At 36.6% G+C, this 72,089-nt stretch overlaps 1 protein-coding gene across 1 annotated transcript; it reads right to left on the bottom strand.

Moving 5' to 3' along the window:
* Positions 1-34,996: 34,996 nt before the first annotated feature.
* On the bottom strand, positions 34,997-39,530 carry LOC114291893 (boron transporter 4-like). The gene is made up of 12 exons (XM_082910197.1): positions 39,427-39,530; positions 39,229-39,311; positions 38,562-38,754; positions 38,332-38,470; positions 38,073-38,238; positions 37,631-37,797; positions 37,256-37,429; positions 37,068-37,163; positions 36,828-36,944; positions 36,187-36,506; positions 35,773-36,052; positions 34,997-35,333 (listed from the first exon to the last, which is right to left on the bottom strand). The coding sequence occupies exons 1-12, from the start codon at positions 39,528-39,530 to the stop codon at positions 35,316-35,318; spliced, it is 1,857 nt and encodes a 618-aa protein (XP_082766323.1). The 3' UTR covers positions 34,997-35,315.
* Positions 39,531-72,089: the final 32,559 nt, after the last annotated feature.

Raw genomic sequence — 72,089 nt, 5'->3', positions numbered from 1 at the left:
AAAAAATGATAATTTGTAATTGGAGTTTGAGTAAATAGTGAGATACTCTATATTTACTTTTTAAATAAAAAAATTTATGTTCACCTCCTGATTGAAAGTGTGTTGGGTTAGAGATGCTTTTAGGCCCCAATGGTTTATTTTTGATATCCTTGTAAATGTCTCATAGAAATTATCTTCTTTCTCTAAAGGTCCTGCAAAATAATTAATATATATATATATATATATATATGTATTAGAGCTTATGATGCCACATAAAAAATCACAAGTGATTATTTGATAGTTCCGGAGTATAGTCACGTTATACTCCACGATAGTATGATTGGTGAAAAATGTAAAATATTGACTATTTGTGTTGGGTGATGAGGAACATGAAGGACATAATGAATAGTGATTGATGAGGGAGTGTGGCCAGATGGTACTCCGGAACTATTACATAGTTTTCCAAAAAGGACATATATGCAAAAATTAAAACGGACCTGAATGGGAAAATTATTCAATACTCTTGGAGCATTGCTAAATGGTACTTCAAAGCAATAATTATTAGTCTAAACTATGAGACTCACCACTTTTGTGTTAAAATTATAGAAGACAATTGATGATATATCTAACATATAGCGATCCCGGTTTTGACCCGACCTTTATTATATTTCGGACTTGGGTTCCGTGGTTAAATATAGTATCCATGTCGTGTTTTCCTCCTTTAACTCTTTGGATTTGAGCTTTGGAATATGTTGGGCATGTTTGGAATAGGTTGGTTGCTAGTTGGTCTGGATTATTATTACCCAGATTTTAGCTTCTTCTCTCGAGCGAGGCTTCTTGCGCTCGAGCGAGGCTTCTTGCGCTTGAGCGAGCCTTGTGAAATTTGCTTCTTCGCACGAGCAAGATTTCTTGTACTCGAGCGAGCTTTGTGTGCTCTCAGTATTTTGCCCAGGCGCAAAATTTCTGGAAAGGTAAAGTTTTTCGCTCGAGCAAGGCTTCTTACGCTCAAGTGACGGTGTGCGTCTGTAAAACTTCTGAAGGTATGTATTCTGCACTCGAGCGAGGTTACTTATTGTGTCTGGTCGCTCGAGCGACAACTTTTTCGCTCGAGCGAGCCTCGCATATATCAGTTCGCAGTAGAGTATTTTTATATCACTTTTTGATCTCTTTTCTCACAAAAACCCTAAAACGGCTCATTCTCTCTCTAAAACCCAACTTCTCCTTACAAATCCCCTAGAATCTAAGGGCCTCTACTCTACTCCCTTTGAGAAAAAGATAGATCATCTTGTGGGCTTTCATTTGATCCGAAAAAGGTGGAGTTTGGTCATCTTCAAAGTTTCTTCCATTTCTCCTTTAGGCTTCTATACTTGAGGTAGAGATATTCTACACTTTGTTATGGTTTTTAACCTAGTTATTTGTTATTCTGTATTAAAGATGAGATTGGGAGTGATTTGGGTAAAGTTAGGGTTTGGATCAAATTTGAAAGAGGGATTTCTTTGTTGGGCCCTATGAATGAAAATGGGGTTTTGAATATGAGACTACCTGGGGTTAAAATGGTGAATTTGGCCTTGGGGTTGATATTTGAGAAGGGAGAAAATTTGTCCTAATTTGTGTTGAATAATTATTTTATATAAATAATGAAATTGATATGGGAAATGTGAAATTGGGAGGATGTGTGAATAAATGATGTAGTTGGATTTGATAAATCATTCACCTATGGAAATTTGATAAATTATCTGTTTAAAAGATTGTATATCTGTTTAGAAACATCTATTTTGGGCTATCGGTAGAGTATAGCAATGATTGTTATAGAAATTGCATGAGGATTAGGGGAATTGAAACTAATTATTTAAATTATGTCATTGAATATGACGGTATGATTGAAACATTGAATATGTGTTGTGGATAGTCATTGTATATAATGATGCTTTTAATACATTGCATATGTATCATTGTTTGGGAGGAGATAAGGGATGTACTCCATTATTTGGGAGGAGTTAGGGGATGGACTCTATTTAAAATTAAGTTGGTCAGAGTGTCTGAAAGTCCCGAAATCTTGTGTATATATGGGTGTCGATTCCCTCGGATGAAAATTTCGTAAAAAGGAAAAAATGAAGTGTTTGAATAATAATTGCATTGAATTGTAAATCACTAAGTTGTAGTCTCATTTGGATTGTTTAGATAACAATGAACTTGACTCATGAATTAACTTGAAAGGAAATGAATTAACTTGAAATGAATAGATGGAATTGGATTAAAATGTGAGTATCAATACTAAATGGTCATAGAAAGTATGTAAGTTGGTTATGAGTATTGAACATTTATCTGACACTTATATCTTAGTTAAATCTCATATATTGTGTTAGTATATCTCTACTGGGCTTTGGCTCACCCTATTTGGAAAATCATTTTCAGGTACAGGTGGTATGCTTCTTCCAAGAACGTAGCTTGGGGTGGACTTAAGAGTTTGAGGCTCTATTTTGTCATTTTTCTTTTGTGTTTAAATGTTTATTCAAGCTAAGGGCTTTATATATATGTAACAATCTAGATTTTTAATTATTCTGTGAAATTTATACTAATATTATTTAATTACGGTTGAAAAAAATATATATATAATTTATTTTGTAAGAATATAATTAGTAAGAAATTTAGGGGTCCATGTATAAATAATTAACAAATCTATACTTATCCATTTTTGAGGGATAATATTAAAGCCTATAGGTGATGATGCCAACTATATATAGGGAGGGTTATGTGGCATGGCCACGTGTGCACTTGATGCTTGCTGGGCAAGCATTTCACTTGTATAAAGAAGGAATGGGGCTATGAAGGTAGAAGGAAAAGGAAAAGGAAAAGGACACGAAAAAAAAAGAAAGGAAAGAAAGAAAGGAAAAAATAATGCAAGTTGAGAGGGTCTTTGGTAGTGAAAAGAAAGAGTGATGTATTAAAGTTAAGGTGAGTTATATTATACCTTGAGTTACTCTTATGTATTTTACGTATGTTTTGACTTACCATATTTATTTTATACAAATTATGTTTTATAAACTATTATAAATTATATAAATATTTTCAGTTACGTGGTTTAGTTTTTGAACCATATTTGTGAAGATGAAACCCATGGATATGCTTGTTTATATTTTAAAGAATATTTGACTATAACCTTATATACAATTATGTTTTGTAAGTACTACCACGGGAGTCCCACGCCTTGGAGGACTTAAATAATCATTGGCCCTCTGATTAGTCACTTTGTGACCCTTTGTCTGTCATGGATCCATTGGCCCTCTGAATTTCTAGTGTGGAGCAAAGTGTTGTACGGAACTAAGTGTTATACTATGGTGGAAGCCACCTCTAGAGTTTGTACGTGCCACCTCTTGAGTCCATACATTTGTTCTATTCTGCACCGTATGACTTCTGGTGTGGAGCAAAGTGTTGTACGGAACTAAGTGCTACACTATGGTGGGAGCCACCTCTTGAGTCCATACATCTGTTCTGTTCCGTTCTGTACCGTGGTTATAATTATGTATATGATTTCTGTATTATATGTTAAATAATCTCTGTACTATATATTCGAGATTTTAATATCAAGCTTTGTTTAGTCAATAATTATACATGGTGAATTTTATACCCTTATACTCTTAGTATAATATTTCTCACTCTGCCATGTGCTTATAATTGTTACCACTTTCAGGTGACATGCCAGGGCCAGCACGTGGGTTAGGCATGAAGCGCTTTGTAGAGATAGTCCAGCTCTGACAATTTAATTAAATAGAAGCTCCAATGATTATTTTGATACCCTCACTTAAATATTATTTCAGCTCGCATTTAATTATTTGTTCAAGAATTGGCCAGAGGTAACTTCAGCTACTGGCCATCACGTTACTTAACCCTTGGGTATGGGGTGCGGGTCGTGACAATGTATAGAGCTTATGACTCTCTTTTGTTATAACCAAGTTATGTCGTGGAAAGATGTAAGCCCGTAGGGCATTTATTTTGTTGTTATTAACAAATGTTATATGTTATAGATTCAAAATGAATATTTATGAATGTATAATGCATGTAACACCTTTTGTAATATAAACTCTGATGAATGAAGTATATCATTTTTATTATGTTCATAGATCTTATGGAATGGATTATTTGTATTATATTTTGGGGGCGTGACAACTTGGTATCAGAGCATACCGAGTCTGAATACTTTAGGTATGTGGGAAGTGGTTATTACCACAATGGGTTTGTCTCGCTTAGGTGAGGCATTAGTATGCATTGTATACTTATGTGATAACATGCTTGTATGATTATATGGGTATAAGATTTAATTTCTAGGATGCTGATCGAGTCCATAGGTTTCTGGGAGTCCTGTTGGAAAGGCACTTGATCACTGTCGTTTCTACTGAAACTCTAGTAACGCCGCGGGACGGTCATTATCCGAAAATGAAATTTGTATGTGTTTACGTGATTACGTGCTTATGTGGAATGAGTTAGTGTTGTCCATTTTACTAGGACTTGAGTGAATTGGCTTCGGTACATTAGGGACTGTGTTAATCTTTGAGTTACCCTTACTAGGATGCCTAGACGAGGAAGTGACAATTCCCCTTCTTTCACACGAGAAGAATTGCGTAAACAGTTTTTGGAGTTACGCCAAGGTACTACACCTTTGGTACAGTTTGAAGCATGGTTTGCTAACCTATCAAGGTTTGCTTCGGAGTTGGTGGAGACTGAGGAACTGCGTTGTTCAGAGTTTGAGAGTAGGCTGTGTGACAACATTCGAGAAAGGATTTCTGGGTCTTGGCATAGAAGTTATAGTGTGCTTGTTGAAACTACAGCTCATGTAGAGGCAGCGGTATTAGTCACGGGTCAGAGTAGGGAGAAGGCCATTTTGGCGACCCCAGTGACTCCGAGTGTTAGTAGACCTTTTAAGAAGCAGAAGGGTTTTGACTCACAACAATCTTAAGGAGTACAGTCTAGATCTACCTTTCTAGTGCAGAGTTCGGGCTCAAGGAAGGGTAAGCAAAGGAGTTTCACTTGTTTCAAATGTGGTTAGTTGAGTCACAAGTCTCTAGCTTGCCCACAGAGGAAAAAGAAAGAGTTGGTAGTCCAACCAGCAGTTGTGCCGCGGGATCATCCAGTCAGCCAAGATTTGGAGTGATCGAGTGCTCGATGGGGAAGCAGTCATTGGGATCCTCACCAATTCAGACTTTGAACCAGTCACATATTCGGGAACCACTTACTTGCTCGGTGTGTAATCAGTCGGGTCATCTTAAACGTTTCTGTACCCAGCCGAGGGCTTCTTTTAGAGTTTTGCAACCTAGTCGAGTTCAACCTTATTCGTCTGGGGAGAGGCAATACTATTATGAAAAACAAGCAGGCCAGATTTCGAGGGCCTCGGGAGAGTCGAATTCTCAGACCCCTAGTGGGGAATTATGCATTTGTTCCAGGTGTGACCAGTTAGAACACATCAACAGTTCCTGTCCATGGCTAGTGAGCTCTTAGGGTATTTTGGGTTTGAGAATAACCGACTTTAGCGGTCTAGTGAGGGACAGTGGTGGTGGTGGTACTACTGGGATGGTGTTGTTTTGACTATTTTGCTTTGTAACCTGTGGGCTATCGTTGTAATCATTAGGTTCTATTATGTAACCAATGTGTTTGGGGATGTTGAGACATCATAACTACTTATATATATATATATATATATATGTATCTTTGCTTGTTTATTTCCATGAATTGGGCGGATTAGAGCATGTAATGACTCTAAAGTTTTATTAATATGATAAGTTATTGTAGAATCGGAAAATTTTCGTATTAATGCACATTTATGCGTGTAATTTGGTTTGGAAAGGTGATAGCTGATGAGCCATAGTTTGAAATTAAAAAGAGTTATTGAGGGAAGTGTGTTTTGGCAGAATTACCATGGGGCGAGAACAGTTATACTTGCCGGTGTACGTAATTTCATGAGCATTTCTTATTTGGTCTTATGTGCGTGGTAGAGATTTTGGTCTACTGTCGTGGGAATTCCTCCAGAGGATGTGAAGTGTGTGATTGGCACTAGGTTTTGTACATATAACACAATGTTTTCAATGATGAATAACATATAGTTTCGTTAGGTATAGACTTGTACCTTCATGGTAGGTAATGTTATCGGATCTTCATATTTCCTGATTGGTTGTTTCTTTTGAAGGGATGTTAGTCCTTATCAAAATTTTGGTTGTTAGCATCGGTGAGTGGTGTGTTGTGAGCAGCTGGTAATATATTTTGGGTAGTAGTATAGGGGATGTTTCCTAAGTTCTAGGATTCTTTTATTATGTTTGAATGCGATAGGTATGTACTAAGTCATGAGATGCTATCGGAAGAATTGGTCAGGTATATAACCCGTGGTTAGGGTGTGACTTGTGTGTAGGGTCACAGTGGTATGGTGTTTATGGATGAAGGTTTGGGATAACAGCGAGAAGGGTGAGGACTTTTGCTCTTCTGGAGAGTTAGGATGGTAAGTCTTTGAAAGCCTTGTCAGTGACATGCGATTGTGTCGGGGCTTGGTTCAAGGTAGTTGTTCAGTAGTAGCAATGACTAGTAGATTGACTCGGAGGCTTAGTATTTTGATTGTACTCTTATTACGAGTGATGAATAGAATGTGAATTAAAGAGTTGACCTTACTGGTCATTGAGTGATGGAAGTGTTATGGTTGTTTGTGCTCGGTACGAGCGGTTATGTAGTAACGATGGTGTTGTGGCGTGGTACGCCTTTGCTAGTTAACTTGGGGCGAGGGAACAAGTATGTGAATTTCATTATTGTAAATTCGATCGAGGTTGTTAGTACATTCTCAGAATGAGGGATTCAGTGTGGGTGTAAGATATTGTGCATTAAGTGCGAAGGTTTTTGCTAGTATGGTGTGTGGTGGTGTGTGGTCCGTATATTGTTGTTAGATAATGCATAGAAAGGAGTGGGTCATAGGGCAATCCCAGGAGAGTGCCTTGGTAAGGCAATAGTGTGGTTAATGATTGCATTGGGTAGTTTAATGTTCAATAGTGCTGGGTCACTTTGGTGTGGGTTTTTGTCATCCAGTTTGGATAGTGGAACTCCGACTGAGGCAGTAAGATTGTGTAGAGTGAGTGATGCACTCTGTCAGAGTTGTTTCGACTTGTTCAGTCCTTGTGTACGTGGTGTAAGGCACTGGTGTGTGCGTTGACTTGAGATGGTATATTGTGCTTGACTTGTAAAGTTCGATTATGACCCAGATGTGAAGCGAGGAAGTGTGTGCCACATAGGCATACGTGTTAGGGCTAGATGGAAAATCAGAGTACCGTAGTTTAACTTTGAAAAATCCAAAGTGATTCATTGAATCTGAAAGGTTGTGTATGGAACTCCATTTCAGAGTTGGCGAGGTTGGGCAGGATGTTGATGATTGATACAAAGCTGAGTGAAGTTAAATGGTATGTTGGTGTTGAAGACTAGTACGGATGAATAATATTGGATAGTTGATTGGTAAATACTTGGATTGGTTGACATATAGTCACCTCGGGAATAGGTCAAAATTGTAGGTTGTGTAATTAAACGGTGTCTTGGTGTGGAATGTAAGTCCCACCTGGATAGTTGAAAGGTTGTTTTGAGTGGTAGTAAATGGTTTGGGATTTCTGTTGAGAACTTCGGTCTTATAAGCGCTTTGTACCATTGTATGATTAGTAAGTGTGCAATTTCTTCCTTTGTGTTATTGCGTCACTGGCATTTCTATAATTTACAGGGGTTCTCATCGTAGAAAATTTTATTTTGGGGTATTGTAACACCACCGTGAGTGTGATGAGTTTTGTGGGATGACTATGTTGTGATTCACTAGAGGAATGTTAATGAATAATTTGGAGAAAAACCAAGTGTTTTGAAACAAATGGGATAGATTAAGCATTTTATTTACCTTGAATGGAATATCTTGTGCCATGTGTTGAGAAGTCACATTTGATCTAGCCTAAGTTGCTGGCTACATGTTGTATTTCTTTTGGCAAGGACTTGGAATTGTCAGGCATTAATGTGCCGTAACGTTATTGATTATTTGTGTTTTATTTTGCGTTCTCATTCTACGAGAGCTAACCGAAAGCCTTGTGTGCGAGTGATTTCCTTTTTTCCCTAGGTTGAAGTGTTAAGCACTCAATGGTGATTTGAGTATTGTAAGTAGTCAAGTCATGGTGGATGTCTTGAAGCGCGGTTGTTATTGAAGTCGTTGTTACTATTATTGTTATCGGGGGTATTTGTTCTTGTCTTATAAACCGCCGCGAGTTTTGCCGGTTGGGAAGGTATTCATGTTCGTTCCTTGTGGTTGAGTCGAGTCTTCTGAAGCAAGACGTTTCTATTAGCTAAGGTATCATGGACACATCTTGAGGTTGAGGAAGCAACTTGGGAGCGTGAATTGGTAGTCCGTGAGAAATATCTGGACTTATTCGTTGGTGTTTAAGCATAAGATGAGATTCTGACTATGTTAGTGAAATGTTAAAACGTTGTATATGTTATGGGTATCTTGAAAACATGGGTTCAATATGAGCATTGTATATGTTCTGGGAATATGAAATATTGTATCTGTTGTATCAAATTTGGAAACATTGTATATGTTTTATGAGAACATTGTATATGTTGAATGTGTTTCAGAAACGCAAGTTTAATTTGAGCATTGTATATGCTGTTTAAGTTTTGGGGATACAAATTTATCATAAACATTGAATATATTTTGGAAATATGAGGTATACGTGTTGAAATTGGTTAAATTTTGGGAGATGCATATTGGTAATATATGATGAGATGTATATTGTGGACATGTTCTTTTGTGAAAGGATTGAATGACCAGTAGGTGGGTTATGGTAATGAGAATTGAATTGTAATTCACTGTTGATACTTGTGCATCGGGTTAATGATAATGGATGACCGGAGAATGAGTCACGATGATTAAAATTGATAGGCTATCATAGTTAGGAATAGTTTAATTGGTTGGGCACATGATTTAAAAAATTTCGGGGACGAAATTCTTTAAAGGGGGAAGGTTATAGCGATCCTAGTTTTGACCCGACCTTTATTATATTCCGGACTTAGGTTCCGTGGTTGAATAGAGTATCCATGTCTTGTTTTCCTCCTTTAACTCTTTGGATTTGAGCTTTGGAATATGTTGGGCATGTTTGGAGCAGGTTGGTTACTAGTTGGTCTGGATTGTTGCCCAGATTTTAGCTTCTTCGCTCGAGCCGAAGAATGATGCACTAGCCGTTAATGGCAGTGTGCAAGTTGGCAACAAAGCAGATCGAGGCTAGGCAAAGCGATTGGGTGTATTCACAGCCCGATCATGATTCTCAATCTCGTATAGAACCTGACATTTGTAAATATAGCGGTGGTGGCAACGACGATGAGCTGAAAGAAGTTGTCGGCGGTGTCGTTGATGGTTTGGATTGATCTGAGAGAGAGAGAGAGAAAGAAAGAAAGAGGCAGTGGTAGAGGAGAGAGAGAGAGAAAGAGAGAGAGGCAGAGCACAAAGAAAGAGTGAGAGGGAAAAGAGATGAAATGGGTAAATTATTATGGATGACAGAGTACAAAGAGAGAGTGGGAGGGAAGAGAGATGGAGTGGGTAAGATATATATGTGTTTATATATATATGGGTAAATTACACTTGCCTCCCTGAAGGGTAGTATTGGAATTTGTAGAATAATTATGGATGACATCAGCATAATCTATTTGAATTTGGACAGATGGATAATAGAAGGGGGTCTTTGTATATTAATTTCAAAAGTAAAAGAGGTCAGTGTTATTTTTGAAACTACAGAAGAGGTCCCTGTAATTAAGATAAACCTCAAGGGAGGTCTGTGTAATTTACCCTAATAATAATATAAGCTTTGCCTACGAGTTTTTTTACATCTCTAAATGGAAGATTCTTCTCCGAAAGGCATTGTTAGTCTAAAAGGCAAATGGGGATTAGATTAAAAAAAAAATGTTAAAAATTTTATTAAATTTTTTATCAAATGTCTCACATGGGTGTGAGATTCGTATAGTAAAAAATTTGATAAAATTTTTGAGATTTTTACCATTACTCTTAGATAAATTCGGAGATTAGGAACTCAATTATTTTCAAAAGCTATTCAATGGTTGTATCACCTGAGGGTGGTAACTTGGTGGTTGTAGGCTTAATAGCTCCCATGTGGTTTCGTGACTGTTAGGGTACGAATTTGAATCTCTAGGTTAATATTCTCATGTTTATTAATCCTAGGCAACCGATAAAATACCAAGTGTTATAGTACTCATAAATATATGTCCATGTGACAAGCACATGACTTTGTTTTCTTTAAAAAGAAAATTAAATTCACTTTTTTGTGACAAAGCATGTATCGCAAATGACTAGAAGTTTTTATTTATTTATTATCATAGCAAAATGAGATTATAAGCCAGCTTATAAAAAGTGCCAAATGGAGCCTAAGAAGGTCCGAAGTCCTTGCTTATATGACAGGTTTGTTCTCCTAATGATTTCTTGAGAAAAGGTCTTGTATTAGAAAGATCTAAATTTTTTACTTATAGAGCGTTGTACTATGGCTTAAGTCTATTTTGAGAAAGTATATGTGGATCCTCTCGTACGTAGTATACCACATTGTTGTTAGGCCAATTTATAGCTTCATATTTGACTCTCCAACTACTTTATGATCATGTTCAGAGAAGAGTGCTAAACATAAATGACTCTCGATTCTTTTTATCAAGTAAAAATAAATAAATAAATAAAAGTTGATGTTTGAAGGGTGTTTGGTTTTGTCTTTGATCCAGTTTGGATCAAATCGAGAGAATAAAAATTACGCTATCTTGAATTTCATTACTAGTAGTAAAATGGTTGTGCTAATGTTGTTCAAATATTTAGTTTAGTTTAGTTTAATTTAATTTATAAAAAAATAATAATATTTTGAATATTGTGAGTTCATATGTTTTTATTTAAAAGAATTGAAAGAGTAAGATTTGTGTTGTTCAGATTCCATTCATTATTTTAAGGGAGTTTTTTTGATAAATCCATTTTCTAAGAGCTTTATTCCATCCAACCCACATTCTTTTTTACTATTCCATTAGGTCCAATTTGAGATAAGAAGACCAAAATACCCTTTCCATCTACTTATGTTCTATTTAGTTCACATTATTTTCTTATGTTTCAATAAGTCCTATGGGTGACATAATTACCAAAATACCCTTAATGTGAATGTTCACACCATCAATATAAATGTTTATATTGTCAATGTGTAGGGGCCCGACTCATGTCGATCCTCGTGGGTGCCCAGAAAAATTCGAGTCGGGCCGGGCCGACCCACAAGCCAAAAAAATAGGCCCGACCCTGCCCGTTGATAATATGAATATTCACATTGACAAGTTAACATTCACATTGATAGAAGTGTAAATTAGCCTGCGGCCCATGGGCGGCCCGAAACCAGCCCGTCGCCCGGGGCGGGCCCGGGCCGGCCCGTTCACAATATGAATATTCACATTGACATATTAACATTAACATTAACATTGACAAGAGTGTAAAATTGGCCCATGACCCGTGGGCAGCCCGAAGCCTGGGCCCGGGTCGGGGTGGGCCCGGCCCGGCCTGTTGACAATGTGAATATTCACATTGACATGTTAACAATTACATTGATAGGAGTGTAAAATTAGTCCGCGGCCTGTGGCCGGCCCGAAACCTGCCTGCGGCTCGGGGGCTACCCTGGGCGGGCCCGGCCCGACCTGTTGATAATGCAAATATTCACATTGACATGTTAACATTCACATTGATAAGAGTATAAAATTAGCCCGCGCCCCGTGGCTGCCCGAAACTAGCCCACGGCCCGTGGGCGGCCCGGGGCGGGCCCGACCCGGCCTGTTGACAATGTGAATATTCACATTGACATATTAACATTCACATTGATAAGAGTGTAAAATTGACTCGCGTCCCATGGGCGGCCCAGGGCAAGCCCGGTTTGGCCCGTTGACAATGTGAATATTCACATTGACATATTAACATTCACATTGATAGGAGTGTAAAATTGGCCCGTGGCCCGTGGGCGGCCCGAAGCCCGCCTGCTGCCCAGGACAGGCCCGGCCCGGTTCGTTGACAATATGAATATTCACATTGACATATTAACATTAACATTGATAAGAGTGTAAAATTAGCCCGTGACTCGTGGGCAACCCGAAGCCCGGCCCCGGGTCGACGCGCGCCCAGCCCGTTGACAACGTGAATATTCACATTGACATGTTAACATTCACATTGATAAGAGTGTAACATTAGCCCGTGCCCCGTGGCGGCCCGAAACACGCCCACGGCCCGTGGGTGGCCCGAGGCGGGCCCGGCCCGGCCTGTTGACAATGTGAATATTCACATTGATAAGAGTGTAAAATTGACTCGCGTCCCATGGGTGGCCCGGGTTTGGGTCCGGGCCTACCCCGGGCCGCGGGCGAGCTTCGGGTAGCGGACAAGTTTTACACTCCTATCAATCTTAATGTTAACATGTCAATGTGAATATTCACATTGTCACAGGTCGGGCCAAGCTCGCCTCGGGCTGCGATCGAGCTTCGGGCCGCCCACGGGCTGCGGGCCAATTTTACACTCCTATCAATGTGAATGTTAACATGTCAATGTGAATATTCACATTGCCAACGGGCGGGCCCGCCCTAGCCCGAGGTCGGGCTTCAGGCTGCCCCCGGGTCACGGGCCAATTGTACACTCTTATCAATGTGAATGTTAACATGTCAATGTGAATATTCACATTGTCAACAAGCCCGCCCCGGGCCGCCCACGAGCTGTGGACGGGGTTCGGGCAGCCACGGGGCGCGGGTTAATTTTACACTCCTATCAATGTGCATGTTAACATGTCAATGTGAATATTTACATTGTCACGGGTCGGGCCAAGCCCGTCTCGGGCTGCGGTCCAGCTTCGGGCTGCCCACGGGTTGCGGGCCAATTTTACACTCTTATCAATGTGAATGTTAACATATCAATGTGAATATTCACATTGTCAACGGGCCGGGCCGGGCCTGCCCTGGGCAGCGGGCGTGCTTTTGGCCGTTCCTGGGCTGCGGGCCAATTTTATACTCTTATCAATGTGAATGTTACCATGTCAATGTGAATATTCACATTGTCAACGGGCCGGACCAGGCCCGCCCCGGGCCGCCCATGGGCTGCGGGCGGGTTTCGCGCCGCCACGGGACAGCGGCCAATTTTACACTCCTATTAATGTGAATGTTAACATGTCAATGTGAATATTCACATTGTCAACGGGCCGGGCCGGGCTGAGTCGGGCCCGCTCTAGGCTGCTGTCTAGTTTTATACTCTTATCAATGTGAATGTTAACATGTCAATGTGAACATTCACATTGTCAACAGGCCGGGCCGGGCCCGCCCACGGGCCGTGGGCGGGTTTCGGGCAGTTACGAGGCGCGGGCTAATTTTACACTCCTATCAATGTGAATGTTAACATGTCAATGTGAATATTCACATTGTCAACGGGCCGGGCCGGGCCCGCCCCGGGCTGCCGGTGGGCTTTTGGCCGCCCATGGGCCGCGGCCCAATTTTATACTCTTATCAATGTGAATGTTAACATGTCAATGTGAATATTCACATTGTCAACGGGCCGGACCGGGCCCGCCCCGGGCCGCCCATGGGTCACAGGCGGGTTTCGCGCCGCCACGGGACGGGGGCCAATTTTACACTCCTATTAATGTGAATTTTAACATGTCAATGTGAATATTCACATTGTCAACGGGCCGAGCCCGCCCTGGCTCGTGGGCGGGTTTCAGGCTGCCCACGGGCCAATTTACATTCCTACAAATGTGAATTTTAAAATAAGAATGTTCACATCATTAAATTGCTAATCGTTGAAAAAATATTTATAAGGGTATCAAAATTAAATATAAGGGCATAAGTGTCCAAGAAAATAGTGTAAATCAAGAAAATGGACTTTATGGAATAAAACTATACATACATGGGACTAAATGGGTTAAAAAATTCCTTCATGGATTTTTTAGATTAAAACACTTCTAAATTGGACTTATCAATAAAAATCTCTTATTTTAAATTACTATGTGTAGACCATTTACGAAAAAAAATCAGAATAATTTGAAAAACATATTCATAATTTTTTCATATTTTTCTTTTAAAAAAATTACTCCAATAATGATTTGAAAAATAGACTATCCATTTTGTTTCTAGACAAAAAAATAATATGGTTACAATTTTTAGATCAATTTTTTTCCCATGAAATATCTATGCACAATAGATCATCAGAATAGATGAAGCCCACAGGCCTGGAGAGTAGGATCCAGTCCACAAGGTGAGACTGAAGAGACGGGTCAGATCCAGGATATTCTGGACATAAAATGGGCAGTCCGAATTATTCCTGTTCAAGCCCAAAATTTTGGGCTTCAATGAAACTGTGTGCAACGGCCCACCCAATTCCAAGTAGACAACAAAACAAGCTAGTACCCAATGTTATATTTCCTGGCCATAGGCTGAGAAATAAATTTTTTTAGTGATTTTTTAATTTTTTTTAGATAAAAAAATGTTAATATGTTTAGAAATAATTTTTTTTAGTTATATCGAAAATCTTAAATTGCTGAGATGTTTGAATTTTTTTATAATAATTTTTTGACTTTTTAAATTATTATTTTTTGTTTAACTTCTTAATTATTTTAGCAAAGTTGCCAAACTAGGCCAAGTAAAGGAGCATAAAGCAATGAGAAATACTGTATACTTACAAAATTATCGAAAAAAAACTACACTCACATGAATGTGAATCTCACACTATATAGGCCCATCCTCTCATGTGCGTGGTGTATAATTTTTTAAGTAATTTTGTTGATATTTCTAGCAATGCCCAGAAAGTAATAAGTTATTTAAAAAAGCTTCTCTTTCTAAATATTTTTTATTATTTATTTTTAGAATCTAAAAATGTTGAATTTAAAATAGCTAATACATTTGAAAAAGTTAATAAATAAATAAAAAAAGGGCCTTGAGTAACTTTTTAAATTTTTTTAGTTAATAACAAATAAAATTTCAACTCTTTAATTAATTAGATAAAATAGTAAAAATTAATTTATTTGGTTGATGACAAAACAGAACTTACACATCACATGAGAGCATATTTACAGATCACATGACTTTCGATTGGTGTCTTAAAACAGAAGCTACCTAGGCACACCGTTTAGGATAAACCTACCAAGAAAAGCACACGGTTTTAACCAATAATTTGGTGGAAAAATGTTTGACATCCCCAACAAAAAAAATTATAATTATACCATAAGTCAGATATTAATTTTTGATTTATTACATTCTTAATGATATAGGTTGAACCTTTTTATTACGTAATTGTGAATAAATTTGTATCTTTCTAAAATTTCTTTAGTTTGGTAGTCCACAAATATCAAAAACTAGATAAATGTTTGAGACTCACAGTTTAAACTCTTAAATTTATTCACAATAATGTGATAAGAGAGTTGGGCTCCATATGTTTGAATATATGACAAATTAAAAGTAGACAGCTATTATACCGCATCATTGGTTGAAAAACTATGAAAGTTTTTTTTTAAGAGTCTCACACCTTAACCCACAATGATTTGATATAATAAGTGTTAATTTTTGATTTGTGACACTCATATAAAGTCAAACTCTCTTTCACATCATTGTGGATAGAAATAAGTGTCTTAGGGTACGTTTGGCATAAAAAAAAGTCTGGGATTTTTTGGCTATTTCAGTCACAAAAAAATGAAATAAGCTTTTTAACCAAATAAGACAAAACATTACATCCAACTTATAATCATTATATTTTTTTTCTCACAAAAGTCAAAAAAATTAAAAAGTCCATCCCAAACGAGACTTTTTAGTCCCAGGCTAAAACAGGCAAAAAAATAAAAAAGCCAACCCACATCCCAAACGAATTCTAAATTGTATATTTTGACACTTATTTATAAAGTAATTGGCAAAAATTTGAAGTACACTTTTAATTTTTTCTTTTAAGAAAAATTTATACTTGTTGTCTTTGTATTTTAATTATTATATTAGTTTAATCTATATAGTTCAAACTATATTAATTTTATCATTTAATTTTTTACATCGTGTCAGGCTAGTTTAATTAATAATATGTGTTAAAAAATTGAACCAAAAAAAAATGATTCATTTAAAAAGGAATGAACGATTTCAATCTAGATGTTAATTTCTCAATTATTTTCAGAAAAGTGAATTAACTATTTTGTTTGTTGATTTTTATCCAATTTTTGAAAAGACGTTATCATTTAAATTAAAGTTAACTAAATTGACACAAAATTAAAAAAAATTAAAAATAAATTTAATACAACCAAAATTATAAACATTAAATTGATATAAAACATGAACTTTTATATGCCTGAATTATGTGTATTTCTATTTCTATTTTGTTCGTTGATTTTAATCCAATTTTTTAAAAAGCATTATTATTTAGATTAAATTTGACTAAATGAACAAAAAATAAAATAAAATTAATACCACAAAAATTATAAATATCAAATTGATATAAAACAGGAAGTTTATATGCCCAAATTATGCGTATTTATGCTTCCATTCTTGACGACATTCCAAACAGGATTTGGAAACAAATGAATATCAACGTGCTAGGGAATTTTTTTTAAGGTTTTGATATTAAGAATTTATGAGATAAAAGATATAAAATATTTTTATAATAGTTAATGTCTGCTAATATTTTTACAGAAAAAATTTGATTCGGTAAAATTTTACTCAACTCGGAGAATTTTCAAAATTTCTCTATGATTATACCAGAGAAATTTAAATTTCTTTGAGTCAGGGCCAACATTTGTCTGAGTCAGAAGAAATTTCTCTGAGTTCGGCATTCTTTGAGTCGAATTTTCTCTGTAAAAATGTTGAGGGACCTTAACTAATAAAAATTAGAATTCTTCTACTACACAAAGTTGAAGAGAAATGTTTCACTAATTTTTCTTAAAAAATTCAAGATTTGACCTTTATAATAAAATAAATCTTAAATTTTTAATTTTATTAATTTAAACTATAATATTTTAATTTGTTTTCAATTTTCAATATCAATTATTCGCCTATTTTTGTTAAGTGAAACTGATATAAAAAGTATATTTTATGTCATCAAACTCAATGTAGATGTGTTAAAATATCTAAATTATCTTTTTTTATTGAATTTAATGACTTAAGATATTCTTTTTTAATCAATTTTACTTAACAAAAATAGGTAAATAATTTTGATTAAAAATAAATAAAAAAATTAAATTTAAAATTGATAAATTAAAAACTCAAAGATTATTTTGTTATAAGGGTCAAATGCTAAGTTTTTTTTTTTTTTTAATAATTCTCTCAACAATTATTGTGTCTATAATCCAAAAATTAAAATAAAATTTAAATTCACATTAATAAATATAAGTGAAACTCATATTTTGTGTAAAAATTAGATAAGAAATTTGTTTACATATAAGAAGCTGGCTTTTTGGTAAATATAAGAAATTTGTTTAAATTCACATTAATAAATATAAGAAATTTGTTTATATATAAGAAATTGGTGTTTTGAAAAGTTGATAAAAAAAATTGGCTCATTAATTTTTTTGTGACTTTTTTTTTGGCTAAAAAAGTAGGCTTTTTTTGTAGCTTTTTTAGCTAAAAACCCGATTTTTTACCAAGCTCACAAATTGGCATTTCCTCCAATTAATGTTATGTTTGAACCATTAATGTTGTATTTGAATCATGATTTTGAGTAAAAAATTTAAAAAAAAATAAAGAAAAAAGGTTGTGAAAAATATATAAAATGAAATTATATTTTATTTATATTTCGTCCACTTTTTATTTTTTCTTTTTATTTTTGAATTAAAAACAACCTTAATTTTCATTTTTGAATTAAACCCAACCTTAAGGTTCAATTCATTCATGAGTTGTGGGCTCACTTTGATCTAACATGGGGATTCGAATGGTCTATCTTTAATTGTTTGTATAAAAAAATCAATTGGATTGGATCACATATTTGTTTTAAGAAAAAATGAATTACACATTCTCGAAACCATTTCAAATGATTAAAAATGAATTACACAAATGTATTTGAATTATATAATTACTGATATTTGATCTACTTCAAATAATTTAATTAATAATATTTTAAAAAAAAAAAACAATTAAAATCATAGAGTAGTAGGATCGTATCTCATAATTGATCACGATTTATGAGCTACAGTGGATAAACCACTGCCTTTGGATCAAAGATCGGACGGTTCAAATTACAACTACATTAACAATTCCCAGCTGAATTTAAAATTTAAAAAAACAAAAACAAACAAACAAACTCAGACACCGAAACTTAAAAAAACCAAAACGATATCCGAAATTCGAAGTCGACAAATTGCAAAAGACCAGAGCAACACATACCGACATTAATACCGGCGTCGAGATCTCCGGCTAATACTAAAAATCGTACCGGTCCGAAATATCGGAGGCAAGACGAGACGCGATCGCGGAGTGATACATAATGTCGTGAAACGCCGCCGTTTCCGCCGTCTTCTTCCGGAGCTGCTTGGCCTTATCTTCCGTGAAGCATCCCGGATTGAACCGAGATCTGGAGCGTCCAGCCTCCGAATCGGCCGATTCATAAATATCTGAAACCGGTTCGTTATTGTTCTTCTTTCTCTTGTTGTTGTTGTTGTTGTTGGTAGTGGTGGTGTTGGGGTTGTTGATGTACTCTGGATCTGAGGACCAGCCGAAGAGTGGGGTCCACCAATTGGATGAGGAGGAGGGTGGTGGTTTGCGGCTGTTTGGATCTGGTTTGCGGTGGTTGGAGGCGGCGGAGGAAGAGAGGATTGGGGATGGGCTGAAACAGGTGAAAGGGGTCGCCATAGAGAGAGAGAGAGACAGACTGAGAAACGGTGTGAGAGAGTGAGAGTGGTGTGTTTGGGCCAGGTTCGGTGAAGGGCAGTTGTGAAATGGATAAGTCTGTATACGTGGCAGTTGTTTGGGGCAAGTTTATTTTGCTTTTGCTTTTGCTTTTTGCTTTTTGCTTTTTGCTTTTTTTTGGCTTGCTTTAATTTTAAGTTTGTTTGTCAGAGACTCTTCCGATATTTTTATTACTATTTTTAAGGTATGATTACTGAAAACGACGACGGAACTTAGCGGAGGGGTTGAAGGAACAGATATTTTGGCTTATTTTGAAAATTAGAAAAAAAAAAAAAAAAAGTTAATTTTTTAATTTTTTTTAATTATTTTTGAAAAAAATGTGTAAAATAAATAAATAAGTGATGTAATCTAGTTATCAAAAATTTATTCATAACACCTTTTGAAATATTTTATAGTGTTTGATTTAGATTTTAAATTAATATTTGGACCAAAAAATTAAAAAATATGTCTGATTAATAAATTTTTTAAATTATTTTTTCTTTCTTTTTTATTATATTAATAAATCAATCAATTATTATTTTTTTCTCTCCTCTCTCATTCTCTGATATTATACATATCAATCAATTAAATTTTTTTTAAGCCCATCTATTCAATTACAAAAATTTTTGGCCATAAATTACAAATCTCAAAATTATTTTCAAAATTTATAACCAAATTTTTTTTTTATTTTCAAAACTCTTTTTAACAATTTATTTTTCAAAATACAATTCAAAATTCAAATCTTTTTTCAAAAATTAAACCAAACCGAAACGGAACCTTTCTGTTTTATTTTGTGTTTTAAATTTGTGGTCTTAGTATTGTATTTTATTTTTTGAATAATACTTGTTTAAGAATTGATTATTTTATTGTCTTTTTTATTTTTTATAAAAAAATATGTAAAAAAATATGATAATAATATGATAATTTATATTAACTTTTTTTTTTTAATTAAAATAGAGCTTTTTGACAAATGAAGTCCGACAATCGATCGCAAAGTTAACCACACATAAAAAGAGTGTTTTGAAAATTTGACTTTTAAATCATTTTTGATTTCTTGCGACAAAATAGTTAACTTCTTGTAACGTTTTGACTTTATCATTCTTTCCAAATCAGGCCAACTTTTAGGTAAATAATGAAACTATATTATTTATTATAGTCCTATCAACTTATTTGCATTATTCTAGGTGATTGATTTTGACTTTTAAAAATAATACAGTAAATTTCATAATTTTGTTGTGATTATATATTTTTTTAAAATTTTAATTTATATAACATTTAGTCACATTTTTATTAATAATTTATTCATCATAGGACTGAAAAAATATATACTCCAAGTTATTTATTTTTATGTTTTCGCATCATTGAAATTACACTCGGCCCATTAATATTATTAAAATAGAAGTCAGTGTAATTATGTCAAAATTATAAAATTTATTGTATTTTTTTTTTCAAACTTCAAAGGTCAGTGTAATTTAATTTAAATTTTTATTTGAATAATGTTAATTTTAATTTCATCATTTCATTTAAATTAAGATTTTCTGTTAATTTGAGCAGTGGACCAGAAAAATACGATGATAAGTTGAGAAATTAAAATATATATATTATTCTAATTAAAATAAGGAATTACCCAATAAGTCCCATGGCGTAGGAAATAACCGAAAAAACCATCTATCAATATTGTATTAATGACGTGCTAAAAAAATTTATATATTGTATTAATGACAGTTAAAAGATTTTAGTCCCATAAATCAAAATTTTCGGAGACATCTTAGGGATTAGTTCAAGAGATCATATCCATGTGAAACATAAGATTCACCATTAATGCCATTTCAAAGCCTCACAAAATCCACTACTGTCATCTTTGCAACACATTGAAGCCAATTTTATTTTTTATTTTTTATTTTATTTAATAATTAAATGCACAGACCAATTTACACACACTTCGAATAATTCAACATCACAAGAAGCGAAATGAGTTGTCCCATAATAGAAATTCAACAATATCACAAGAAGTAAGGTGGGTTGAAATGCCTAATCATCATTATATTTTGCATCTGTCTATTATATACCTATTGAAAATTGATGAACTTAATATTTTCGTCATGTTATTTTGAATTTTTTAATAAAAAGTCCTACTACATATATAATGTAAATTATTGTAACAGTAAATATTCACATTTAAAAATTTTGACATCAAAATTGTAAGTGTGAACTTCACAATTTTAATTTTTAACAAGTTTGAAAGTTGTAAGTGAGAATATTCACACTGAACATTATGTGTGTGTTTGATAACGTTTACGTTTTCAGTTTATATTTACAAAAATTTTATAAACTGGTTTTTGTTTATTTTTAGAAAAACATAAACTACAAACGCGTTTGATAATTAATAAAATGTTTAAAAAAAATTAAAAGTATAAAAAAGAGTGAGAAATGGCAAGTGGTGGCAAGTGGCGGCGGAAGACGGTAGTGAAAAGTGGTGACGGTAGGTGATGGGTTGCTGGTGGTGGTGGGTGGGTGGGTGATGGTGACGGGTGGTGGGTGGTGGTGGTGACGGGTGCTGGGTAGTGGTGACAGGTGGGTGGTGGGTGGCGGGTGGTGGTGGGTGGGCAGGTGGTGGTGGGTGGGTGAGTGGGCAGGTGGTGATAGTGAGTACGTGGGTGACGGTGGCGGATGGCGGATGGTGGGTGGTGGTGGTGGTGGATGGGTGGGTAGGTAACGGTGGCAGGTGGCAGCGAGTGGGTGGGTAACGGTGGCGGGTGGTAGGTGGTACCGAGTGGGTGGTGGTGGTGGGAGGTGGGTGGCGGGTGGGTGGTGAGTGGTGGTGGTGGTGGTGGCAGGTGGCTGGTGAGTGGTGGTGGTAAGTAGGTAGTGGGTGGTGGTGACAGGCGGTGGATGGTAGTGGCTGGTGGATAGCTGGTGGCGGTGGCGGTGGCAAGGGGTGGGTGGTGGTGGCGAATGGGTGGTGGGTGGTGGCGGGTGGTGGCTGGTGGTGGTGGTGGCGGGTGGTGGCTGGTGGTGGCAAGTGGGGTGGTGAGTGGTGGTGGCAGGTGGTGGTGGGGGGTGGCGAATGGGTGGTGGTGGCGGAAGACGTTGATGGAAAATGGTGGCGGGTGATAGCTGGTGGTGGTGGTGGCGGGTGGTGGCTGGTGGTAGCAAGTGGGGTGGTGAGTGGTGGTGGCAGGTGGTGGTGGGGGGTGGCGAATGGGTGGTGGTGGCGGAAGACGTTGATGGAAAATGGTGGCGGGTGGTGGCTAGTGTAGAGTAGTAAAAAAAAAAACTAAAAACTTAAAACGGAAACACATTTTTTGGCTAAATTTATAAACTACAACCATTAATTTATAAATCAAAAATTTTACCAAACAAGTTTTTATTTGAGTTTTTAAAATTTTTGTAAATATAAATAGAAAACTGAAAATGTAAATGTTACCAAACCATGTAAATATGAAACTACTATGTTGGTGTTTGGGAAGTGGGTTTTTTTGTAGGGTTTTTTAGTTGTAAGATATTATTGGAGAAATTTTTTTTTGTGTTTGGGAAGGTTGTTGAGTTTTTTTGTGGTTAGATGTGATATTTGTGAGATGAAAAGTAAAATGATTATGAGATTTGATGTGATATTTGTTGGACAATCTTCACTGTATTTAAAAAAATTAAATTCTGTTGTGTACAAAACAACAACAAGAATATAAAGAAATAAAGAAAATGAGAGAATTTGTTTGATTACAAAAATCAAACTTGAAATAATAAATAATTAAATAAAACCACAGATTTTATTTTGTTATAAAAACAAAAATAAAATCTGATTAAATAAACAAATAAAAACAGAATAAAATTAAACAACTTACTTCATTAATTTATTTGAATAACTTTTCTGATCAAGTCCAGTGTTTAACACTGTGTCCTTAAGATAGATTCGTCCTCTCCACGGTGCTTTCAGAATTTGGACGTCTATCTCCCAGGATAAAATGATCTTATCAACGAATAAAAGCAGCACTACAATTTAATCGTTCGTCGAACACACAAAGTGTTTACACTCTTTCTTTCAGAAATAAAATGTAGCAAAATGCAGAGATTTAAAGCAGAGGATGGAGTACGAAAATTGGAGTAAAATCCAAATGGGAGGCTAGTCTATTTATAAATGTAAATGTGGCTCTTGGTTTTGAATTGAACAGGTATGAAACCTGTTAGCTTCAAATTTAAACAGATTTGAATCTGTTGGGTTAATAAATCAAACAGATAAAAACGGGAAGGGCTCTGTTTGGGTGTGCACTAATTCCAAACTAGTTTATTTCTGTTTGAAAACGGGAAGGGCCCTGTTTGGATGTACAGAAAATCCAAATCAGTTTAATTTGAATTTTGGATTTTATTTTACCAAAAATAAAATTAAATTCAAATGTTTTTGGTCCAAAAAAGATTAGTATTGGGCCGAACAAGCCCAACCCAACCACGCACCCGCGCCCAAGCCCAGGCCCAGCCCAGCCCGCCCGACCGGACGGACGGCGGCGGCGCGCGCTTGTGGTGATTTTTTGGTCCAATGGGTCTAGCCCATTTTGCCCATAATCTCTCTCTCTAAAACACTTGGGTACCCCTTGGGCACACCCCAACTACCAAACCCATGCCTTATAAACAATTTCAAAACTTCCCACCAAATCAATGTGGGATAAGCCATTTTACAACCTTAAGGAATTTCCACAAAAACTCCATTTCCATGGAGCACACTTTGGCTTCAATTTCCCATTCACTCGGTAATGGTTTTGAGCAACCAAATATACCACGTGAATCACAACGTGGCATAGAACGCGTTACCACTTTGACCCGAGTAAATCGACACTCGGGGCCCACCTAAAAAATAGACCAAATTTGAGAAAAAATTCTGGTTTTACCCAGAATTTTTCTACCATTTCCAACAATCCCCCACATGAATGGAATTTGATGACAACAGAAATGCAACAATATGCAGACTTTAACGAAAGAGTATAAGTCGAAAATATCTTGCATCAGGATAGGTAGTTTTCGGCCTTGAACCTTCCCTAGTGATAACCTATCGGACTTACTGGCTAACCAATGGACGCGATGCCTTGAATTGTTCAGCCGTTTGTGTAAGCCAAGACAATAGATTTCACACAAAATATCTTCTAACACATCGTGGTTCTCACTATTGTGTTCATTTTGGCATTGAACGCGCCTGGTTTTCATAAGTATTTCTAGAGAATTTAGCCTTTTCATTCTCATAGAATCGGCCCCAGTTCAACACTCATATAGGTGATTCTTATTGTGAGTATCTCCTTATACTCGTCTTGATTTTATACCTTAATCAAGATATAAGTAATCATTAAAAGCAAAGCTTATCCTTATACCCCTGCATACAACATATGTTGCAGATATCACTCTCACCATATGAATGGGTAGGGAATTTTTAATCCCTTGGTGATTTCTGGTGAGCCATACATAACTTAGTTGTCCCTTTGAACTTAGTTCTTGGGATCTCCAGTCATATAAGTAGGGTTACCATTATGACGAATCTTATGTAATAGGCTTTAATCCCATCCCCTTCGATGAACTATACACTAGCTCTTTTGTCAAACCTTTTGTTAACAGATCCGCAATATTCTCTTTAGATTTTATATAATCTATTGAGATTATTCCGTTTGACAACAATTGCCTTACGGTATTATGTCGACGACGAATATGTCGTGACTTACCATTATACATATGATTCTGTGCCCTACCTATTGCAGATTGACTATCACAATGAATGCAAAATAGCTGGCACAGGTTTTGGCCACATTGGAATGTCTTCTAAGAAGTGACGAAGCCATTCTGCTTCTTCACCTGCTTTGTCCAAAGCAATGAACTCGGATTCCATTGTGGATCGTGCGATGCAAGTTTGTTTCGTGGATTTCCAAGAAACGACAGCGCCTCCTAGAGTAAAGACATATCTACTAGTGGATTTTGAATCTTTAGTATCCGATATCCAATTGGCATCACAATAACCTTCGAGTACTGCTGGATATCGAGTAAAGTTCAAACCATGATCACGAGTAAATCTTAGATATCTAAGAACCCGAATGATCGCTTTCCAATGATCTTCTCCAGGGTTACTAGTGTACCTACTCAATTTACTGATAGTATAAGCTATATCAGGACGAGTACAATTCATTAGGTACATCAGGCTTCCAATGATTTGGGAGTATTTTAACTGAAACACTACATCACCTTTATTTTTCGATAAATAAAGACTAATGTCTACAGGTGTTCTAGCTAAATTCAAATCATCCTTGATAAATTTATCAAGAATTTTCTCAATATAATGAGATTGAGATAATGCATATCCGTCAGATGTTTTAGTAATTTTCATTCCTAATATAACATCTGCGACCCCCATATCTTTCATATCAAATCTTTTGTTAAGCATCTGCTTAGTTGATTTGATCATGTTTTGACTGCTTCCAATGATAAGCATGCCATCCACATAAAGACAAACTATGACATATCCTTGGTCAGTGTTTTTAACATAGACGCATTTGTCACATTCGTTTATCTTAAACCCATTAGTAAGCATTGCATGACCAAATTTTTCATGCCATTGCTTAGGTGCTTGTTTTAATCCATAAAGGGATTTTACAAGTCGACAAACTTTCTTTTCTTGCCCCGACACTACAAACCCTTTCGGGTTGCTCCATATAGATCTCTTCATTTAGATCACCGTTTAAGAAAGCTGTTTTAACATCCATTTGATGTATTTCTAAATTAAACAACGCTGCTATAGAAATAAGCATGCGAATGGATGTTATTCTTGTCATAGGGGAATATGTGTCAAAATAGTCCAGACCTTCCTTGTGCCTGTAACTTTTTACTACAAGTCTTGCTTTATACTTGTCAATTGAACCATCTGCTTTCATTTTTCTCTTGAATATCCATTTATATCCAAGAGGTTTAGAACCTGGTGGAAGATCCACCAATTCCCAAGTATGATTTTGCATAATGGATTCAATTTCATTATTAACAGCCTCTTTCCATAAAGGTGCTTCAGGACCTGTCATTGCTGCCTTAAAGCTTTGAGGTTCATTTTCTAACAAGTATGTCAGAAAATCTGGACCAAAGGATTTTGATGTTCTCGCTCTCTTATTTCGTCTTGGTTCATCATCAGTTAAATCCTGTTGGTCTAGACTATTACTAGTCTCTTGTGTTTGATTGTCATTAGTCTCTTGACTTTGTGTACAATCATAAGTTCTTTTCTGTGAACTTAATTCCTGTCCTTTCTTGAAAGAAAAGACATGTTCAAAAACACAACATTCCTTGACTCTATAATAGTGTTCACATCTATATCAGGTATTTCTGATTTATAAGTCAGAAACCGATATGCACTACTATTCTGAGCATAACCAATAAACACACAATCTACTGTTTTTGGTCCAATTTTAGTCTTTTTAGAAACAGGAACTTCAACTTTTGCCAAACACCCCCACACTTTTAAGTATTGGTAGGAAGACGGTCGACCTTTCCACAATTCATAAGGAGTGTTGGTTTTCTTGTGGGGTATTCTATTAAGAACATAATTAGCAGACAATATTGCTTCCCCCCACAAGTTTTGTGGTAAGCCTGAACTTAGTAACATGGCATTCATCATTTCTTTGAGGGTTCTATTCTTCCTTTCAGCAATTCCATTTTGCTGTGGAGAATAAGGGGCTGTAGTTTGGTGAATAATGCCATGTTGTGCACATATTCATTTAATGGTGCATCATATTCACCACCCCTATCACTTCTAATATAAATCAATGAATTTTAAAACAAATTCAAGAAAAAATCAAAATAATTATGACTACTCAAGTCAGAATTAATGTTTTGACAAAATTATATCCTCATAAAAAATTTTGCCTAAGAATCAAACAATTCAAAAACCCATTTGATTGTATACATTCTTGCAACTCAATAACAAATAAATGTCACTGTCATAAAAATATTTGTGACAGAAGAAAATTAAGTTATCTCAACTAATGCAAGAGATACACCCCTATATTAATAAAATGGTTCATGGTTTAACAAATTCTACTACGCAAGTAAAATAATTATTAATGACATCTCATGTCACATAATTCAATAATCAACATAAAAGATTTCTTAAATTACTTCCCAATTAAACGGACCGATATAATTACATACATCTTCATGTTTAAATTTCTTTGGTGTTTAAACACCCATTCAGAATTGATTAGAAATATTCAAATTAACCTGCTTATGTCCAAAGTCGACATAACAATTTATCATTCTAAATCACTTGAAATTATTGTTAAGAAATAACTTGAGTTGATATCATACATGCATATCAAACGCATCAACTAAAAATAATGAATTAACAAAATAAATTAATCATGCATGATCCCATCACTTGCATCATGAAATAAAAGGATTCTCAACTCATAAATAAAATCCAACGCATTTAAACTTTAAACTTCAAAATGACAAAGCATACCTTCATTTAATAAGTTTGATTTGTACATAAATAAACAAATTAAATATGCATTAAAATGTTATTGTGAATATATATATATATATATTTTTTTTTTCCGACTCAAGTGCAGAAACAATTCAAGACTATGAATCCACATTGTAATAAAAATAAAATTAGTTTGTAAAACTAATATTTTACTCTAGAAACAAATTCTTCCATGTATACTCACGATGAGCTATGATAAAGTCAAAATAATTAACACCTTTTCACAAAGGGTTCAAAAATAAGTGGTCTACCAAACGAAACCATAAGTTACTTACAAAATAACAGATTGTGACCAAGTCACAAAGTTACATGATTGATTAACAAAATTAATTTTCTAGTCACTAAAACCAGAAAATAAATTACAATACAAAATAATTTTATTTTCCTTGTTACTAAAATTAGTAAAATAAAATACCGAAATAATATCTGATTACAAAAAACAGAAAACCAAACCACAAATTAATTTTCTAGTTACTTAAACCAGAAAATAAATTATAACACAAAATCATTTTATTTTTCTTGTTACTAAAACTAGAAAATACTGTAATTTTATTTTCCTTGTTACTGAAACTAGAAAATAAAATACCACAAAACTATCTGATTACAAAAATCAGAAAAAACACAAAATAATTTTCTAGTTACCAAAACCAGAAAATAAATTAAAATACAAAATAATTTTATTTTCTTTGTTACTAAAACTAGAAAATAATATAATTTTATTTTGCTTGTTACTAAAACTAGAAAAATAAAATACCAAAATAATTTTCTGTAACACCAAATAATATTCTGCAATTGTTAATGACACCAGTATATTACTACTAGTTGTCAAAGAAAAGAGACAGTATATTACTACTATCTGTCAAATAGCATAAATCACTATTTATTTTTCCAACCAGAATATTAGTTTGAAAACACAGAAAATTAAATACAATGAAGATATCAAAAAGGATTCTGTCTTAAGATTGTTGGACAATCTTCACTGTATTTAAAAAGATTAAATTTTGTTGTGTACAAAACAACAACAAGAATATAAAGAAATAAAGAAAATGAGAGAATTTGTTTGATTACAAAAATCAAACTCGAAATAATAAATAATTAAATAAAACCACAGATTTTATTTTGTTACAAAAACAAAAATAAAATCTGATTAAATAAACAAATAAAAACAGAATAAAATTAAACAACTTACTTGGTTAATTTATTTGAATAACTTTTCTGATCAAGTCCAGTGTTTAACACTGTGTCCTTAAGACAGATTCGTCATCTCTACGGTACTTTCAGAATTTGGACGTCTATCTCCTAGGATAAAATGATCTTATCAACGAATAAAGGCAGCACTACAATTTAATCGTTCGTCGAACACACAAAGTGTTTACACTCTTTCTTTCAGAAATAAAATGTAGCAAAATGCAGAGATTTAAAGCAGAGGATGGAGTACGAAAATTGGAGTAAAATCCAAATGGGAGGCTAGTCTATTTATAGATGTAAAGGTGGCTCTTGGTTTTGAATTGAACAGGTATGAAACCTGTTAGTTTCAAATTTAAACAGATTTGAATCTGTTGGGTTAATAAATCAAAACGGGAAGGGCCCTGTTTGGATGTACAGAAAATCCAAATCAGTTTAATTTGAATTCTGAATTTTATTTTACCAAAAATAAAATTAAATTCAAATGTTTTTGACCCAAAAAAGATTAGTATTGGGCCGAACAAGCCCAACCCAACCACGCACCCGCGCGCTCGACCGGACGGACGGCGGCAACGCGCGCGCGTGTGGTGATTTTTTGGTCCAATGGGTCTAGCCCATTTTGCCCATAACCTCTCCCTCTAAAACACTTGGGTACCCCTTGGGGCACACCCCAAGTACCAAACCCATGCCTTATAAACCCTTTCAAAACTTCCCACCAAATCAATGTGGGACAAGCCATTTTACAACCTTAAGGAATTTCCACCAAAACTCCATTTTCATAGAGCACACTTTGGCTTCAATTTCCCATTCACTCGGTAATGGTTTTGAACAACCAAATATACCACGTGAATCACAACGTGGCATAGAACGCGTTACCACTTTGACCCGAGTAAATCGACACTCGGGACCCACCTAAAAAATAGACCAAACTTGAGAAAAAATTCTGGTTTTACCCAGAATTTTTCTACCATTTCCAACAATATTTTGTTAGGATTGACTTTTTTTGATTTTGTAACCAATTTGTCTTTTTGTGAAAAAAAAAAAAAAAAAACCCAATAACCAAAGTTTCTAAACATGAGTTGTCCCACAGCAAACATTTTTGAAAAAGCGTGAAATTTTTTAGTGAAATTTTAGTAGTGAAAAAATTTCACACTTTTAAATAAAAAAAATAAAAATATTATTTTATATTTAATTGAAATCTTGTTTGATAAATTTTATCGAGTGGTTTTCAAAATTTTAGTTTTTTTTAAAAATCGAAGTTTATTTTGAAAATGAATAAAGATTGAGATTTCTAATTTTGAAACTCCAAAGAGAGTTCTAGTGATATGGTAAGGAGTGGAGCCCACATGTGATGTGATGTGTGTGCCTATGTTTTTTTTTTTTTTTCCTCTTGTCACATCATTAGAACTCTCTTTAAAACTTCAAAATTAGAGCTCTTTATCATTGTTATTTGAAAATATGAAATTTTTATTTGAACATAAAAAAATGACATAAAAGAATGATGACTAAAACAAGAGCACAAATTCAAATATATCAGCTTCTCTCTTTAGAAAATTTCCGACATTGCTTCTATGATATTTGGACCTTCTTCTTTTATAGTTTTAAAATGTAGATCTATATTTGGGTTTTTTATGTCTAGAGTAGGGATTTTGAATTTTTTTCTCCTAGTTTCGACATAGATTTTTAATTTTTCAACATTTACAATGGTTTCCTATTCTCTCAAGTCTTCTTGTGAAGCCCTTGAAAAATGTATTCACTTTAAAAACCCTAATGTTTGAATTATTTTCTTAAAGCCCCTCAGTTTCTAGAATTATTTCGAATCTTGTCGGTTAGCACTTTTATTTTTATTTTTATCGAAACAAGAATATCCTACCCAGATTAGATTCCTTAGCCTAAATTAATTTAATTCTACATAACTAAGGTTCTAATACATGAATTTAATTCCAAGAAAAATGTTTGAGGGCCACAATTTTTGTGGCTCAAATGGCTCGAAATTGCCAAAACGACGTCGTTTTGGCAATTTCGAAGTTGTTTTGTACTCAAAACGACGTCGTTTTGACAATTTCGAGCCATTTGAGCCACAAAAATTGTGGCCCTCAACCATTGCTGTTAATTCCAAACCCTCACTCTTTATTTAAATTTAAGAATTTTCCCAAAAACTAGTACATGTACCCTTATACTATAAGTACCATCAATCAATTGAGATCTATACATATATATAACATTGAGGAATGTGCCCCTAGTATCTAAATTGATTAAAAAAAATAGCCCCATCACCCTTTCCAATGGCCAGCTACCCTAGGGAGAAGTGAGAAGCCAATTTTCAAGATTTATGATCATGGTATTCTAGAAAACCCAAAACCTAGCACCCTAGACCTAGGATATTGTTTCCAATACTAGTTTCATTTCAACTAGGAACCAACTAGATGTTGTCTAATCCTATCACTCCTATCCCATTAGACTCCAAGCAAATCATAACCTTTTCATCCATTTTCAACTAATGGGCTTTTATGTCCTTTTACACCAAAATTTGCCTATAGATACCACCATCCCCTAGCTTGGCAAGCACAACAACACACTCACACACACACATTCGGTTAGAAGAGAGGAAGGAGATCAAGAAAGGAGTCTTGAGAGGAATGAGAGCAAGAGAGAAGTCTTGGGAGGGAGAGGAAGGAAGAAAAGAACCATCTTGTTCAAAGCTTAGCAAGTAAGCCACAACACAACCTTCTCTTTCATTTTCCTTTTTCAAATACATGTTCTTAAGGGTTCGAAATAATATTTTTAGATGCGTTATTGATGAGTTACTTGTGTTAAAAATGCCAAGAGTTGAGGATTGATTCTACCTCTCTTGTATCTTCCCCCATTTCGGCACAAAACCATCTTTTTTCATACCAATCTCTCAAACTTTCCAAAGGCACACTTTCAAGCAAATTTCTGAGTTTAATATATGTTAGTTATCATGTTCTCATCACAAAAGAAACGAAAATTTTCCCTTAGTAGACCCCTTTTCTCATAAATCTTCTTGTTTTGGGCATTGAACCTTAGAATCTGTTTTCGCAGCCCACTTTCAAAAATTCTGAAAAAATGTATAAAATTATTCTGGACCTCTATTTTATGTCAAAATCTTCCTTAAGGAGTTAGCTTTCAACTAAAATTGGTTTCATAGAAAAACAGTGAGCGGTTTGCAAGAAAATCAAATTTTCATAACGATCGACAAATCTGGACAGTACTAGAATGTTTTCTAAATAACTTAAAATCTAGAAAAGCTATCCCATTTCCGAAATATGTTCTAGAAACTAGATCAAATTCTCTACGAACCATCGGAAGGACGAGTCCGGTGAAAAACCTAAAATAGTCCCTTCATTCTAATTCTTATGTGATATTGAATATGGAAAATTCTGTTGTGTTTGATGTCTTATGCCCTTGTGTTCATGAAAATGTTTATTAGCTTATGATCATATCTTGGCATGATATTGTATGTGTTATGATTATGTTCTTTATCTTCTTCATCTTATTGATGCATGCTTGTGTGGATACTATTATCTTGTTAAGTTGTCTAACCTTGATTTAAAACATTTAACTCAACGAAAAACTAAATTGGGATGATATTGGGTTTTCGATCTCTTGAGTAATGAAAAGATGATAATGTGTGATGTATGGATTGTTGGGATGCATTCCCTATTCGGAAGTTTGAGTCTTGCGCAAGTGGTTTTCGGAACTCTTGAACGGAGCGGTTGTGTTCGAACCCTAGTTGGTTTGGTGTGAGGAGGGATTCGGGCAAGGCCCTATTTTACCGTCTCTTTTGAGGCCCTGCGGTTGGCGCTACGCAGTATATAACCGTTGGTTGGCATCCGAGGTTAGTTCTGCAATAAAGCAGCAAAAGAGGAGGCATACCGAATAATCTGCGTCCGATTCTTGTGGTTGGGAGGACGAAATCTCTTTGGGAGATTTCTAGTTTACTAACATCTAACTTGTAACCCTTTATTTATTTATTTGAGTATCATGCTTTACCACTTGATGTTATATTTCTAATTGTGTATTGGACTGGGGAACAAGGGACGGGGTGTGTGTGTGTTTACTAGGCATTCAAAGCTCACGGCGTATCATGCCAGGTAACGAAGAGGAAGTTATAGCTGGAGACGACGAGCCTGAAACCTTCGAAGACTTTTGGCTATCTTAGAAAAGTTAGAAATTTCCTTTGGTATTTTGTAAGACTCAAGTGAAAATTTAAATTTTCTTTTGGGATGTAATGTAATGGAACGAGCTTTTGAATTAAGGATATTTGTGGTTGTTATGTATTTATATTCTACGTATATGTATGAACCTTATCGTTGCTTATGAGACCTTGTGTCAATACCTTTTAAGATCTGTCAAAAGGATAGTGCGCTACCTAAGAAAGCTGGACTTAGAAGGGAGGCCAATTTGACTCCTCCGGCGATCTGGGATCTTACTTGGTTATTGATCATAGGATTCATTAGTGACTTTCCCTTGACTGCAACCAATAGTGTAGAATCGGGGTGTCACACTTCTCCCATACCATTGTGGATGTTCTTTCTCTTTAATTCTAGCTTCTGGCAGTATCCGAAGTACAACGGCGGTGGTGACAGAGTTGGGCAGCGGCGATGAGGATGACGTCAACGGCGACGGAAGGTGTTGATTTAGATCTTACTAGGTTTGATGCAGATTTGCCTTTTCAAATTACATCTATAAGAAAATCAATGATTTTTTCTTGGATCGTAACTGATTTTTTTTGCGAATTTGTTGTTTGTACTTTATTGTTTGGTGACCCTTTAAGGTCTTGCTGTTTTCTTTTTCTTATATGTTGTTTGCTTTATTTTAATATAACTGCTTTTCATGTTTTTAAAAATAAAAAAAATAAAAAATTCAAATAGATGACATTTATTATATGAGTATTTTCATAGATCAAATAGAAATTTGCATCAAACTGTTAAAATAATAAAATTTATGCTTCTTTTATTGAGAGATGTTACAAAATAAATAAAGTACATAGCTCAATTCCAGTGGATTGTCTCAAGTTTTTTTTGACAATTATAATAATCAAATGTATAGCAAGTAATAAAAATTTTAAATTTGTTACGTATCTTGATATTTTCATCAAACAAATGAATGCCGAATCATTTCCTCATAATTGTATAGTTTTTTATTATTTAAATCTCCTAAATATATTATAAAAAATTGTTAGATGTTTTTTATTTATTTATTTAAGACAATTATGGAACAAGGAAGGATGAATATTTTGACATTTTTTAATATCAATATCCTTTTAAAATATTTTTGTTCTAAATTAATTTTCAAACTGATACCAATCACCTTGCTTGGTTTCCAGTTTTTTAAAACACTTTTCAGAAAATTCTATTTTTTTATTTTCCGTGTTTTTTTATTTTTACTGAATTTTTTTAATATTTTAAGTAATTTTTTTACTTTTTAGACACACCTAACATAAATACACCTAAAAAGTAAAAAAATTGTAAAAAAAATCTTTTAAAAATTCACTAAATACCAAAAATATAAAAAAAATACAAGAATTCAGTATATTTTTTGTATTTTTATGTATTTATTAATTTTTTAAAATATTTTTTCACAAATTTTTTACTTTTTAAATACATCTAAGTAAGGTGCATATAAAAAAGTAAAAAAAATGTTTAAAATTTAAAAAGTATTCACTAAAAACAAAAAAACACAAAAACCAAAAAAGTCAATTTTTAAAAAACTTAATTCAGAAAACTCAAACCAAACACAGTGAATAGTATTTTTAATATAATTTCATATTATGAATTATTTGAATATCATTGATCGAAGAAAAATATAATGATTTTTGCAGTGCAAAAAGAAAAAGCATTAAAAAAATAAAAAATTCTAACTATAAAATTGTTAGTGCTGTAGAAAGCTCACATCATGGGCCTTACTTTGGACATCTCTCTTCACGTCCATTAGCTAGGAGTTGAACCATGTAATAATATGCACTTTTTTCTGCCTCACGGTCTAAGAAGCCCAATTCCAATCATTTTAGAGGGACCTGAGAAAGAGAGAGACAGAGAGAAAGAGAAAGAGAAAGAGACTATTTTTTTTTTAAAAAAAAAAAAAAAATCCTGTTTTCATTTCCCAAAGTATTAGAAATTTGTTTAGCAGATTGTTCTGAAAACTATTTTATTAAAATTTATTTATGAAAACACGAAATCAAAAACGAAGAACGTGAAAAAACAACCAAAAGAGCCTACAAACTCAATTTGGTTTTAATTTCCACCAAATAATCAACATCATCTTGATATATAAGGTTACCAAATGTTGTGTCCAAAAAGATAACAATACAAAATTCCATCAATATATCAAGACAAACACACACACACACAGACCAAAAAAAAAAATATATATATATATATAATATTTCACTAAACACTATACATGCTGAGATTATGTCCCAGATTTGTTGTAATTTTTAAGGCTAATTTGCATTGCACATTTGGTAGCTATGACTGCCTAAGGCTACATCCAAACACTGGTCCTACTGATGACATGTTCTCTATTAGCAGCCTCTCAATTAGCGCGCGCACACACAACAAATATGTATATGGCATGCAAACATCTAAGCTATTATCACACTAACAACGAACCAAACACTAGATTACACTCTGTAAAATACCCTTTGTCGAAACAAAAGTACGTGATATCATTGTCGTCGTTGTCTTGATCAAATTGTCAACATTCGATTCTAATCCTACTAAATCTTTTTTCCATAATATCCTCACTCCTCGGGTGGTACCTGCAAAAACATAAGGTATATAACCCTTAAATTACTAGCTTTGTATATATGCACACAAAATTAATGCACTCATATGAAATTGAAATTCTATCCCTAGAAATGCATCAAATAGTGTACATCATATGAGAAGTGCATTGGTGTGATTTATTGTATAAAAAGCATTGATATGGACACTGCAGATATGATACAGACAAGAAGATTTGACAATTTTCAAAAAATTAAATAAATAAAAGAGCACAAATTGAAGATGTTTTATCTAAGAGATCCAAAAGTAGAAGATTGATATGTATAAATTCTCATCCGCATCACAAATTTCCACTACCCCTTCCTCATTTCCAAAGGGCAGATATTTCCGTCTCCTAATCAAATATTGTAAAAGTTGAAGACTCATAGCAAGGACAAAATGAGTTCAACCACAGAGAAGGCAATAATCACATACCCCGAAAGAAAGGATAGGAGAAAGTTGTGGGGCACCAACAATTTCCTCATGCTCAGCTGCATCCAATTCCCGCAAATGATTTGGATGAAAAAACTTGGGAAGAATGTATTGTCTTATGCTTATGAGAATGAAGAATGGCACGGGGAAGAGTATGCCAGCTATTGGTATCCATGTCACTCCAAAGCACACCAAAAAATATACAAACTGAAAGAGAGTGAATATCATTATGTATCTAAATGGTACCGATTCAACAAAAGAAGCATGAACCCCTTCTAGCACCCTGTCAACATACGTAGCATTTCAAATCCATGTTAGAAAAACAGGAAAATCACTGCCAATTAGAGTTGAAAAAAAAATACAAGTTTTCAAGAAATGATTGTTATATTTCATTTTCATTGATTTCAACAAACTTACTTGTATCGCCGCCTTGGGGTAATAAAGACAAGTAACAGCCTTTCCCAGAATTGGTTTCCGGGGAGGCTGTCAATGGCCATGTAGGCAAAATAACCCCAAAGAACTGATGTAGGAATCATCTTTATTAGGGGCATAGCGCATACTGAAATGGCCACAAGGAGTGACTGTAAAAGATTGCTCACTCTTTGCTCATTAACACGGACTGGCAAATAGGCATCAATATGCTTCACTGGATCAAAAGTACCATTTGCATTTGCTCCTTTGTTTTCGCTTTCCATAATTGCCACTTTTAAGTCTTCTAGCTCTTGTACTACTGTATCCTGAAGCATTGGTGTAAAGCCATTACAAAAGCATGAAATTGCAGTAGAAAAGGCCATTTTGTCATATGGTAGTGGTCAGCAAATTAAAATTTGAGATTGCATATCTCATCAATAATTTCAAGTACGAGTTACCGAAAAAAAAAAGCCTAATGCGGATTGACACATCAAAAAAGAAAACAAAAGCTATTTGTGCAGTAAACTTCTTCAAAATTTGGAAAGATTTGTTACAATGGCATGAAGACAACAACAAAAAGTCAACAAAATGCTTTAACAGTGAATGTTCAAAAATGCAAGTATTATGTTGTAAGCAGCAGAACTCACTATAGGAGAGTTGTCCATTTCTATGAACACGGCTTGCATATTGCCATAGATTTCAGAGTTGCTCGCCTGCTGCTTGATGCTTTCCTGGGCACTTTCAACCATCTTCTTTCGAATCAACTGCAAATCATGAAACAGAATATTTAAACCTTATTTGCATCTCCAGTATGTTTGGTCATGATCAAGAATTACTAACTCAACAAGTAAATAATTCCTCCATTTTTTTTTATTTTTTACATCTACCTGCCGTTTGAGATCAGCTAGGCTTTTGGTGTGCATCGGAGACTGTGGGATGACCCCATTTGAAGGAGGAAGTCCAATCAGTCCACAAAGCAAAGTCTGATAACACATAAATTAGAAGAGAACATAAGCTGTAGGTAAAGCAAAGCAGATAAGAACAACTGCTAGGAATAGAGTCCAATTGTATATACCATGAATCCCAACAACAAGATGTCATAATGGTAAGCAGAAGGATTCTTGAGATTGAACTCCTTTTGTTGCGTCATCTGTGAAGCAACGCTGTGGTCAAAGAAGTAAAGCCCTGCCATCATTACAGCTGGAATAAAGGCAGCAAAGATGTAAGCGAGAGGAACTTTGGCCATATCCTGCAGTTATGGTGTAAAAACAATCATCTGGTGTACAAAATGTTCAGAACGAATAGATAACATTTGGTTAAAGAAATAGATTAAAAGGGGACTTGATGGACAGTCATAGATTGGTTGGAAGCTCATGAAGGCCATTATTGGGTTTGGATTGGTGGCATTATTCTCCATTAGGCCTACACTATATAGCCTATAGAGCTTTACCTTGATAACAGTCCAATGGTACAAAGATGCAGATTCCCAAGGAAGAGGGCTAAAGAGCCTTCTGGGAACTCCAGATGGAACTTTGCTCGGCACACTAAAAGACAGCGCTGTCCACGCCACGACCATGAGAGGAACTCCATAGTCTGCGATGAAATCTCTGAGCCATCCTGCATTGCAGCACAAAAAATTTTGCATCAGATTTCCTGCGAGAGGCCTTTCATGGGGCGCCAGCCTTGGACTGAAGTTTTGGAGGTATTTATTGTATTTTCCGGCTGGTTTTCAGTGTGAGCGTGTGACAGTGTTGTCAAACGGTTGAGTTAGGCCATTGCCGAGCCACCTATATCTTGTGTTATGTGTGATTGTTTTTTACTGTTTTGTGATTAGAACCATTCAATTTGGGCAAAACAAGCTAAATGCAAACAATGGTAATAATTTAACAAACCTGTGCCATATTTCCATGACCTTGCCGTTCTGCTCCTCAAGGCAGTGTAGAGAAGGCCAAAACAAAATATGATTCCCAATAGTCCATTTGTGTAAAGCCACTGGAATTGATTCTTTCTTAATGTTGGATCTTCAGATTTGGAAGTTTCAAACTCACTCACCAATCCCTGTAATTCATATATATACTTGTTAAAACTTAAAAACTTTATGTTAAGCCACAAAGAATGTCCAAGTTGATTTGTTTTTCTTCGCTAGAATACCTTGATAGCCTCTTGGATGAAAAGAACAGCAATCAACATGCCAAATAGTTCCCCTGCAATCCTCGTAAATCTATTGATGATAGCACAAGCATTGAATATCGCAAGAACGAACAACATCAGAGCTGTCCACACGCAAACCCTGTAAAAATTTACAGTAAAATAAAAACATAAAAAATATGACAATCAAAAACTCAAGTTTTTGTAAAATGGGAAAGTAAATTTTACAGTACCATCCAGCCCATGCCAAGAACAATTCGCGTCCCAAGTCATTCCTTCCTTTAGCAAAGTCGTAAAAATATGTGTACATGATGACAGTGGGTTCTGCAACTCCTAATATTAAAAGAGGTTGTCCGCCAAGTATCGAGTGTATGATGCCACATATAGCAGTAGAAGCTAAAGTTTCTACTGTACTTAAACTTCCATCTAAGAAAAAGAACAACCAATTATCAGGGCTCATTTGGTTAATCTGTCTGAATAGCTTTGAACCCATTTTTCACAAACTATATAAAATATTTAATATACAATTAATGACAACCCAAATTAAAGTTTCTGCCATGTAAGAAAAAGAAAACTATCCAAATCAGTTTCAACACGTTTTTCACAAACCATATAAATTATACAATCAATGACAACCCAAATTAGGATTAAAATTTTTACAGTAGAAACTTTTTTAGTTTATACCTTACACAAACTTCCATCTAAGAAAAGAACAACCTCCAAAAAGAGAAATAAGAAAGATCCATAAGAATGCACATTTCCCTTTTCTTCTTTATTATTTTCTCTTGAATTTAAATGATTACCAGAGTAAAAGACCTAAATTTTCAGTAATTACACACCATAAATTTTTCCACATGCAAATCTTGTTGAAGAGAGAGAGACTAGATGAACACGACCAACCTGTATCTCTGCACAGTTGCTCCCCAAATGCAATAACAGGAAGAGCAGAAGCAAAGAAGATATATGTAGTTGGAGCCAAAATCCTATCATAAATTAAAAGAAAAGATTAACAAATAAAAATTTATTCCAAATTGCAAAGCAATACAATTCAATTATCCAATTTTAACTCCGTTCATTTGAACCTGAAAATAGAAATACCCGAATCCAGAACGAATGCCACCAATCCAGTCTTGCTTATAGCACGATAATCTTCCTCGGACGTCCTCTGCAATACCCTTTAATGGAGATTTGATGCTCTCCATTACTGAAAATACTAATAATAATAATAAAAGAGAATGAAATCTGTAACCTTGAATGATCTACAAAACCAATAGAATCCTAGTTTTGTTGTTTAATTTTCAAGGGTGGAAAAAAAAAAAAAAAAAAAAAGGCAATTGATAACTTATGAATATTTGAAAGAAAATGATTGTAGTGTGTTGTTCAAACAGTAATTCATCAACAACAAAAAAAAAAGGTTCATTAAACAGATTAGTATAAAGAATAATGTCCGTTCTTTTCCTCATTTTTTGATGTAATTTTATTGTATTTCTTGTACCATTTAATTCGTCAATATAAATTTATTTTGCCGATCAAAAACAGAATGCTAAAAAACCCAGTTGGATTATATGGTGTTGGTGTGAAAGACAAGAACAGACACCTGCAATTCGCCGGAGAATTCAGGCACTTTGCCGGGAATTCGCCGGAAATTCCAATAGATTATCACAATAGTCACTGAACAATGAGGCAGAGCCACAGCTCCTCTGGGTCTTTAAAAAGACCCGCGCTCGTGTGGGTGGTCCTCACTATGGGCTCCAATTCTCTGAATTATTTAGGTAATTAGGTAATTAAATTAATTTTAGAGTGTATTATGCCTCGGTTGTATGGGTGTGAGTTCAAACTCCCTGTGCGATATTTGGGGTGATCCTCTTTTACTTTCTCCTTAGATCTAAGCTAGTGTAGATTTTGACCAAAAAATTTTAAATTTTTTTTAAAAAAAAATGGTAAATGTAATGAGATGAGTAATGTGACAAATAAATTAAATTTAGTTGAAAATTTAATGATATCAAAATATATTAAATTTGTTTTTAGTCTTCCAAACTTTAGTTAAATTGATTTGATAACAATCAAAGATCTAGTAATTTGGGATTTTTTTATTTTGTTAAAATTACTTAAGCTTATCAAATCAAATAATCGAATATTTAAATTTAACTAAAAATTTAATTATTTTTAATTTGTATTCATACCTAATTTGGTTATAGGACAAATTGCTTTCATAGTCTTTGTAATTTGCCTATTATATGTCAATTTGGTTTTATAATTCTAATTGCATCAATTTTATTTTTAAATTTTGTATATTATATCAATTTAATTCAATTGATAAAGACAATTAAAAAATCTGAGGGAAATATAACTTTTAATCAATTGAACTAAATAACACTGTTGGTGCATAATTCTATGCACATAATATTTGAGAGTTCATTTTAAAATAGACACCCTCACTCTAAAAAAAATTGTGTACCATATGCAATGGATCATAATTTTTTTTTTTACAACATAGCATTTAGTATATTAATCGTTAGATTACATAACAGACCAACGTCTTTCCACAAACATCTAGGGTCCACAATGGGTCAAAATAAAATTTCACAAAAGGCATAACTGGACATATGATACATACTCTAAAACGGAATGTATATTATAAAATTTCTCAACATTTTAATATTAAATATTAGTATTACCTTTTTTGCTTTTCACTCATCTGTTAGGATCACATTCAGTGAATTTATGCAACTGTTTTGAAGAATTGAATAGAGACTAATAATGTATTGTGGTGAATTGATTAGACGAGAAACTGCAATAAAAATTGATAGGAACCGATGTGAAAATTTACTCAACCCATTACTCTTTATGTATTGATGATTGATGATAGAGATATTTGAATGACTTTGGTTAACCACTGAATTATTGGATTCATGCATCACACTGGAATTGTTAGGCTATTGCAGTGTATATATATTACATATATAGGTTTACCAAATGTTTGGCAGTGCACCCTAAGTAAGAGCTCTAAATCTATTTACCTCTATAGTAGTGTTGTGTTCTTATATAGATTATCATCTATATACGTGTTTTTTTCAATAGAATTTTGGACTTTGCTAGCATTTGTGTGGGGTTGGGTTAAGTTAACATAGGTATTAATCGGGTTATTATATTTTGAAGAAGATAGGCCATATGAAATGTTTTGCTGCATCGTGTATGGCAATTTTATCAATTGAGAGTATTTAAATCTTCTTAAAGAAAGTGAGATTATCGCATCTCAGTTTACACTTGTGTGTATCAAATTCTTTGGAGATGTGATGTATTTATTGTAATTTTAGGAAAAATTATATTATAGTCTTACTCAGATTCCATCGTTGATCTCGATATACAAGTTTGCTTGGAAGATTTCCAAGAAGGGTAAACATCAAACCACTAGTGGATTTGTAGTCCTTTATATCAGATATCCAGTTAGCATCACTATATCCTTCTAGTATCGCTGGATATCTGGTATAATACAACTTATAACCCCAGGTGTAGCGTAGATAACGTAACATCCGCATAATGCCCCTCCAATGAGTAACATTCGGATTACTCGTATATCTACTAAGCTTGTTAACAGAGTAGGCTATATCCGGCTTTGTAAATGAAATTTTGAAAAATTTAAGAACAAATGATAAGAAAAGAAGCAAACCGAAGCCTACACTAAACAGTTTCCTTAAAACACATTCACCACCTCCCGATGGATGCTAGAGGTACGCCGATGTCTGTCTCCCAGGATACGACGGTTGAAACCAGCTAATGCAAAAGCACCTTTTGAATAGTTTCGGTGAACTTGACAATGGTTACACTCTCTCTAGTAAGAACCAAAGAAAGGGCTAGCAAAAGAAGATAGGGGGAAAAAAAATTGGTGAAAAAAAACATCTCCAACTTTTTTATCTCAAAACACCATCTCTATTTTCCATAAAAAATCTCTACAAAATTATCTCTCAATTTAGAGAGGAAAGGCCTCTATTTATACAAGTAGGGGAATCCCTAACCATGAAGGCTATACATCAATAGGGCCATCAAATGCCATTAACCAAGGCCATCAACTCTAGCCATTAGGGCTAGAGTTATAAAGGTTGAAAACTTATGACCACTAATATGGTCATCAACGCCATCATCAAAAGATTAGAGTTACAAAGGTCTAAACCTTCCATGTGCTTAATATATACAAATAAATATGTATATAATGATGGTTGAATTAACCAACTAGATGGGTCACAAAATGAATATTAATGTTGGGTCACAACTCGATCCAAGCCCAATTCTCAAACACATGCACAAGCTAAGCCCAACACAACATAGCTTAGCCCAAGCTCAACATTAAGTCAAAATCCAAGTCCAAGTCCAAGACCAAACCCAACATATGCACAAGCACAAGTCTAAGCACAAGCCTAAGCCCAGTCCAAACTAAGACTAAGTCCAAATCTAAGCCCAGCTTTATTGATGTCCACTTTATGAGACAATTCTCATTCATAACTTAATGGTTTCAGCTCATTATTTTTGTATAGCAATCTTCTCACTTAAGAGAACACAAAATCACTCAGACCCACCTCAACCGATGTTTGGGTCCCACTTTAATTTCGAATTAAAGTTGCCGAAAAACCATTATTTTCCAACAATCCCCCACATGAATAAAATTGGCCGAATAAAGAAAAACGGACAACGCTTTACAACACAGACTCAGAGAGAGAGCATATAGAATAATCCTACATTAGAAAAGGTAGCTGTTGGCCTCAAACCTTTCGTAGTGAAAGCCTATCGAATTTACTGGCTGACTAGTGAACGTGATATCTTAAACTATTTTGTCGTTTGTGTAAACAGAGACAATAGACCTCACACAAGAGTTACTCCAACCATTATTCTTGTTCTCACTGGTGTGTCCGGTTTGGCCCTGGAACACTAGCCTAGTTCAATGAGTGTTTTTAAAGAATTCAGCATCGTCAATTCTTAAAGAAGCGGCCCCACTTCGCACTCACATAGGTGACCTACATAAAGTATCTCGTTATACTACGGTTGACTATTCACAGTACTTAGGTCATTAAAAGCATTAGTTTAATCTTCCACCCCATAGGGTATCACTGTATAAATGAATGGGTAAGAGGATTTCTCTCCACAGTGACTCACTCGTTACACGCAATTAGGTTGTCCCTTTGAACCTAGATCTTGGGATCTCCAGTCAACTAGGTTGGGTTAGCCATTCCAATAACATTTACTAAAGGCCTTAACCCCATTCCTCTTGACAACTTCTTACTAACTCTCGATTTAACCTTTAGGTTAAAGGATCCGTAATATTGTCTTTACATTTTACATAGTCTATAGTGACCACACGAGAGTAGTTGTCGTATGGAATTATATCTTCGATGAAAATGTCTAAATCTTTCATTATACGTATTACTATGTGCCCTACCAATACTTGATTGGTTGTTGCAAAGTATACAAAATTGCTAGCACAAGTTTCGATCAACATGGAATATCCTCAAGAAAACGGCAAAGCTATTCAGCTACTTCGGTAGCTTTATCTAAATCACTAAACTCCGATTCCATCATTGATCTCGTAATACACATCTGCTTGGAAGATTTCCAAGACACAGCTGCACATCTAATAGTGAAAACAAATCCACTAATGGATTTGTAGTCTTTATATCAGATATCTAGGTGACGTCACTGTACCCTTCTAGTACAACTAGATATCTGGGATCATGCAACCCATAATCCCGACTTCATTGTAAGTACCTTAGTACCTACACAAACGCCCTCCAAAGATAGGCATTTGGATTACTCGTTTATCTATTTAGCCTGCTAACTGAGTAAGCTATACATGGCCTTGTACACCTCATTAGATATTTCAAACTTCCAATGACCCGAGAATATTTCAATAGTCTTGGTCAAATGGAGACTAAAGTCTACCGAAGGCTTTAACACTCTTGTATCTAACTTATATTTCTCAAGACTCTTATCAAAATAATGAGACTAAGAAAGTACACTACTAAAATATGGTCAGGAAATCTTAATTCTTAGATATACATCTGCAAGGCCCATGTCAAACTTAGAGTTCAATATCCACTCTGTAGTATTGAACATCTTGTCATAACTATCGACAATAAGCATGTCACCTGCACACAGACACAAAATGACATTTATTATTGTCAGTGTCTTTAACATAAACACATTTTGTCAATACCCACTTAACAACATAGTCTAGTCAAATTTCTCATGCCATTGTTTCGGTGCTCATTTCAAATCATAAAATGATTCTCAAGCTTACAGTTTTTCCTTGTCCTGGAATCGACAAACCCTTCGGGTTATTCCATAAAGATTTATTCAATTAAATCTTCATATAGGAAAACTATCTGAACATCCATCTTGATACATCTTTAGGCTTCGTACAATTGCAATCACACTCACCATAACTGGTGATCACATATCAAAGTAATCCATGTCTTCTCTTCACCGGTATCCTTTGATAACAAGCCAGCCTCATTGGCTTTCATTCACTTACATGTCAAGGCTTACTACTTATGCAAGATAAAGTTAAATCAATTACTTATTGCTAGAGAAATTACAACTTCAAATAAGCTTTTAGCCTCACTAGCCACCATATAGGTTTAAAAAGATTAGACAAAAGAACTTTAAAGTCCTAGTCTTTTAACATCTTCTAGGCTCATCTTTTTTTCCTCATGAAATCGTTTCCTCAATTCCATGATGGCATTCTTGTGTAAATTTGAATATCAGATTTGTCCACAAGAAAACCGATATGCACTACTATATTGTGCTTAACCGTTGAACACAAAGTCAACGGGTTGTTAAGGCTATTCTACAAGCACTGTAACTGGCCAATAATTCGAGATTACCAAAGGCCTGCTTAACAGTCAGACAATAATACAGAGTACAAGGGCATGGCGGAAGCCAAAACAGTAAATAAACAATGTCCAATGAGCTGTGAGTCTGTATGCAAAAAGATTTTTCATACGTATATGCATAAACAATACAGAACAATATGTACAACATTTATAGTTGATCAGAACAGGGACTTAATCCCTGTTAGACAGTACAGTACAGTGCTATTAGTTTATACAGTTATTACAAAACAGATACAGAGACAGACGGGGGAAATTAAAGCACCCCTAAGCCATAGCTTGACAGGCTCGGAACCTCGCAGTGAGGCACAGTGGTTGGCTTGACAAAAAGGGAGTCTAACCCACGCTCCTAACTTCGATCTGGTGCCTGTACACCTACACATATATATAAACAGTGAGCTAAAGTCCAGTGAATAACATAATGCGTAAAGAGGTTAAGAATGAATGTCCTTATAGTAATGAAAACAGTTCATTAAATCTGTATTTCAATCGTTCAGTCGTAACAGTCATATGTGGTACATCCATTAGCATAGTAGTACAGTAAACAGTAGGTCTTAAAAGACCAAGCAGTCAATGATGACCATCATAACAGTAAACAGTAGTGGTTCCATATGGGAACCGACAAAGATCTCTGTAACAGTAGCAGTAACAGTAAACAGTAGTTGCTAAGGATGCCACAATACAGTTCAGAATATAGGACATACATTCATTCAGTTGACAGTAACAGTTCAGAAAGCAGTTCAGTTAACAGTCAGAAAATATTCATCTTTGAACATATCTTTACATAGTTGTTACTCACAGAGTTCTGGGCTACAGTTAAGCTAGAGCGCGTCTCCAGTCGCCAACCCTACACAGTTTACAGGACGAACACACACTAAGCTACACAGTTGGGAAAGATAATAAGTTAATCCCTAATTTGCCTCAGTGTGTTCTATATCTATATTCTCATTAAGATGCCTTAAACTAGGCCTAAGAATGCCTAGGATGAAATGAGGATGCAAAGATGCACTTTAAAACATTTTTCAGAAAACAGAGGTCCCGCTCGAGCGTAGGTTTCCCCGCTCGAGCGGACATGAAGACAAAGGTATCCGCTCGAGCGTATACTTTCCCGCTCGAGCGTTCTGCAAAACAGGGCAAAACTACTGGATAAGTGAAAATCACGCTCGATGGGCGTTCGATAGCCGCTCGAGCGTAATACACAAGGTCCCGCTCAAGCGTCAATTATTCTGCTCGAGCGGACGTCAAAACAGTGCGAAGTGCTGGGAGCACGAATTTCCCGCTCGAGCGCCACTTTCCCCGCTCAAGCGGGAGTTCGAAATCTGGAATTTCCAGATTTGAACTTCCAAGCTCAAAACCAAGTTCAAATGCACAAATTCCGATCCTCTTGGGCCAATTTTCCAGAAAACATTCCAAAACTCATAATTTAACATGATTCCGAAGCTCAATTGTAAAATCAACGCCCAAGGGTGTTTCAAACACTCAATTTCAAACCAATTTTCATGAACATGATGAACATGCAAACATGCATGAGTTTAAATCAATTCAAAACTTCAATACATGCTCTAATGAGCCAATTCTTTTCAAAACAAGGTGAAATCATGGACTAAACATAATTATGAGCATGCATGTAACATTTTGCCGTGAAAACAACTTAAAACTCAACAATACAAACTTGCATGCAAGATTAGAGCTACAACTTAACATGCTAAAACTAATTCATGACTTAGATCACTAAAGACTCATGAATCATACATGAACAAACTTGAATATACAATTAAAAGGATAAATTCCTTACCTAGGTTCTCAAATACAAGTCTAGAAGCTCAATTGATCACAAACTCCTCCAATCTCCTTAATTTTCAAGCAATACAAGATGAAGCAAATTGAAATCACTCTTTTTGTCTCTCTCTCTCTCTCTCTAGTCGGCAATAACAAGGAACTTGGCTAATGAAATGTTTTGTTTACATGTATAACAAGGCTCAAGTATGCGTTGGCTAAGTGGCCCACTCAATGGCACCATGGTAAATAAGTCTAACTATGCAATTTAGCTTAATTCAATCTAATTCCATCATATCAAAACACTTTTCAATTAAATATGCCATAAATCATATAAATTCTAAAGATCATAAAACGTCAATCAATTTCAGATTCGGCCGCCGATAAGGCCTTCAATTTGCAGTTTAAAGCATAAAACATGAACAGATAATTTAAACAGTCAACAGATAAAAATGCAATTTAACTAGCATACGCAGTCAATCAGTTCAGTAATTCAGTCAGTTCAATTACTAATCATGTTCAGTCTCAGCTTAGCAGTAATCAGTAGTTTATCGGTAAACAGGGGTGAGAGTTATTACAGTCTCCCCTCCTTAAAAAGAGTTTAGTCCTCTAAACTCGAGGTACCTTCATTCTGGAAGAAAACAGGATTCAGTGGAAACAGTTCAGGATATCTCCTGGCCACGTCATCTTCCCTTTCCCAAGTGGCATACATGCCACCATGGTTTTGCTAGTCAACTTTCACTAACGGGATTTCTTTGTTCCTCAACTTTTTGATCCGTCTATTTACAATCTGAACAGGCCGTTCCCCGTTAGTGTAGTCATCACTCAGCACTACACGAGTAGGCTCTATTATATGGAAAGGATCCCAGAGGTAGTCCCACAACATAAAAATATGGAACACATTATGCATATGCTCCATTTCAAGAGGAAGCGTAACCTGATACGCCACCGGATTGATTTTCTCAATAATCTCATATGGTCCGACGTATCTCGGTGCTAACTTGCCTTTGACTCCAAAACAAGTTTGGCCTTTCATCGGTGTCACTTTCACAAACACGTGATCACCTACTTCATATTCTCTATCCCATCTTCTGTCATCCGCATAACTTTTCTGTCGGCTCTGTGCGGTTTTCAGTCTCTGTTGTATCAGTTTTACTTTCTCAGTCGTTTCATATACAATCTCGGGCCCAAGCAAAGGCCCATCTCTAACTTCTGCCCAGCAAATCGGAGATCTACATTTTCTACCATACAATGCCTCGAAAGGCGCCATACCAATACTTGAATGATAATTGTTGTTGTAGGCGACTTCAGCCAATGGCAAATGGCTTTCCCAGTTTCCCTGAAAATCAAGGACACACATTCTCAGTAAACCCTCAAGAGTCTGGATAGTCCTTTCTGACTGGCCATCGGTCTGAGGATGATAGGCACTACTCAGTCTTAGTTTAGTACCCAATGCAGTCTGTAAGCTTTGCCAAAATCTCGATGTAAACTTCGAGTCCCTATCAGAAACGATGGACACAGACACTCCATGCAGTCTAACAATCTCATCAATATAGAGTATAGCCAATTTGTCCACATTATAAATTGTTTTGACAGGTAAAAAGTGAGCAGATTTAGTCAGTCTATCAACTATAACCCAAATTGAGTCCATACCTTTACTGGAGCGAGGCAATCCCACAATAAAATCCATGATAATATGTTCCCATTTCCACTCCGGTATAGGTAAGGGTTGCAGTAAGCCTGCGGGTCGTTGGTGTTCCGTTTTGACTTGTTGGCAATGAAGACATTTCGATACAAAATTAGTAATTTCTTTCTTCATTCCCGACTACCAGAAATTCAATTTCAAATCTTGGTACATTTTTGTGTTCCCTGGGTGGATAGACAGTTTTGAATTGTGTCCCTCTTGCAAAACTCTTCTTTTCAGTTCAGTATCATTTGGTACACACAGTCTTCCCTGAAATTTCAGTACATTATTTTCAAATTTGAAACCCAGTCTCGGTTTAGATTCCTGTTCTTCGATGATCTTCTTCAAGAAGTCATCATGTTGCTGTTTCTCTTTAATCTCTTCAATTAGTGCCGGTTGAGCAGAAATAGCAGCTATTGTTCCACCTTGTTCTCGCAAAACAATTTCAATTTTAGATTTTTCAAGGTCACAAAGTAACTCTTTCTATCCGGTGAGTAAACAGGCTAAGTTCCCAATCGATTTTCGACTCAATGCATCGGCAACGGTGTTGGCCTTTCCCGAATGGTACAAAATCTATAGGTCATAGTCTTTAATCAATTCTAGCCATCTCCGTTGTCTCATGTTCAGTTCTTTCTATGTGAAGAAATACTTTAAACTCTTGTGGTCAGTATATACTTCACATGTAGCCATATAAAGGTAGTGATGCCAGATTTTCAATGCAAATACTACTGCAGCAAGTTCTAGATCATGGGTCGGGTAGTTCTCTTCATGCGGTCTCAGTTGTCCGGAAGCATAGGCAATAACTCTCTCATTCTGTATTAAAACACACCCCAAACCCTTATGAGAAGCATCACTAAAAATGGTAAAACCATCCGTACTTGAAGGTAGGGTAAGAACAGGTGCAGTCACTAGTCGAGTTTTTAACTCTTGGAAAGCTGATTCTCTTTGGTCAGTCCAGTCAAATGATATCCCCTTCTGAGTTAATTGAGTCAACAGTAAGGCAGTTTTGGAGAAATCTTTGACAAATCTTCTGTAGTACCCGGCTAATCCCAAAAAGCTTCGGACTTCTGTCACATTTGTTAGTCTAGGCCAGTTTACTACTGCTTCAACTTTCTGTGGATCAACTGAAATTCCATTCTTACTAATAACATGTCCCAAAAACATAACATGATCAAGCCAAAATTCACATTTAGACAGTTTAGCAAAAAGTTTCTGTTCTCTTAGGGTCTGTAGGGCAAGTCTCAGATGATGTTCATGTTCTTCTATACTCTTGGAATAAATCAGAATGTCATCTATGAATACAACAATAAAGTCATTGAGGAATGGTTTAAAGATTCTGTTCATGAGGTCCATAAATGCAGCAGGTGCAATGGTAACTCCGAAAGGCATAACTAAAAATTCGTAATGTCCATACCTCGTTCGAAAAGCAGTTTTGTCAATGTCCTCTGATTTAACTTTCAACTGATGATATCCGGATCTGAGATTAACCTTAGAAAAGACTTGAGCACCCTGTAACTGATCAAATAAGTCATCAATACGCGGTAATGGGTATTTATTTTTCACAGTTACCTTGTTCAGTTCACGATAGTCGATACAGAGTCTCAGTGAGCCGTCTTTCTTTTTCACAAATAAGACAGGTGCGCCCCATGGTGAAGTACTAGGCCTGATGAACTTTTTGTCTAACAATTATTGCAGTTGCATTTTCAATTCTTTCAGTTCAGTTGGAGCCATTCTGTAAGGAGCTTTAGACACTGGTTGTGTATCCAGAATCACATCAACGGTGAACTCAATCTCCCTGTCAATCAAATCCCCTGGCAGATTATCTGGAAAAATATCTGGGAATTCTCTGACTATAGGAATACAGTTCACATCAGTTTTATCATCAATAGGTACAGTCAATACAGAACACAGATACCCTTTACACCCCTTCTTAATTAGTTTAAAGGCTTTCATAGAGGAAATCAGATATGAAGGAGGTACTACTCCAACCCCATTAAACACAAATTCAGGTAAACCCAGTGGACGGAAAACTACTTGTTTCGTCACACAGTCTATGGTAGCATGATATTTCGTTTACCAGTCCATCCCCAATATAACATCAAAATGATCTCTGTTCAGAGGCAGTAAGTCAATATACAGATGCATATCCCCAACAATAATTTCACATGCAGGGTACATATACGCACAAGTTACAGATCCCCTGATAGGTGAAGATACAGCTAACAGATAATTCATGGATTCTGTACAGGGAGCAAATATTCCGGCAAGCCCGTACTCCTTTCTTCCGAGCTCCGTTTATGTCCGATCACCTGCGCGCAAACAATGGTGAGCTACCCGGCGGTGTGTGGCCGGAAAAACCCTTCGACGATCAAGTTAGCACACACCTTAGGATAGAGAGAGAGAGAGGTATTTGAATGTAAGAAATTCCTTACAAAGTGTTCATCTGTCGCGTATGGGGGGCGCAGACATGCTTATATACCCTCTGCGCCCCATATCCACTCCCAGTCATCTCCTGACACGTGGCTCCGCTATCCCATCTATCAGCATAAACCTTGCCGATCATCACCTAATCTCAACTGCCTGCCTACTCAGCAGGAGCTCGGCAGCCGAGCTGCTCTATCCACGGCCGTGCTATGCTTCATACCCAAGCACCTCACTGGATAAACCCAAGGAGGACCGGGCTAGGCGGCATCTCGGTAGAGCCTAGCCCGGGCACCTCTTGTGGTCGGCCTTCCTGCCTATCAAATGGTTTCCTCGGTTGACCACGCCTTTCCAAGCGTCGGTCACTCAGCTTGTCTGGCTTCAGCCATCCCCTGATCAAGCAGCTCGGTCCAACCGAGCACTGCCTTGTCGAGCTTCTTTTCGGTCCAGGGCGGCTCACACTTGGCCCAATTCTTACCTGGGCCAAGTTCTGGCAGCCCATCTCTGGGCGGATAGTCGATCATCTCGGCCCCATGCATGGTTGGGCTCTCTTCCTGCTCGACCGTTGCCTCGGCCCAATTCCAAATCATAAATCACCCTCTCAATTGCCCCTTAATTCCGTTCGCGAAAGCGTGACTGGGATTACTCACTTCGACCGAGATAACATTTCTCCGGTCTTCAAGATGCCAAAAGGCGACCGGGCTAGTTAACATAACTGTCTGCAAACTTGCCCGGCTATACTCCTCGGCTGACATCCTTTTCTTCGAAAGTAGCTCGGTTGGCTCTTCGACTCTTCAACCCGTCGCTTCAGTCCTGACGTCGCCATAAATGGGGACACGTGGCGGGCTGCCATTGGTCATCGAGCAGCCAACCCGCCGTTTTTGCCAGAATTTTGAATTTGGGCGGTCTCTCCCTTGTCTATACATACAGGGCCTCCCAAACTCCATCTCCTCCTACTGCCATTCTGTTATACGACTCCAGTGCTCTAGCATCCTTGCCTTGGCCTCGTCTGCCATTCTTCGTGTTCGAGGGAATAGATCCTGCCCTTCACTGGTGAGTCCTTCTACCCCTAATTTGTTGCTATTTTCTTTCATATTACACACATTAGGGCACAAAAACGTAGCTCTTAGGGCATAGGCCATAGAAACCGTCCCAAACCTCCCACTGTTCTTGGTGTTCTTCATCTTCCTGAAGAACAATGAAGAACTGGGGCGGACCGGGCTCCTGGTCTTCTTTTGATCCAAAAAACCAATCTAACCAAGCAAATAACATGTTTGTCTCAACCCCAGCAAAAACCGGGATAACAAAAGGAAATGGTCGCTCAACCGGGCTAATATCTGGCCTGCCTGGGCGACCGAGCTCTTTAGTTAGCTTAGGAGACCGAGGCGGTTTGGCACCCTTAACGACCGAGCTAAAGACTAGCTCCTTCCGCGCGACCGCGCTCACACTTACACTTGCCCTCCTTTTCCTGCAGAGTCCAAGGGGACCACTGTTCATTCCTCAGGTTCTCAAGACCGAGCAATTAACAATTGCCATTGTGCCAAACACCTCAGCCGAGCTACCTCAGTCCGGCCACAAATGGGAAAATTCCGCTTCCTAGTGGATACTCCGGCCGCGCTAGCTGCTTTCAGAGAGGAGTACGGCATCCCGGCCGACGTCCATCTCGAACTGGCTGAAGAGGAGACAACACCCTGGGGCAGACTAGACCAATGCCCCTTCACCGTGCTCTCATTTGTTGAAGGGGGCCTCTGTTTCCCGCTCAACCCACTTATCACCGAGTTCCTCCGCCGCACCGGGCTGGCACCCACACAAGTGTCCACCAATACTTATAGAATAATCAACGGCGTTCATGAATTGAACAATCGGCTAGGCACCAACTTAGGCTTAGCCGAGATATTGAGGCAATACACAATGGGCCACACCGGGGACGGCCTAGCTTATTACTTGAAGATAAGACCGGGCAAGGAAAAAATTGTAACCGGCACCCCAGATAAAGATCTGCACGACGACGATTTTTTCTGGGTATCTGGCAATTACGAAACAGCCGAGGTGCCGGGCTGGTTTATAAACAAGGACTTCGGTTCTTCATGTAAGCCGCTCAAACTTGCTCGGTTAACCTAACTCTTTACTCTATAACTAACCGGTTTTCCTGTTTCTTTTGCAGCAATCCAAGCCTTGCAAGCCAACTATCAATTTCCCAACGTTGAAGCAATTCGGACCGTGCTTCGGTATTCCCACCGAGATTGCAACAAATTACTCGGCTACACCCCGACCTACAGGTATTCTGCTCCGCGCCGGAGTAGAGTAACTGACTTCCTCCACGCTCCTTCGCCACCTCCAGACCCTACTCTTCCTGACGTCCCCTTAATCCGGTTAACAGACGAGCAAGAAATGGCCAAGAGAAGTCGAATCAAAAACCTTCTCACTGCAACCTCGGCCGAGATACCGAGCGTTGTCGCCCGCTCCCCGGCTGGTGGTCAATTAAGTGCTGCCGTGGTCCCCCTAGCTTCTCCAGCCGCCGGGCAGTCTAGCAGAGAAACACGCCCGGCTGGAAAAAGACCACGGGCAGATCCCTCTGCCGAGCTCGTCGCCGAGCTGACAACCGAACATCCATCTGAAACTCCTATCCCAGTGCCAGCCTGACGTCCACAGCTGAAGCACCGGGGACAAGATATCCCGGCCACTGCGTCGATCAAGGGTGACAAAGAGCATTTGCTCGCCTTTGATCTCTCCAAAGCTCTTCTACTACCGAGCGACGTGGTCGGCAGCGACCACGTCCCTGACACTCGATTGGTCAAATCATCAGTGAAGTCTATGGCTAGGGTAAGTCAATGTTCCTCTGAAAATTTCACAAGTGTTTGCCCGGTTCCTTTTCTAATCAACTTTGCTTTTTGCAAGCCATTCAAAAACAACACCTAGTTTTGAAGCGCATCCATAGACTTCGGCAAAAGGCCAATGACACAGCCAGCCAGGTCGAGAGCCTTCAAGCCGAGCTCGGCCGGGCTAAGTCTTCCCTTGAGATGGCCAACGCCGATAATAACAGACTGCTCGGTCAGCTGGATGCGGCCGAGAAGAAACGGGATGAGCTCCAGACCGAGGTAGACACGCTCAAAAAGTCGAAGAAGAAAGCATGCCGGGCTGCCAACAATGCCGATTTTAACGAATCCGAGCAGAGCTACAAGAAGCAAGTCTTTGCAACACATGACATCTACTTCAAGGCTGGCTGGAAGTCCGCCTACGAACACCTCGGCCAGGGCTCTGGCACCGACGTATTTGCCAACCCTCCACCAGCTTCGCTACCGGTCTACCTCGTGCCTTATGCAAACGACGTCTTCAGCGCTTTGCAAGCTGAGGCCGAGGAAGGGCTTGAAGAGGGAGACGGTGAGACAGAATCTGAGGCGGAAGAGGCCGAGGTGCAAGAGCAGCCCGGCAATGACGAGCCCGGTGCCCAAGACATAAGTCCAACCATCAACCTTGATGCCGGCGAGGACGAGTTTACCAATCTCTCCCCCTTAGTTTAGTTTTCTTTTCTTTTTTGTATTTTTGCTTTCAACGCTTCTGATGTAACCGGGCTCTGTCCCCACCTTTTGTATGGATTTTCTTATCAATGAAAAAGTCAAATTTTGCCAAGTGTTTGTACGGTTGTGATCAATTCCATTGTCAGCAAAACATCTCGGTATAAATCATTGTTTGAATAACACTTCGTCAACCGGAATTCATAACTCGGTTGAAGTACTTAAGCAGAACAAAACAAATTCATAAACCGAAGTAACCATCTCGGTTGGTAATAACAAAGTTGAACAAACCATCAACACTTCCAACCGGATTAGATCATCTCGGTTGGGAATCCGAAGTTGGACAACACCAACTCTTCCAACCGGAGTAATTCATCTCGGTTAGGAATCCGAAGTTGGACAAAACGCCAACTCTTCAAACCGGAGTAAAGCATCTCGGTTAGGAATCCGAAGTTGGACAAAACACTAACTCTTCCAACCGGAGTAAAGCATCTCGGTTAGGAATCCGAAGTTAGACATAACACCAACTCTTCCAACCGGAGTAAAGCATCTCGGTTAGGAATCCGAAGTTGGACAAAACACCAACTCTTCCAACCGGAGTAAAGCGTCTTGCCCCTTAAAATTAAAACAACAGCTCAAGAGCGCAATCCAAATGAAGGCTGTCAAGCTCCTGGTGTACAGTGATTCCCAGCTTGTGGTTAACCAAGTCTCTGGGATTTATGAAGCAAAGGACGACAGGATGGCGAAGTACCAAGTTCTGGTCAGGGAACATATCAAGCAGTTTGAGGCAATCAGAGTCCAACAGATTGGCCGGAAAGAAAACAGCCGAGCTGATGAACTGGCCGGTCTCACTTCCATGGTAGATAGCACGTCTCCAAACCCCCTGTTAATTGACTTTCTTCCGCGGCCAAGCATTGAAGACGCCGGACAGACGGATGTACTCTGCACCGCGCTAGGTCCTTCCTGGATGGACCCCTTGATCTTGTTCCTCAGAGACCGGACTCTTCCAACTGACAAGAAAGACGCACACAAAATCCGGGTGCAGTCAGAGCGGTTTTGGCTCTCTCCATCTGGCACGTTGTATAAGAAGTCCTTCACTGGTTGTGTATCCGGAATCACATCAATGGTGAACTCAATCTCCCTGTCAATCAAATCCCCTGACAGATTATCTGGAAAAATATCTGGGAATTCTCTGACTATAGGAATACAGTTCACATCAGTTTTATCATCAATAGGTACAGTCAATACAGAACACAGATACCCTTTACACCCCTTCTTAATCAGTTTAAAGGCTTTCATAGAGGAAATCAAATATGAAGGAGGTACTACTCCAACCCCATTAAACACAAATTCAAGTAAACCCAGTGGACGGAAAACTACTTATTTCGTCACACAGTCTATGGTAGCATGATATTCGTTTACCAGTCCATCCCCAATATAACATCAAAATGATCTATGTTCAGAGGCAGTAAGTCAATATACAGATGCATATCCCCAACAATAATTTCACATGCAGGGTACATATAAGCACAAGTTACAGATCCCCTGATAGGTGAAGATACAGCTAACAGATAATTCATGGATTCTAATGGTCAATTCAGTTTTCGCGAAAGAACATGCGATACATATGAATGTGTAGACCCCAAATCAATCAAAACATATGCATTTTGAGTACAAATAGAGAGAATACCTGACACAACTGTCTCGGTATTCTGCACGTCTCCCGGTACTAGTGCGAACACTCGGCCTTGCCTCATGGGCTCTTTCCCGGTAGCTTTGGGGTTAGGCTTTGGTGTAGCAGTCGATGCTGCTGCGCTAGGTGCAGCTTTACTATTGGCCTGCGGAGCAGAAGGGCAGTCTTTAACCATGTGGCCCACCTTGCCACACCTGTAACAAGCTCTAGATAATTTATCACAAACTCCCTTATGGTTCTTACCACATTTAGAACAGGGTGATATAGACCGGTTCCCTTGACTAGAAATAGTCATTGACCCTATATTCTGTTTCTTGTTCAATGGGTTATTTTTGCCTTTCTTGAACTTAAAACCTTGCCTTTTACCACGCCATTCAGACGCTGGTGCTTCAGTTTGTTCCAGCGCTTCGATGTTCGACTCAGCCATTAATGTTCGGTCAAGAACATTTACATAGTTCTGTAGTTTTAAAACATTTATTCTGTCCAATATTGCAACATTAAGGCCGCCCTCAAACTTTCTGGCCTTCTTGTAGTCAGTGTCCACCATATGTGGTGCATATCTAGCAAGTTCGCTGAACTTTGTTTCATATTCAGCAACGGACATGGTACCCTGTCTCAGTTGTTCAAACTCAGTCACTTTTCTATCCCTAACACACTGAGGGAAATACTTTTCGAAGAAGGACTCCTTGAATTGAGCCCAAGTCATAACAATGTTGGTGTCGCGGACTAACATCCACCACCTTCTGGCCTCTTCTTGTTAGGGATGGCAATTTGAAACCGGCCCGACGGGGATCCCCGATCCCGACCCCGATTTAAGCGGTTTTTCCCCGAAAAATACCCCCGACGGGGAGGTGACGGTATTTGGAAATCAATCCCCGATCTGTCACGGGCCGGGGACGGTGATCAGTGTTTGATCCCCGGCCCGGCCCGATCCCCGGCCCCGCCCCCGTCCCCGGCCCCATCCCCGAATTTCCCCGAAGTGAAATTACTGTTATACCCTTTATATGTATATATATAATAAACCCCTTAATTATATGCATATTATATATATATATATAATATATCAGTGAGTCACTCTCGTTCCTCTCTCTCTCTCTCTCTCACTCGGTCTCACTCTCACTCTCGTTCTTCTCTCTCACTCTCTCAACTCTCGGTCTTCTCTCACTCTCACAGTCCCTCACTCAGTGTTCTGGTCGCCATTTTTGGCGATGAGAGAGAGCTTCGTGTCGTGAGAAAGAGAGAGAAGATCTGTAAACAGACTCGTCGATCTGTAAACAGACTCAGCTCAGATCTGTAAACAGACTCGTCTACCGCCGCCCTCCTCCGCTGATATCCTCCTCCGCCGCCCTCATCAGCTCAGATCTGTAAACAGACTCGTCGATCTCCATCAACAGACTCGTCGATCAACAGACTTATAAACACTCGTCGATCAACAGACTCATCGATCTTCAGCCATCAGATGAAATTACTTTTATACCTCTTATACTTTTTTCTATTTTTTTTATCTGTTATTGATTTTTTGATCTGTTGATGATGATCTGTAATTTTTTTGTTTTGATCTCTGTTGTTGATGATGAGCTTCATCTGTTTTTTTTTTTTTGATCGGTTGATCTGTTGTTTTTTGATCTGTTGATGAGGATCGGGGAATTTCGGGGTCGGGGAAACCCGATCCCCGTTGGGGACGGGGGATGGGGACTCTGATAGCTTCCCCGTCGGGGATCGGGGCCGGGGACGGGGAAGTTTTGGCCATCGGGGATCGGGGACGGGGAGGGTGATCCCCGGCCCCGCCCCGCCCCGTTGCCATTCCTACTTCTTGTAGTGTAAAGGTGGCCAGTAGCACTTTGTGTGCTTCAAAACTTGAAAAAACTTCGAACAATTTTTCTGTCTCAAGGACCCAAGCTTCAGCCTTTAAGGGTTCAAGGCCTCACTGAAAGGATGGCGGTTTCATTTTGCTAAACTTCTGGGTGAGAGCAATTATATCCCCATCATTAACATTCGGTTCCGGCTGTACCGGAGGAGGAGGTGGGAGCTGTTGGTTCTGTTGTTGTTCTAGTCTTGCAGTTAATAGTTCCACCATTCTCTCCAACCTCACCATTCTTGCCTCAGGGGATTCAGTTTCATTAGCAGTGCTTGCATTTGCCATTTCACTATATGCAACATCATAATAATAAACATAGGAAGTTGCATACTTTAAACATTTAAACATAAGCAATTATATGTTTCAACACATTAACACATATACATGTCATGTCCACACACACTTTTCATGCTCATGTGATGCCCTAATTACTTTTTTAGGACACCCTATAGCTCATTTGGACACGTGTGTGCGGTATAACTCGTGGTTAAGTATCGCTCTGATACCACTCTGTCACGACTCAAACCCGTCCCTATGGGTTTAGCACCATAACCGGCCAGGCCTGCTTAACAGTCAGACAATAATACAGAGTACAGGGGCATAACGGAAGCCAAAACAGTAAATAAACAATGTCCAATGAGCTGTGAGTCTGTATGCAAAAAGATTTTTCATACGTATATACATGAACAATACAGAACAATATGTACAACATTTACAGTCGATCAGAACAGGGACTTAATCCCTGTTAGACAGTACAGTACAGTGCTATCAGTCTATACAGTTATTACAAAATAGATACAGAGACAGACGGGGGAAATTAAAACACCCCTAAGCCATAACTTGACAGGCTCGGAACCTCGCAGTGAGGCACAGTGGTTGGCTTGACAAAAAGGAAGTCTAACCCACGCTCCTAGCTCCGGTCTGGTGCCTGTACACCTACATATATATATAAACAGTGAGCTAAAGCTCAGTGAATAACATAATGCGTAAAGAGGTTAAGAATGAATGTCCTTACAGTAATGAAAACAGTTCATTAAATTAGTATTTCAATCGTTCAGTCGTAACAGTCATATGTGGTACATCCATTAGCATAGCAGTACAGTAAACAGTAGGTCTTAAAAGACCGAGCAGTCAATGATGGCCATCATAACAGTAAACAGTAGTGGTTCCACATGGGAACCAACAAAGATCTCTGTAACAGTAGCAATAAAAGTAAACAGTAGTTGCTAAAGATGCCACAATACAGTTCAGAATATAGGACATACATTCATTCAGTTGACAGTAACATTTCAGAAAGCAGTTCAGTTAACAGTCAGAAAATATTCATCTTTGAACATACCTTTACACAGTTGTTACTTTCTGGGCTACAGTTAAGCTAGAGCGCATCTCCAGTCACCAACCCTACACAGTTTACAGAACGAACACACACTAAGCTACACAGTTGGGAGAGATGATAAGTTAATCCCTAATTTGCCTCGGTATGTTCTACATCTATATCCTCATTAAGATGCCTTAAACTAGGCCTAAGAATGCCTAGGATGAAATGAGGATGCAAAGATGCACTTTAAAATAGTTTTCAGAAAACAGAGGTCCCACTCGAGCGTAGGTTTCCCCGTTCGAGCGGACATGAAGACAAAGGTATCCGCTCGAGCGTATACTTTCCCGCTCGAGCGTTCTGCAAAACAAGGCAAAACTACTGGATAGGTGAAAATCACGTTCGATGGGCGCTTGATAGCCGCTCGAGCGTAATACACAAGGTCCCGCTCAAGCGTCAATTATTCCGCTCGAGCGGACGTCAAAACAGTGCGAAGTACTGGGAGCACGAATTTCCCGCTCGAGCGCCACTTTCTCCGCTCGAGCGAGAGTTCAAAATCTGGAATTTCCAGATTTGAACTTCCAAGCTCAAAACCAAGTTCAAATGCACAAATTTCGATCCTCTTGGGCCAATTTTCCAGAAAACATTCCAAAACTCATAATTTAACATGATTCCAAAGCTCAATTGTAAAATCAAAGCCCAAGGGTGTTTCAAACACTCAATTTCAAACCAATTTTCATGAACATGATGAACATGCTAACATGCATGAGTTTAAATCAATTCAAAACTTCAATACATGCTCTAATGAGCCGATTCTTTTCAAAACAAGGTGAAATCATGGACTTAAACATAATTATGAGCATGCATGTAACATTTTGCCATGAAAACAACTTAAAACTCAACAATACAAACATGCATGCAAGATTAGAGCTACAACTTAACATGCTAGAACTAATTCATGACTTAGATCACTAAAGACTCATGAATCATGCAAGAACAAACTTGAATACACAATTAAAAGGATAAATTCCTTACCTAGGTTCTCAAATACAAGTCTAGAAGCTCAATTGATCACAAACTCCTCCAATCTCCTCAATTTTCAAGCAATACAAGATGAAGCAAATTGAAATCACTCTTTTCCTCTCACTCTCTCTCTCTCTAGTCGGCAATAACAAGGAACTCGGCTGATGAAATGTTTTGTTTACATGTATAACAAGGCTCAAGTATGTGTTGGCTAAGTGGCCCACTCAATGGCACCATGGAAAATAAGTCTAACTATGCAATTTAGCTTAATTCAATCTAATTTTAGCATACCAAAACACTTTTCAATTAAATATGCCATAAATCATATAGATTCTAATAATCATAAAACGTCAATCAATTTCAAATTCGGCCGCCGATAAGGCCTTCAATTTGCAGTTTAAAGCATAAAACATGAACAGATAATTTAAACAGTCAACAGATAGAAATGCAATTTAACTAACATACGCAGTTAATCAGTTCAGTAATTCAGTCAGTTCAATTACTAATCATGTTCAGCCTCAGTTTAGCAGTAATCAGTAGTTTATCGGTAAACAGGGGTGAGGGTTATTACATATTGTCACCTTCTGCATGACACCCCCACATTTGTAGGATTTATACGAAGGTTTTCGGCCTTTCCAAAAAATTATGTGAGGTCTTTAAACAATTCCTTGTGTCACAATGATTATGAGACTCTCATAATCATATCACAGAAAATGCATTCTGAGACCGTCATCAACCAAATTAGGTCTCTTCCGAATTCCTTGTGCCTTACTATTTGGAATCACAAACCTAGTGATCAATAGTCTACTATTTGGAACTTCATAACATGATCAGTAGTTTTATCACTAGGAATCACTAGTTTCTCATCATGTGGTCAGTAGACTTTCCACTACTAGGAATCACAATGTTTTAAATGTGATCAATAGTCACTTTCATTACTATGAATCATCATGTCTTGACATATGATTAGTAGCCTCTCCAATACTAGAAACCATCATGTCTTAACATGTAATCAATAATCTGTTTACTACTAGGAACCACAATCTCATAACTGTATAGCCAGTGGTCTAACTCCTCCTAAGAACCTCCAGTTTTCTATCTCTGTGATCAGTGATCTTTATATTCACTAGGAGCCACCAATTTAAGAATATATTTAGAATTTAAAATTTTAAAAATATATTCACCCACCCTAATGGGTTGTCTCATCTTTGCTTTTGAGCAAAGTCACATAGCAATCATACGTACTATAATTGATACAAGGATAACATACTAATTTCCTCTAATTCATTCAGAGATATTATCATGTAATCTTATGATTTCCTTTAATTACATTTGATCTCTCTAGATCTTCCTTTAAGAACCTCGCAAGGTTTAAGGTTGTTAGGTGGAACAACATTTCTTGTTGTCACCTCTTGAAGCCATTTCTGAAAAATCGCAACAGAATTTCACTATTCTGTTTTTCTAGAAACTAAACTTAACACTAGAAAATCTAAAAGTCTGAAATTTAATTCAAAATTGATCTCACCATTTAACCTAGAATCGAACATGGTCAGGAAAGTTTTCAAGAAGACTAGAGGGGTCACAGCGGTCCCACTTAAGACCCAATTAACCTTAGATAAAACTTTCAAGAGCATGTTGACTCCTAATCCATGAAAAACAAATTTAAAATTAAGTTTTTCAGGGGATAAACTAGGTTAAAACAAACCAAGTTTCCAAAACTAATAAGCAATTAAAAATTGCTATCAGAATTAAATCACTCATAAAAGTTAACCGGTACTCCCGGAGCTGAGCCCATTATTTCTGAATAAAAATCAGAAACATTTTAACTAATGCTTAAATTTGATTTTTTTTTTGGACAAATCCGTGTAGTTCCTCAACTAAATTTTTTTTTTATCATAATACTTATTTCACTTAAAAGTTAGGTTAACTTTTCAAATCCTAATGTGACAATTTATTAGATATCTAAAGTAACTCTCTCTCTTATATATTTTTTTAATCATCATTAATTATCTTTCTTACACATCACTAAAGTATTATTCCAAAATAATTAAATATAACCTCTCACATTTTTAGTGATAGTGGATGATATAAACACATATTTATTATGGTGGTTGAAAGTAATAATTCATGGACACATGTTTAGCGGGTTGAAGGTTGCATAAAGCACAACAGCCCTGCTATGAGGGTCTGTAAAGGTATTTATCGAGTGTATTTTGATGATCTAAACCGTTCATATTGTAAGACTTGTCAATTATGTCATTTATTTTTTAAAAAAAAAATCAAGTTAATTAGACATCTGTAACCCTGTGATCAAGCCCTAATTGTTTTTGAAAAATTATTAAAATTATGTTAACCGTTTAGTATTTGAAAAACAAATGTGCTCTTATTATGAGGCTACAGATGTCCAATTTACTTGATTTTTTGCATGGGTGATCTACTCAACGAACCTTACAATATGAACGGTTTGGATTATTTAAAAAGACTCAAGACCTGCCTTTAATGGATCTCACAGCCGCTTGTCGTGCCATACGGCATAGCAAGAACCCCAATTCCATGCTTGGGACTCTTGTTCATCTAAGATTGTTGGAAGTGGTGAGATTAAATTTACATATATTGTTAGATAAGTCCTAATGGAATCGGGGTTTCTTCTGTGCTTTATGGCACAATAGGCTGTTGTGAGGCTCATGAAGGGTGTGTCCCAATTCTTTTTCGATAATCCGAACCGTTCATATTGTAAGATTCGTCAATAGATCATCTATGCAAAAAATCAAGTAAATCATCGGTAGCCTTATAATAAGTGCACATTTATTTTTCAAAAAACAAATGGTTAATATAATTTTAATAATTTTTCAAAAACAATTAGGACTTCATCATGGGGTTGCAGATGTCCGATTAACTTGATTTTTTATATGGATGATATACTCGACAAACCTTAAAATATAAATGGTTCAGATCATTAAAATACACTCAGTAAATACTTCTACAGATTCTCATAGCAGGACTGCTCTACCATAAGGCATAGTATGCCATAAGACACCACAACAACCCTTAACTCGAGTGGTAATGTATAAAAATTTGCAATATGCGCCATTCAAGAAAATTTATTTTAAGGTTGACTTCAAACAAAATTGTGTATAAGATATATGTAAATGATGGAATGTGATTATATTTGATTTTTGGATCCCAATTATGAGTTGTGAAATTTTTCTTTTAAAGTTTAAAATAATGAGACAAAATAAATACTCAACTTTTTTTTAGATTAAAAAATGTTGGTACTTTAAAAAAAAATTATTAAAAATTAAGATCTCTAGCATTGCTCTTAATTTTACTTCTCCCACAAAACAAACAAAAATATTTTATACACTAATTCATAATTATATAGTTTTGTGAGTAATCAGTTTAAGTCATTAATAGTTGGATGATTTTAAAATAATTTAGATCATTAGATTATATCATTATAAATATATTATATACAAAAATAAAACAATAAAAAATCTTATCAGTTTTTTTTTCATTGAGCAATTACAAAGACTACTGTAACGGTATATTAGTTTTTCAATACCCATCAATCTTGTATCATACAAAAAAAAAAATATGGTATTATTCATTTTATCAACAAAATGCTAGAAAATTATGGGCAACTTGTGCCCAATCCGAATTGGGCTTGGGTAGACAATCTCGGGTTGTAATTTGAGTTTGGACAATTCTCAACACAACTCAAATGGGTTTAGACAATCTCTCAACTTGTTCAAACCCAACCGAATTGCACCCCTAATATATATTCAACAACCGTGTATGAAGATACCAATATGAGGAACAAAGATATTGTAACCAAGTTCAATGAGAATAAATGTATTATATGGTCGTCATAGAAATACAATGTATAAATTTATTATCCATGGTCCATTCGTATGATGTGAGTTTGAAGTGTTGAGTTTTAAATTTGTAACGAAAATGGTAACTCTTTATAAATGTGGGTGTTAGTATTACCAGAGTATCCTTAACAAATTTTACCTATATGACTCTGAAAATGGAGCAATTTTTTAAGAGAATTGAGTTTATTAAATGCACTCGTGAAAATTGGGATTAGTATAAGATTGTGTTAAACAGGAAAACAACCCAAGGAGGGGTGAATTGGGTTAATTAAAAAATTTGGCAAGAAAAGGATTTCAAAATACTAAGTGATTAAATGCGGCAGACAATCAATAAATGCACAGAAAATAAAAGGAAATGAAAGAAGAGCTCAACACAAGGATTTATAATGGTTCGGCTCACCAGCCTACGTCCACTCCTCAAGAGACCTCCTTGAGAATTTCTTCAATAAGAATCAATGCACCATCAAGCTTCACCTAGCTTGTTGATTTTTACAAAGGACTTACTTCAATCTGTTGAGGACCTCTCAACTAAATACCTCACTTTATAAGTGTTTCACTCAAAAAATAAGAAACAAGATAAAGATGTTCAACTGTCATTTTTTACAAATATTCTCTCTCAAAAGATAGATATAAAAGTGTAAGTTCACAGGTAATTTAAGACTCACTCAGATGTGAAAGTGGAAGTACAATGGAGTATATTAAAAGTCCTTGACTACTCTTGAATGCTCTAGGTTTGTTGTATTGAAGAAGTGTATTGATTGTACAAGGAGAGCTTCATTTTTATAGCATTAATGGCTTCTAGCTGTTGGAGAGAGGAGATTTGAATCTCCTAGCTGTTAGAGCAAATCAAGGAAGAAATCTTCTAGCTGTGTTTGATCAGAGTATGGAGAAGGCAGACTGTATATAGGTCTTGGGAAGAGAAAGATCATTAAATGCACAAGCTTTTCATTTAATGCTCTCCTTCATAGGTCAACTTCTTGGAGAGGATATGCTGCTAGAAGATTTGCTCAGAGGTCAGAAAAGATGACATATTTTGCACATAACTCTGAAAAAATGGCTGAGAAAAGGGTTGTGTCAATCCAGATCTGATTTGGCAGAAGGAATTTTTTAAACCCAGATTTACAGGTATCGACCCCTACAGATTGGGTGTCAACCCTTCGTTTTTTCTCTTCTCTGAGTTGAGTTACAGGTGTTCCTGGTGTCGACCTTTATCATTCTTGGTATCGATCCTTACTGCTGGATTGCATTATGAAATTTAGTATTGACCCTTGTTGTTCTTGGTGTCGACCCTTGCTACTGCATTGCATTATGAAATTTAGTGTCGACCCTTGTTTTTCTTGGTGTCGACCCTTGCTTCTGGAACACTTTGACATTTTGAGCTTCACTCTAGTGTCTACCCTTACTATTTTGGTGTCGACCCTTAGCCTTGTTTCAAGCATAAATAGAATTTTGCAAACAAGTTCTAATATCATGTTTTGTGGTGTTACAAGTCATTGAAAAACAACACTCTAGAAGCATATATCTTATAGAACCATTGAAGCACAATTTGTATAATATTATTTTGGAAACTTTCAATAACAAAATGAGTTCAAAATATTTGTCAATAATCAAAATCAATAAGAATTTAAATTTGAATAACCTTGGGACTAACAATCTCCCCATTTTTCATGATGACAAATATTTAAAGTTTTCAAAGTATGAGTTTCAAAGTGAAGGCATTAAGAAGTGTTTAGGAGTTTTGTAAATAAAGGATTTGAAAGAAGAGATCGAAAACTCCCCCTATAAAAAGGGCTTTAAGGCCATAATAAGGTAACTCAAAATATAATGAGAAATATGTACGTCAAGGAGATTTTCAATAGATACATCAATAGAGTAAGCTCCCCCTATCAATATGCACTGAACCATTCATTAGTAAAGCTAAATTCTTCAGTTTATTTACATTGAATGAAATCATAAGCATTGAATGAAATCACAAAACAAATAATGCTCCAAGTAAGTGTAGGAAACATTCACAACACATCACAAGCATTCACAACCAGTCACAAATAACGGCATGTTTTCATACCAAAAGAGATTAGCACAAAGTGTCCATGTTCCAAAAATATCCAAAGACATCATCAATTTCTTCAACTTGTGTTACCCAAACCCAAAAACATCTAGGCATCCATATATATCTATTGTTTTTAACAGGTAAATCCAAAGAATAACATCCACAAACTACAGTTTGAATAACTACAACATCTACTACTTCTCCCCCTTTGTCATTATCAAAAAGTGGGGACAGAGCATCAGCGAAACGGTGGAGGAGATCAAGGCCAATATGGTGTAGCTTCGCACCAACCTTGGGCAAACCATAGCATGAACTTTCAGATTTGTTCACCTAAATTATCGTCCTAGCGTTGTTGGAAGATTTTTCAGAATTCTTCATTGGAGTTCTTGATCTCGTAGACTGTAATCACCATACTTTCTACACTTTCTTTAGCAGCTGCAATGACTTGGGCTTGCTACAAGTTCATGTGATCAATGTCATTTTGTATTTCAATCTGTTGAGAGATAAGTTGGAGAACCAAGGAGGCTAACTTATCCATATTTTGTTCCAAAGCAGAGGAGGATGAAGCAGAGACATAGAGAGAGGATGAGGGAATGTCTGAGGTAGGGATGGATTGGGAATCTAGGTTTAGATTGTTAAGCCTAGAATTCATTGAAGCAATCCCATCCAATAGGGGACCTTGAACCATAAAATCAAGATGTTCGATTTTTTGAGAAAGAGAAGAGAGATTAGAAGGAGACGGTGGAGTAGAAGGACCAAGGGTTGAGAAAGTGAGAAGACCCAGTTTTCTTGGTCTTGGTCCAGATGCGGTTGATTAGAGAGTACCCCATATTTCGTAGAGTTTCAACCACATAATAAGAAGGGTCTTTAGGGACTTTTTTTCCCCCCCTTAAGATCAATTTTGAAATGCTTAAAATTTTTTGTGAAAATCATTCCATAGGGAAGAGTTTGATTATTTTGCTTATAAACATTGATAATACAGTGAATCACCAAAAACCGAAATTAGTGAGAAACCCGGTGGATAGGGCCCAAATGAGATAAGTGTGACCATAGGTCACAGCATCAAAATGACTGGACCGAGGGATAATGTTGTGGGTGATTATGTGATGTAACAGTCTCAATTCTAAGGAAAAATCTTTCCTAGAGACTGTGACATGGTGATTTAGGTCGGGTTTATTTGTGAGGAGACAAAGACTAATGAGATGAGAGTATTGGGGTGGTTTAAGAGTTACAGATGGATTGACCCTGTTTCCATCATTGGAGAATTTCATAATGGAGTTAATGACAAAAGGTGTCAAAGTGAAAGAAACACGCTTAAAAAAGCAGTCTAAGGTATGAGGAGAAAAATCCTTATCAAAGGACAGATTTACAAAAAACTCTTTAATGAGTGTAGGGTAGATGTCACAGTTAAGTTTCAAAAGAAATGACCATTTTTGGTTATCAAACCAAGTTTTTATAGGAATATAATGTTTTTCAAAGAATGAGATGCCTATTGTGCGACCAGAGATTACCTTTCGTAGATTGAAATCCTTATTGAAAGTAGATCTGCACTCAGGGTTCTAGAATCGAAGCACGGAAGGAGAAGTAGCAACAGCGGTGGAAGTGGAGAAGGTGCGTGGTCACTTCCTTATTGGAGCAGGAGGAGGGGCTTGAGAATCCATGGAGATGAAGAATAGAGATCGTGAGAGAGAGATGAAGGAGGATCGAAATGTGAATCATTGGAGAGAGTCGCCGGAACAGGAAAACGGGCTAGGGCTAGGGCTAGGTTTTGAGTGGTGTCGCAAGGAAAAAAGAAAGGGTCACGGTGTATATATACCCTTGAGAGGGTGTTGACCCTTGTGAAGAGAGAGGTCAACCCTTTGAATTTGAAAAGATCGTGCGGCAAAAACTTTACCCAATAGGCAAGTGTTGACCCTTAGAGAAAGGGGGGTCGACACTAAAAAGCAGAGTCCTCAAACACAACAGGCGTCGACACTTTTGAAGAAGGGTGTCGACACTTTTGAAGAAGGGTAAAAAGCACAAGGATGGTTCACAAGGTGTTGACCTTGTAGAGCAGAGGGTCGACCTTTAAGGGTCCTGTAAGGCAAAAACTAGCGTTTTACTCAACAAATTTCGCAATGAAGCATAATAATACATAGTTTAACATCACATAGAAATATTTAACATGCCAAGCTTAGTTCTAATGAAGTAGAATTGTTCCTCATTGAGAGGCATGGTAAAGATATCAGCCAATTGTTAGCTTGTAGGTACAAATTCGAGTTTGATGTCACCTTTAAGTACATGATCTCGTAGAACGTGACGCCTTATTTCAATGTGTTTAGTGCGTGAGTGCTATATTGGATTTTTTGAAAGATTAATGGTACCGGTGTTATCACATTTAATAGAAATGTTATCATAGTAAAGTCCAAAATCAAGAAGTTGTTGTTTCATCCAAAGCATTTGAGCACAACAATTAGCAACGACAATATATTCCGCTTCACTGTAGATGAAGCCACAAAATGGGGGTGTTTGTTTCAGCTTTTCAGAGCCAACTTATGGCTTTTAGCTTTGAAAAAGTTATTTTGGACTGTTTGGTTAAACTTATTTCAAACAGCTTCTAATTCTAACAGCTTATTTTAACTCAAAAAAGCTGATTCTGAGAAGCTGCTCACCCCTTGCTTCTGATTATCAACTTCTACTGTGGACATGTTAATTTATGGTTATACTCTTAAATTTTTTTATTTTTTATTTTTTTAAAAATAGAAAAAGACTCAAATGGACTATAGATTATTATTAATTTTTTTATGAGAAATGTAAACAAACAAAAAATAAAAATTAATTGAAAAAGCTATTTCACAGCTTATTTAACAAACACTACTTAGCAACTTAAATCTATAATCCAACAGGTACACCAAACAGATTAACAACTTCTGATTAAAGTCATAATCTATAATCTGTTAAGTTATAATCTATAAGCCGTTTTAACAGCTACACCAAACGGGGCCAATTTTGTTTTTTACAAAACCATGATGTGTGTGAATTTCCAAGAAAATTACAAGTGCCATTAGTGCTTTTTCAATCAAGTCTACGTCTCGCAAAATCAGCATCCGAGAAACTATAGAGGTCAAAAATATTTGTTTTAGGGTACCAAAGACCCAAAAGTGAAGTGCCAACAAGATATCTAAAAATACATTTTACTGCAGTGACGTGTGATTCTTTTGGAGCAGATTAAAAACTTGCACACATACACACACTAAACATGATATCGGGTCTACTAGCTGTTACATAGAGTAAAGAACCAATCATACGTCGGTATTTCTTTTCGTCTACCGGTTACCTTGCTCATCTTTGTCAATTTTAATTGATGTGCTCATGGGAGTTGTTACGAGTTTGGATAAGTCCATTTCAAATCTTTTGAGGAGATCCTTGATATACTTGGCTTGAGATAAATGGATTCCATCTTGGGTTTATTTTATTTGTAATCTAAGAAAGTATGGCAACTCTTCCATCATACTCATTTCAAATTCTCCCTATATATATTTGGCAAATTCCTCGCACAAAGATTCATTAATAGCTCCGAATATGATATCATCAACATAAATTTGAACAATAAGCATATCATCATTTTTTGTTTTTATAAAAAAAAGTGGTATCAATTTTCTCACGAGAAAAACCTTTTTCAATAAGAAAATTACTTAAGTGTTCGTACCAAGCTCTAGGGGCTTGTTTCAAACCATTCAAAACTTTTGAAAGTTTATAAACATGGTCCGGGTGTTTGTGATTTTCAAAACCGAAAGGTTGTTCAACATACACTTCCTCCAACATATACCCATTTAGAAAAGCATTTTTCACATCTATTTGGTAAAGTTTAAAATTTCTAAAACAAGCAAATGCAAACAACATGCTAATGGCTTCAAGACGTGCAACAGGTGCAAAAGTTTCATCAAAATCAATGCTTTCTTTTTGGTTATAACCTTGGGTTACAAGTCTAGCTTTGTTCCTAATAACAACACCGGATTCATCCATTTTGTTTCGAAAAACCCATTTTGTTCCAATAACGGAGTGGTCCTTAGAACGAGGAGTTAAAAACCAAACTACATTTCTTTCACACTAATTTAACCCTTCTTACATAGTAAAAATCCAGTTTTCATCGTGTTCAGCCTCAGAAAAAAAATTTGGCTCAATTTGATAAACAAAAGCTAAATTACCACAAACATTATGAATATAAGAACGAGTTCTTACACCTTGTGTGACATCTCCTATAATGAGATCTTTGGGATGTCCATGAGCATACTTCCATTCTTTGGGTAGATCATTTTCCTTCGCTAGATGAGCATGCTCTTTTTGAAGATCTTCCATAGAAACTTCAACAATAGGTTCCGAAGAATGAAGTTCATCATTTTTCGATAAGTAAATGCCTTTAATTCTTGGATTAGAATCTACAATATCATCACTAACAATATTCTTGGAAGCAAAGGAGTTAGATTCATCAAAAGCAACGTGTATAAACTCTTCAATGAGTAAAGTTCTTTTATTAAAGGCACGATAAGCTTTACTAGAATTTGCATAGCCAAGAAACACGGCTTCATCAGATTTTGCATCAAATTTCCCAACATTTTTTTTATTGTTATTAAGTGCAAAATATTTACAACCAAATGCATGAAAATGACCAATGTTGGGTTTTTTTCCTTTCCACAATTCATATGACGTTTTCTTAAGTATGGGTCTAATCATGGCACGGTTAATAACACAGCAAGCAGTGTTGACGGCTTCTGCCCAAAAATATGTTGGCAAATTATTTTCATAAAGCATCGTCCGAGCCATTTCCTTAAGAGCTCTATTTTTTCTTTCTACCACACCATTTTGTTAAGGAGTTCAAGGAACAGAAAAATTATGATCAATGCCATGCTCATTACAAAATAGAATAAACTCATCATTATCAAATTCTCTACCATGATCACTTCTAATGCTACAAATAGCAAGACTAATCACATTTTGAATATGTTTACATAGAACTAAAAATGTAGAAAAGGTATCACTTTTGTGTCCCAAGAAAATCACCCAAGTGAATCTAGTATAGTCATCCACACAAACAAGACAATAAGATTTACCACCAAGACTTAAAGTTCTAGAAGGTCCGAACAAGTCAATATGCAACAATTGAAGAGGCCTAGAAGTGGAAATAATATTTTTGGATTTGAAAAAAACTCTTGTTTGTTTTCCTTGTTGACAAGTGTCACAAAATCTATCTTTTTCAAAATCAATTTTTGGTAAACCAACAACCAAGTCAAGTTTTGAAAGTAAATCCATATGAGCATGTCCTAGCCTTCTATGCCATAGCCAGCCAAATTCATTTATAGCAGATAAGCACTCAAGATCATGATTGAGAGATAAACTATGCAAATCAAATATATACACATTTTCATACGTATGACCAACAAAAAGCACTTTGTTATCAACAGAATTTTTAATGGTGCAGTGGGATTTTTCAAAAGTAACATAATTGCCTTATCACACATTTGACTAATACTAAGTAAGTTATGTTTCAATCCTTCAACAAGCAACACATTTTCGATAATGGGTGAAGAAGTTTTACCAATACTACCTTCGCCGATGATCTTTCCCTTACTATTGTCTCTGAAGGTCACATGACCTCCTTCTTTGGATTTAAGGGTTGAGAACATTGCTATA

This window comes from Camellia sinensis, chromosome 15 (genome assembly GCF_055761805.1).
Source record: "Camellia sinensis isolate YWXY chromosome 15, ASM5576180v1, whole genome shotgun sequence".
NCBI classification, from domain to species: domain Eukaryota; kingdom Viridiplantae; phylum Streptophyta; class Magnoliopsida; order Ericales; family Theaceae; genus Camellia; species Camellia sinensis.
The sequence above is the reverse complement of the archived record's forward strand: the minus strand, read 5'-3'. Positions and strand labels throughout refer to the sequence as shown.

Bases quoted from the DNA above. Each gene is read 5' to 3' on its own strand.
- LOC114291893 (XM_082910197.1), bottom strand. From the start codon at position 39,530: ATGGAGAGCATCAAATCTCCATTAAAGGGTATTGCAGAGGACGTCCGA. The intron at 36,507-36,827 runs GTGAGTTCTGCT...CCAATGCTTCAG, and splicing joins AAATGGACAACTCTCCTATA to GATACAGTAGTACAAGAGCT. The intron at 36,053-36,186 runs GTAAGTTTGTTG...GTATGTTGACAG, and splicing joins ACCCCAAGGCGGCGATACAA to GGTGCTAGAAGGGGTTCATG.